The 72,089-nt window shown below is 31.1% G+C and overlaps 1 protein-coding gene across 1 annotated transcript; it reads right to left on the reverse strand.

Annotated features, from left to right (window-relative positions):
* Positions 1-30,491: 30,491 nt before the first annotated feature.
* LOC134712291 (somatostatin receptor type 4-like) lies at positions 30,492-33,754 on the reverse strand. The gene is made up of 2 exons (XM_063573693.1): positions 33,625-33,754; positions 30,492-31,626 (listed from the first exon to the last, which is right to left on the reverse strand). Exon 2 carries the CDS (start codon positions 31,577-31,579, stop codon positions 30,539-30,541), a length of 1,041 nt encoding a protein of 346 aa, XP_063429763.1. The 5' UTR covers positions 31,580-31,626; positions 33,625-33,754; the 3' UTR covers positions 30,492-30,538.
* Between the last annotated feature and the right edge of the window lie 38,335 nt (positions 33,755-72,089).

Raw genomic sequence — 72,089 nt, forward strand, 5'->3', positions numbered from 1 at the left:
TCCGATATCATTTGTGAAATGGTTATTCCATAACGGTCAACCAACTCGTGATGGCGTCCGTAAAATTTACGAAGGGATGATTTCAACTTCACCATTTGGAACTCTTGATTTAATAGCTTCCTTGTGAGCAGTAACCCTCTATCAAGAAAATCATGATAGGAAATGCAAGCACGGGAATATCGTATCAATTGAGAGATATATACCCCGTATGCAGGTGCTGCTGGAATGTTGCTACTTAGAAATGGAAAGTTCACAATTGGAAAGCTGAAATCATCTCTTTTGTCGTAAAGTTTTATCTTCAACCGACCCTCATTGTCAATTTAAAGATGTAAGTCAAGATATGAAGCTGACTTAACTGTATCTGTAGTATCCTTTATCTCCAATTCGATGGGATAGATGCGTTCCACATAGTCACCAAATTTTGAATTGTTTAGTGAAAGAACGTCATCTATATAGCGGAAAGTAGAGTTGAAGGATATTGCTAACTTATTATCTTATTCTTACTTAAAGAAGTATTGTATAAGAATAAAGTCTATAACGATTTGTTTTAAATCTGTAAATCTTTGCAATGAGGATACCTTTTGTATTGAGGATATCTACTACAATATAAACTAGCCCTTTCGTAAAAAATAAAGTAGAAAAAAACACGAACTACATTTTTAATTTTCCTTGGCGTTTATAATTATTGTTATTTTACTCTTCCGATAATATTCTGATCTTTTTACTTAGTATAAACATGTTACTAAAGAGAATCGCCTTACTTGCGTGCTGTTTAAATAAGGTAGTGCTCTTTATAATGGAATTATAAGTGTTAATTGAATTTATTTATTCGTGGCTCCTTTCCTTGGTCAATCATCAGCCTGTGTCCCTTTTAATTGCATTGTCTGATAAAAACAACTGTTTATAAGTATAAAAACCGTTGCAAATAATTATTCCGTTTAATTCGTTGGTTAATTAACCTTATATTGTCAGATTTACGACACACAAGTACACTTGTATCTAGTTCATCAGGTGCGAATCGGAAGATGTGTTTGGCCCATAGTGTACGAGATGGCTTTTATCGTGGGTACGAAATGATAAATGTTAGTTACGAAATGGTCAAGGTTTGATATGAACTACTACCATTGTAATACACCTAGCATTCAAAATTCATTATGTTTATACATATGGAATGGTTTTACATAAAGCATGAAAAATCATTATGGTTATACATTTGGCATTTCCAATGTATCACATGTCATTGTTATCATAACGCGGGTTATTCAGTGTGCATCACATTCTTGATGTTATTTCTTCATAAACATAAAAATATTTCAGTCATTTCTTAAATAAAGATAAAAAAAACATTAGAAAATAGCTCTAAGACTTCCCGTTTGTCATGCATTTGGGAAAGCACTATAGCAAATTAAATGTTTAACCTACAATGTGAAATGATTTGTAATTGCAATATCAATATTATGGAGTCTATATGTGTTTTTTCATACCCAACTACTGTTTCATATTAAAAATAGTTTACATTTATCCCCATCAATCAAATCAATAGAGAAATATTAGCATTTTGAATTTCAGCTATTTTTGAATTGATTGAGATATATTGAGATAAATAGTAGAAAGGACGTATTTTAACTGTAAAAGCAACTTTAATTCATTTACCAATACAGACATCAAACTAATTGCCATCAAGAAGTTTAATATTCGCTTTCGTTTTTGGGAAACTTTATTTTTGAAAGTATGCTTACATTCAACAAAATCTGGCATGTCTAGCAAAATAAAAAAATACAATACTCCAAAATCGACAAAATCTCATAAAATCGGTAGTTATATTTAAAAATATACGTGTATCAAGTGATATCAAAAGGAAAATGTCTAGTCTACAAATGCTCTTTTTGCGTTTTCTATAAATGCATATGTCATAATTTTCAACCTTTTCTATTATTCAAATATAATAATAAGATTAATAGCTGCTGGCTGCTTGAGTTTTGGGAATACTTATAATATGTAATCAAACAATGTAAGCAGTTGTTAGAGATATATACATAATACATAACAAATTAAAAATAAATCAAAATTTCTGACGTCAATCTTAGCTTTTAAGTAGTTTTCTAGTTCAACAGACTTTTTACTCCATCAGTGGAAGTAGATTTATGTGGAGATTGATAACTTGTTTTCCTCAAATTATTAGGTAATGTGTCTGTCATTCTCAGTTCGATTCCATTTGTCGGAATATGAACGATAAAACCGTTTGAATATTGAGGAAGGATCCATGTATCATGAACTTTTCAAAAAAGTGATAGGTAAATCACTTATATGGGACCTTCCGTGAAATTTGCTTTTGTTCTTGTCTCAACAGCCTGGAAGTTACTTCATTTATAACAAGTAGATATGTAAAATCCAATACCCATAAATCCGAATACGTCTTTATTTTTAATGATTATTATGGAAATAACTGAAAATATACAGAAGTATTTATTTGTGAGCGTTTTAATATTTACATTTATTTACTTCATTACTTCTCTCATTGCTGTGCAATTTACTGCTGTGTCAAGAACCTGAAAATGACTTGATTTGTGACAAATACAGACATTAAGCCTTAGGTTCTCATCATATATATATTATTTTTTATAAAATGTTGAACAATGAATCGTTTAAGTCAATTACCTGTCATGTTCTAGATGTTTTATTTTTAGTTAGAGAACTTCTAGTCTAAAACAAAAAAGGATTGGAGTCGGCATGTTTTGTCCCGCCTGCGACGAACGTCATGGTGTGCGAAATTTAGAAACTATTATCTGGCGTCAGCGGCTAGGTTAAACTTTATATTTTAGAAGGTAGAAAAACTGGATGCTTCACACTTTGTATTCTTATACCTTATATTCCGAGGTTTCCGTCTTTTAAATGTCAAGTTTCCTTGACCTAATTTTTTGGATCAGCAACTGCTTAAAAAGATAAAGCTTTTGTCCTGTGAAATTCTCACTTAACTTTGTTTGAAATACGGATCCTTGCAATGTCTACATATACGTCAGACTGGGTTGACCTGAACTTGATCTTATTCCATGGATCAGTGATCAACGTTAACCATACGTGATTTCCTCAAATACTATGAATAATAGGTCAACTGTATTTGGTGTATGAAATGATTGTATGAGGTACATGTCAAACTGTCAGGTTTTATCTTGCCTTTTCCTCGATTTAATAGTGCATTGGTCAATCGTCTTATTTTTTGTATTTGAGTATTTTTTAAATACAATAAGCAACAATGCTTGATGCAGTGAATGAGTGATGAGTCTATATCTGTATGATGGCTGGTATCATCTGATTTTGACCTTATTGTCATGGTTTTTGTATTTTGGTCTATTTTTAGTAGTTACCACAAGCAACAGGTCGGTTATATTTAATGTATAGAATAATTGGAAGGTGGACATGTTTGTATGGCTGGATTTATCTGACCTCGACCCCATTGTCATGGATCTTTAAACATGTATAGTTTGCTTTAAACCTTTTTCTATGAGACTTTAAACTCAATGGTCTGGAAAGAAGGCGTGACATTTCTCTCTGTTAGAAGTTGACATTATAAATCAATATTTTTTTATTGATCCATTATAATTATGTTCAAAGTGCACCAATCTGTCCTTCTGGTGACAATTGGAATTTTATTCCTACAAAATATCTCATCATAATTCATCATAAAGATCGTAAATTGCGTATAAATGTATATCTAAAAAAAAAGGAAATGTTGTAAAAAAAAACAACTCAAGATGCGAGTTTTCAAAAAATCATTTTCTGAAAACTAAAATAACTTATTCCAGGGTGTATTATTGGTTTTTTTTTTGTGCAGTAGCAAAAGAAATTAAATATATATGCTGCAAGCATATTTTACAATCATGTCAGATAGCTTCTTCCTTCGTGCATTATTAATCTTTTTACAATGCAACATTAATCAATGTATAATGTCGCACTGTTTGGATGAAATCAATTAACGATATCTTGAACGATGTTATCGTTGTTATAATTACATTCCTGCGTGAAAACATTCTTCATTTCGAAATAATATGGAGCTCTGACATAAAATGTAATGTTAAAATTTCCAGTTTGCTTGTATTTCGAAATTGTTTAACAATTCAAACAACCTAACTGAATCAAAAGATGTTGAGAATGTTAGCTAGAATAACAATGAAGCGATGAAACACATTGTCAATGCAGTTACTTCTGTATAACCTGTACAACAGGGTCAATGTTCAAACATTCCGCTTTTATATGCAATTAACAATTCATACGAAAGATGAAGATAAGTAAGGTGTTGCATTGGTATGGCCACTGCTAGTTAGTTATTAGTAACTTCGTATAAAATTCATTGTAATGAATTGCATTGATCTTCATGGGCTCTTTAATTTGAATAAAAAAATATCTTATTTTATAGTATTTTATAAAAACAAAAAAAGGAAAGTGTTGTATTACTTACAATGAGAGAACTTAACATGCAGACCAAACGGCAACTGTGCGAATGAAAGATCTGAAGTATAGATGTTTTCGTCGAATACAATCGTCAAAGATAGAGTAAACTGAACAAACAAACATCAATCGGCATGTCTTAGCACTAAAATAACGCAATAGGTCATCTAAACGAGTAAGAAACAAAAGTAACTTATACATTCACATGTGCCTTAAAGAAACAACTGTTTAATGCAAGGTTTTGTTTAACATTACTTGCTACTAACATAATGCTTGCTATGCAATATTCATCTAAAAGTTGCGGTGCTATTTATGTTTTCCATCCATTTTTCGATTTTCATTACCTAAGAGAGCGTTTTTGTTAGTTTTGGCGGTTTTTTGGGCACTTAAACCTAAAAAACAACATCTTATCCACCATAACACATTTTGGAAGACCATCGACTCACTAAACTTGTTGGTGAACATATAAAACTAAAGGAACAAAACTCGTTATTCTCACAAAAAGTTGAATAAACAATAATGAGTATTTTCCAATTTTGGAATAAACGAAGAAATGATTCGTTAAAAATGTCTGCAAAAGTAAAGCGACTAATTAATCGTTGCCACTATGATGTGAATAAACAGTTGGACGGTTATAGTTTCACCAAAAAAAACAGTTAGATAGCATAGTAAAAAACGGTTCTTGATAGAATGTAGATGTTTTGAATCTGTATACAAAGGGACAGTATGGTAATTTCATTTACTATAAGATATGGTATAGAGCAATAATCTCATCATCAAAGTGTCAAAAAACTGGTAACCAATAATTAAAATGTCAAAATCTGGTTCTTTTAATCAAATAAAAATGGCAAATTTGATGGCAGTAATCGAACAATCAGTCTAAAAATACCATATTATTACTAACTAAATAATCCAATGTACAGGCTGTATATCTGACTTCCAATTTTCAATTAACTCTGGCTTCTTTATGTTTTAATGAAAATATATAAGACAAGCATGCCAAAAAACATGATTTATCTTGATTTATTTTCAAGTATATTTTTTGGTAGAAACCTATTCCCATCAATCTGGATAAGTGTGTGTTTGAAATTATTATCATGACAACACTTGATAGCATACTGCCGTATTTTTTTTTTATAATCATAGTTTCAATAACTTCATTACTTCATTGGCTTTAAATTAGACAAAATATTTATGAACTAAAATTTTAGCTTATCTAAGGTGTCTTATTATCTTTCTCTCCCTCATTCATCTAAATGCTCATTAAATGAATGGTTTTTGTAATGTTCCTGTGCAATGGAAGCCCTTGTTATATATTTATTTCAATAAGGCAAAAAAATTATTAATATTTTGACCAATGAATATCTATTTACACCATGCAATTTTTTATTTTTTTATTAATTTGGCCAAAAACTGCTAGACTAAAAAATCAATTTAAAGTAACAGGAAGTTAAATGCTTTCAAGCTGTCAAGAAAAGCATGTTTAAATAGTTCAAATCAATTACCAAGTGATTTTTCTAAATTTACTGCTTGTCAAAACTATTTGAAGTCAATTTATTTTTACTGGGCTATTTCTTGCGACTAAATTACGAAATTTCTTTTCAAATGATTTTATTTTTAAAAGCTAACTAAATTCAGGTATCATTTAGAAAATTGTAATAGCAAAGATTAGTCTCATATTCAGGAAAGTGTGTCAATAAAAGCTGGTTTGACATTGAAATAAATCGAGTCCTACGTCAATCACAAAAAAAGTACATATCCGAGTTATATTGAGAAACATTTGTCTTTGGGGGTCTAATTTTAGTACGCATATTGTCGAAAGTATAGCTCTATTGAAGAGGTCGAATTTATGAGCTACAAATATAGCGTGTTGAGGCTGCACAGACGTCATTAGGCTAATTCAATTATCCTACTGGTTGAAACACTTTAATTCTACATGACATGACACACCTTCTAGTTTGCATGATGAGCGATGACATTTTTACAGTAAATATAATTTTTCACGCATCAAAATACATATGAAGATATTTCTAATGTTCTCCTTATTGTAGTTTCATAAATAGAGATTCATTACAAAACATGCAATATTCATAATCGATAAATTTCTAACATCTTCATATATTAATGTACAGGCCTTATCTTAAAACTTCACATTGATGAAAACCAACGACAATTCCAGGTCACGTAGGCTGATTGTCGACACATAGTGGTATTATTTTCGGGTCGACAACACATTAAATAATGAAGATGTTGTATGATTGCCAGTGAGACAACTCTCCATAAGAAACCAAACTAAAGGTCAACGTACGGTTTTCAACAATGAACAAAGCCCATACCGCATAGTCAGCTATAAAAGTCCCCAAAATGACAAATGACAACAATTCAAATAAAAAAACTAAAGGCCTTATTTATGAACAAAAAGGAGCGAACAATAAAAAAAATACATCGACAAACTACAACCACTGAATTACAGACTCTTGGCTTTGGACAAGCACACGTTTCTAGAAATAGTTTCATCTGAAACCAGAACAGGTGCTGACATTTAAACAGAAAGTTACGTATACATAGTGATAAAGTGCATATATGCATTATGTCGTATTATAGACGTTAAGTGGGATTACGGAAACGCGACATTTGCGACAGTAAACCGCTTAGAAATAACTAATTTAACTTATTTGTTCTGCATTGTTTGTGTCTTTCATTCCAATGCAGTTTAAAGATTCAATCAATGAATTCTTTTTGTGTTTTCATTTTAAAATCAATCTGAAAATAAAATTATAACTACAATTACAACACAGTTCAAGTTGACTATGTATGGAGTGGTTAACAATAAATATGTCAATTAAGTGTCATAAGATTGCATAACTCTTTTGAAAACCTTATTTAAGACTTTAACAACTAATACAATAGCACGTGTATTTGAAAATTCTAATGTCAATTTGACCTTAATAAATATATAAACAAATGAAACTGAGTGCCGAAATATGGAACAAGACGAAACCACCATATCGTCTCGAGTTTAATGAAAAACTTTAAATTTTATTAAATACACTTTTAAACGCAGTTAAGTATATTTGTTTTAATCTAAACATCGTCTAAAAAGTCTGAACAATTGATTAATAACTCATATGCAGTCGTTCGAGAATTTTCAGCTTGTCGTAAACTCAATTAGCGTGCGGTCAATTCAGTTTAATGTTGAAGTTTAAACTTAAATAACAACTACTGAACAGTCGGACCATAGTCTGAACAGATCCTTATTAACTGCAACAGAAATTAATTTACGGCAGTTACTAATACTGAAAATTACACGACAAAGTTAAATGACCTCATAATTTATTGTCCAGGTTTTTTTTCTCAATTAAACACGAAAGTTTCTAATCAAAATTAGTTTACTTGGGATATTTACTATATAATTACAATGTTTTAGAATATATTCAATGACCATTGCAAATGCTCTTATTTTAAATAACTTATGTTACGGCTATCGTATTATGACTTATTATTATCAATTAGTTTCAATGCTCTTGCATTCAAAGAAAAATATATTAACGTCCTTTAGTATTCTGAGCTTAAAACAATTTGGCACATGCTTCGGCGACAAAGATTTGTTGATTTATTTTGGTTTAGTGCAAGATTGTGTTATTTCGTGGCGGTCAGACTTGTTTTGATGTAGGAAGCAACAGTTTCCGGAGAGATGCTTTGACGTTCGGTAAGCAAATTCATTAATCCGATCAATAACGATTGGTGTAGAGTGCACCTCTAACTGAAAGAGGACGAACTCACGATCTCAAGTAATTCAACGTCTTAGACCACTCGGCCACACATATGCAGGTCAACAAACACATATGTGGTAACATGATGTTTTAACAAATAATATTAAAGCATGCTCACACATTTAACCATCTCTACATTTAAAAATGTCTGTACCGAGTTAGGAATATGACAGTATTGTCCAATTGTTTGATGTGTTTTATCATTTGATTTTGTCATTTGATTAGGGACTTGTTTCCTCGGAGTTCAGTATTTTTTGTGATTTTACTTTATAAACAAGAAAAACAATCCGATCAAGAAATTAGTATACTGTATAATTGTTTCACATTGTACTTTATTGTATTAATCTAACTTGAAATTGAGGGAAAGTATACTTATCTAAATGAAACCTTGTTCATCGATATATTTATATTATCAGAGTACGGAAGCAATGAGAGCTGCAGCAGTCAGATCATTGTTTACAGCTTTATTTCAATAAATATATCATCAAGTGTTAAGGACAAAAATAATATATTTAGATCTAAGAAGATCTGGTATGAGACACACGTCACAATTTGAAGAAGTAAACCATTATGGTTCAAAGTCCGGTCTTCGACACGGAGCCTTGGCTCTCACAGAAAAGCAAGCTATGAAGGGCCCCATATGTTTAATAAACGATTCGTACGGGAACACCAACGGTCTCATCTATATGAAATACGAGACACGAAAAACACTTATGAACCACATCAACAAACGACAACTAATGAACATCATATTACTAACTAAGGACAGGTGATAACAGATCTGCAGGTTTAAAATATTTTTAGGTACATGTACCAACCTTCGCCATTATCTGAAACAATAGTGTAACATCACAACATAAAAAGACGCACTGCAGAAAATATTAATTGAATTGGATTAACTCAATCAAAAGACAAGTTAATACAACTGAACATACATTGAACGAATAAATTTGATCTATAACACATTGTAAATAAAAAAATCAATAAAAGAAGGGATAAGATGTTTAACAATTTCAGAAAAAAACAAAATTGAACAAAATGCTTCCAAATAGAATTACATACACAGGTAAATAAAAAGATTTTTTTGTAAGATATACAGTATAAATGAAGAACAGAAATAGTTCTTACAAACTACTAGTAAATAACTTTGTTGTTCATAGTTCATAGAACAGAAGTGAAAATTTCTAATCATATCAAACACTGACTATATTTTGATTTGAATAGTTAGCTTGTCAAAACTTGCGATATACTTTCTAGGCCTAGATTTGGTTGAAATCGAGAAGAATTTTTACTTAATGTGAAAGACGGACAAAAGATACCAAAGATACAGTCAAACTCATAAATCTGGAAAAAAAACTGACAACGCCATGGCTAAAAATGAAAAAGACAAACTGACAAACAATAGAACACATGACACAACATAGAAAAATAAAGAATAAACCCCACCAAAAACTAGGGGTGATCTGAGGTGCTCCGAAAAGATAAGCAGATCCTGCTCCATATGTGGCACCCGTCGTGTTGCTTATGTAATAACAAATCCGGTAAATAGTCTTTTCGTTAGGTCACAATTATGAAAGAAAGGGGGATTTTAGTTACGACGATATAGATTTGTATGTTTATGTCATAATCCTATTAGCAACATGTTACAAAAAAAGTAATTTCTCACATTTTTATTCATTAAACTAAAACACTTGACATCTTAGAATGACCTTACATTTATCTTTTCTTATGAATCTGAAATTGTGCGTTATAAACATGTCAAAGGAAAAATACAGTGGAGGCAATAATTAACCATTAATCAAAAATTTTATTCTAACAATTGAGCACATAAAACCTACCAGAAATGTGGTCTCGGATGCTCAGCTTCACTATTGACACCCGTCGAAGTGTTTCGCATGTTGCAATCTGCAATTTATGCAACTTCCCAAGTATGTGATAAGGTATGTAACAATAGCGAAAAGGAGAACGTCTCTCCTATGATCCTTAGACATTGACTGATAAATGTATTACTCAAAATGGAAAAATACCAAAAAACGTAACAAGGCTTAACATAGTAAATACGAGAACATTATTAACGTTGATATTGTCCAATCTTATGAACTCTTTAAGGCATCATTTGACTGATTGAAAGTGCATCTGCTTGCACATTAAACGTATCAATTACAAGTTTAAATCAAGCACGCTTATCAATTACATGTAATTTGTACTTGCTCATTAACATTACAAGCAACATAGCATTGACGTCATCTTCAAATTAAGAATTAAACTTTCACTCTCAATTTAAGTAAACTTTTAGATATTTTCGTTGAAATAGATTCAAGTTTAATATTCAGTTACTTTTGTTTGCAGACTAATATTATTATTTTCTTTGTTGCAAAGAATAAGAAAAGTAATTTCAATCCCACGACTCATTTCAAAGACATGATAGAAATGCCAAATAAACACATAAGGCTATTATAACATTGTACTTTAATGCAGGACATGTTTACGTGTGGGTTCAAGAGCCTTTCAAATCATCTTCCCAATAATATGTTCACCATGAATAAATGAAATATAAAAAAGCACATACGTTTGAAATCTGCTATAACTAATAATTGCATAAAAATATGATCATTTCTCGAGAAAAGTTGCAAAGTGTGCAATACAAATGATGTGATTACAGGAGCTGTGCTTCTATCATATATTTTTTTAAACAGTCATGGCATTATCGTCATGTCAGTTGTGTTGAGATTAAAGTAATTATCAAACTTTAATTTTTTAAATAATTGACATCTTTTGATTTTCATAAAGATCACATGGAAACATATTTAATAGTTTTTTTTATTTAGTACCGTGAGTCCGTGGTATTTATCAAAAATCTTTAGTATGACATATTCAGTTTTAATCCTGGTACCTTTGATAACTTTTATGTTTTGGAGGAAATAGACTCGTTTGAATTTCAGCTGTGATATCAGTATTTAAAACATATTGCAATGTTATTACAATACAACAAACACTAAAATGCACAAAGTCCCGAGACTTTTCAAAATAATAAAGCAGAGACGATCAAAGAACTGCAGATACTTCGTACTCCGGTGTATTTTCAAATTTTCTTTATTACGAGAACAGTTAAGTTATTAAATAAGCGAAAATTTACAAGGTCTCTGAATTATGACAAAGGCAAATAAACAAGTGGCGGTGTTAACCATTTTAGGGATCCCTAATAATTGCTTCGATCCTTTTCCTTCGGTATCTTTTGCCTTAATAATTATAAGAAAAAACTAAAACTTGCGGAAAGGAGCGATGACCTTAGCCCAAAATGTCATTTTTTTAGACTCTATAGCCTTTTCTGTCGACTTCAGCTGCTTTAAAATATTATACAAACTACCAAAATAAAAACAGAATTGGAAATAGAAAATCATCTTTAATAATGAACACAAGAAGATTTTAAATCAATTAGTGAATCATTAATTGTAAATTGCATACATGAAAGTAGTCAAGATATTTGCAGATAACTAAAGTTAAGAAACGTTTAAATCCGAACATACTTGATAAGAAATGAAAAAAAAAGTTGTCCAATTCAGATACATTTACTGTTCATTCAATTTGCTTGCAGTCAATAACAAATTAGTCCAGTCGATGTCCAAACAGCTATTTGTTGTCTAAAAACTACTGAAGAGTACTGAATTGACTACAAAACAAATGTCGGAACTATCTGGGAAAAAAACTCAACAATACACTTATGTGTTTATTGTTATGCGTTTACTTTTCTACATTGGTTAGAGGTATAGGGGGAGGGTTGAGATCTCACAAACATGTTTAACCCCGCCGCATGTTTGCGCCTGTCCCAAGTCAGGAGCCTCTGGCCTTTGTTAGTCTTGTATTATTTTAATTTTATTTTCTTGTGTACAATTTGTAAATTAGTATGGCGTTCATTATCACTGAACTAGTATATATTTGTTTAGGGGCCAGCTGAAGGACGCCTCCGGGTGCGGGAATTTCTCGCTACATTGTTGTGACCTTCTGCTGTTGTTTTTTATTTGGTCGGGTTGTTGTCTCTTTGACACATTCCCCATTTCCATTCTCAAGTTAACTTAGTTTTCATGTTTAGATTCACATATTTACATCAGACCATTTATAAATGATCAACATTATGAAAACCTAATGATTCTAAATTTCTTAAAGGACAATCATCATAAAGGCTGTAAATTGCAGGTGAATCTTACAGAATATAAAGCAATCGGGGTTATGTGAACTGTTCATAATTGTTTTACTAAATATCAACGTGTAAAAAATAAGTATCATTTGACATTGAATTGTCTAAGAATTGCATAATGCAACTAGTCAAAGGGAAGAAAATCGATCTTTTAATTGACTATAGGGTTATTGGTGTCGATAAGCGTATGAATAGTTTAGAGTTTTAATGATTTTTTTAATATCAGCTTCCGAATGGCCTATGCAATTGATTTACTAAAAAACATGTAACAAAATGTCTAAATGATTTTTATTGACAATTGGATTTTACATTATAGATAAACAAAGGCAATAATAGAACATAAAATGTATTATACCGCAGTTCAAAAGTCATAAATCGATAGAGAGAAAACAAATCTGGGTCACAAACTAAAACCGAGGGAATCCATCAACTATACGAGGAAAACAAAAAGAACACTGAAGTGCAATATCAACAAGCATCAACATACATACAAACTATCTATTTGATAACAACTGCAATGATCCTGACTTTGTACAGAACATTTTAAGAAAACGTTGTTGGTTATACCAAATGAAACACGCAAATACAATACAGCTTGTTTAAAATTTAATGCTTATAAAGTGACTTTTTAAGTTTGAAGTAACATGAAGAAAACAACGAAAAGGAAAATAAAAAGCTTATAGAATGAACAATAATTTAACTCGATAGGTCTTCACTTGTTTTCGGTTTTTACACATCATTGCCTTCCTATCATTCGGCGTTGAGCGTTCTTGGTTGAGGAAAATCCAAAACCAATTGACCAAAAGTAAGTGCATATAAATGAATTAAACAAAACACTGACGGATTTACAGTCCAAAAATGGTATCAAAACATGGTGTTTAAACAAAACAAAGACAAAATTACTGAAAATTATTCTAGACATCAAGAATCAACAGATATGTTAAACTGATTACACTTAATCCAAAACAAACCTGAATAATTACAAGTTAGTGATTATTTATGCATTTAGTATTTTAAAACAGGAAAAGGCAGCAATTAAATTTATAATAGCAGAACAACTAAAATCTAAGTCTTTTAAAAAATGAAAGAAGAACACAAAAAGAACGTTTACGATATTTACTTCAAACTGGGAGGAATATACCTTGTTGGTTTATTGCTGTATATAAAAGGCAGTTTCTCAAATGGAAAGCCTGGCATATCCCTATTGTCGTTACCCTTTGTTTTAAACCGACCTTCATTACCAATTTCAGATGTTAGTTAAAAGTTAAGGCATAGTAAAAGTTAGAATCACAAAAATACTGAACTCCTGAGGAAAATTCAAAACGGAAAGTCCATAATCAAATGGCAAAATCAAATGATAAAACACATCAAACGAATGAACAACTATTGTATCTGTGTTCTTCATTTCAAGTTGGATGGGTAGATCTATCAGAAGTCTCCAAAGTTTGAATCATTTAGTGAGAAAACATCATCTGTATAGCTGAACGTGAAATTAAATGATAATCATGGAAGCTTCTTTTCACCTTCCTGTGACGCTCCTGTAAAATGTGTGACTCATATGAATGATAAAGAAAATGTTTTTCCATTCGTCCCATCGGATAATTTAGTTGAGTGTTTGGTTTTGTTAAGTTTCCTTTTTGAATTCACCTTGGCATTTCTTTTTATACCTGTGTGTACATGAAGCGTCTTACAGGAGCAGCTTGTTTGTTGAGAAACACGTCTTTATAATGTAACAAATATGTTGTCAATAAAAAAAATTCAAGTACTAGATGTTGATGATGATAATCCTTTTCAGACAATAACATTTTTTATTATTATTATGATTATTTCCTGTTTGTAGTCTTCTTAATTATATAAACGGTAACAATTTCAATGTTCGAGGCAAACGTAGGTGAAAATTAAAAACCTATTACAAACATTGAACAGGTGATCAAACTAAACAAGTCAATAGGTAAAGCCAAACATGTACAATGAATCAAAGATATGCATGGTGGAAATGCATTCCTTTATTTGTAATTTAATTTAATTTAAAAATTTTGCAAATAAAATTGCTGAGTTATGCGGCCTAATATGACAAGTCATAGGTGCTTACTGTAGTAATACGTTTTAATCAAATTATGATTTACCATGATATATATATACAAAAGTGGTATGATTGCCGAAGAGACAACTTTCCACAAAAGACAAAAATGACACATAAATTAACAACTATAAAGTAACATATAGAGACTATATGTTTTATTGTTGTATTGGAAAGACTTATTGACAACACAGATAAATAGGTTTACGAGGATTACAACTGATTCGAAGACATTTTCCTTATGAGCCCTAATCTAAACAGAAAACACAAAAATTACATCGATTTGTGAAGATAAAAAATCATTTAGAATTCTTTCTGTTGGTTTAGGGTTATTTTTAATGTTTTTGAAATGTAGATATATTTTAAATATTGTTTTCAGACTAAATGTTTCAACGAAATTCTTGATAATTTTCAGGTTCATTACATTATCTGTCTCTTGCATACAAATGTAACTATGTATGATGTTGACTAATATGTTAGTGAAATAGGCCAGCACTTGTTCAAGTTTCGAATATTGAATTGGAACGTATTTTTACATCAGAATGACTTTTTGGGTTTCTTTGATACATATGACGTGACTCTTTCTTGAACATCCTGTCATTGTGTTATTGTTCTATAATAAATTTTGTATTCTTGTCTTTCATATTTGCTAATGCTTTGGTTTTATGTCCTCTTTCTTTAATACGCAATTACGTTGCTCTTTTTTAAGAAGAAATACACAATAAACATATAGACAAGCGACAACAAGGACCAGGTAAACTTCTCATTTACAATCCGCAGAAGATATACTTAAGAGAACTATAGACTATATTATTTTCATACTTGGAAAAACAAAACAATTTTATATGTCTACCTGCGGGACGTTTACTTTCTGACGTCAAACACGCGCTTCTACGTCAGAGTTAATGTTAATCTAACCATTCGGTCCCAGTACATAAAATCATTCAATTATTTTTGGGTGGATTAAAACATACCTAAAGAAATTACAAAAACAACAAAGCAATGAATGAGGTTGTTAAATTTTATATATATACATATATGCCTTTTTGTGCTTCTCTGTTAAATGTTTGTATGTTTTTATTGTGATTAAGGTAGACAGGGTGTCTTCCTCCATCTTGGATTTAGAAATACAAGAAAACAAGGTCTAGATCTTTAATAAAATGTGCAAATGTTTAGAGTAGTAGCTAATTCAGATGTAAGTACTTTCAATTCAAAATAGAAAATTGCCTGTTTTATCATACTTTTGGTTGTATTTTACAAAAAAAACAACAGAAAAAGTTTGTTTGATTATTTTTTTTTCCAACTTTGTCACTTAAGAGGAGGCAACTCAAATGCAAGGGCAGATAATTCAGATTGAGGTAATTTTACAGTAGAATGTGTTAGGAATTTACCTATTTTATAACGAAGCAAGAAAACAGGTCCGGTGACCCAATTTTTTATTTGTCTTAACTGAAAGCACACTTAATATAAAAAAGAAGATGTGGTATGATTGCCAATGAGACAAATATCCACAAAAAACCAAAATGACACAAACATTAACAATTATAGGTCACCGTACGACCTTCAACAATGAGCAAAGCCCATACATTGTTAAAGATAAAACTATCTTCTCATAAGTTATCTCAAAATGTTATGGTGTAGTTTACACTTTATTTCAGAAAACTGGGTTTTTCTTGCATAATAAATACAAAATATGTCAATTTTGAACAGCGTGTAGCGTGGAAATAAGCCCGATGACCCATTCTTTTAATTATTTATTTAAAAAAAAACATTACATAAACTACATTTTGGCAAATTATTAAAAAATACTATGGATTATAATTTAGACACCCCATCTACCTTAAGCTTATAACACAATGTTGATTGCTGTCCCTCTTTTTTTGACATTTTTACTCATTACGTATGTTTGTGTTGTTCACGCATCGTTGTCATTATATAATGGAATTTGATGCGACTGTCGTACAAGTGAGAGATTTAGCGCTATTAAACCAAGTTCTACATGAGAACATTCATGTACCAAGTCAGGAATATGACAGTTGTTATCCATTCGTTTGATGTGTTTGAGCTTTTGGTATTGCCATTTGACTAGGGACTTTCCGTTTTGAATTTTACCTGAAGTTCAGTAGTTTTGTGATTTCACTTTTTCTAGCACAGAACAACGGAGAAGAAAAATAAAATTGTTCATATTGTCGATCCGCAATTTTTCGACTCCCTACCTAACATAGCTATTCGATCTATTCGATTTAAATAGCGTCATTCTAACTTTTAAGGTAACAATTTTCAAATATACTAAGTGATATCAAAAATTGGAAATGCCATGGATCTCATGGGACGTGTAAAAGAGGATAAAGGGTAGATTAAATGTATATTAAAGAATCTTTATATCCCTTGTGATGTGCCAAAGAACGACAACGATTGACATACAAAATAAAAGACGATAATGCAAAAGTTAAGCCGACGTGGGAAAAACAACTAGTCCGTCGATAAAAATCTGTTTATTTATAATTGCATCGCAATCAAGGCTTACATCGACTGGAACACTATCTATCAATTCATTATAAGATATGATCAAATCAAGATATATTTCCGTTTTTCATTAACGTTGATAGTTTTCAGTAGAATAGTTTAGGCTGACATGATGTAATCGCACGATATCCTAACTGTCAATGTAAGTGTCAATAACCCGCAGTGATTTCTTCCTAACAAACCTTGTTTTACTAAAAAAATAAACGAACATGTAAATTGCATATATTAATACCTAAGAGCCGATAGATTTTATGACTTAGGACAGACGTGTTGAAAGGAATCGTTTTATATTTGTTAAAATATTTTATATTTTACTCGAGTGCGCAATAAATTTAATCATAGTATGTTATGATTTCCAGTATATTGAAACCTAACGCCAAAATCCTGATTCTTTGAATAGATAATTATACGAAAGCAGACATTTTTTTTTTATAGATTTCTTCAGTACTAGCAATCTAACAGTTTATCTAGTGCATAAATCGATTACAGCTTCTATTCTATTAGCAGCATCGATTAATTGTACCTATTAATTTTTCGATTTTGTCATAAATATCGTGAAAGGGAAATGAATATTCATATTTCAATACAAATGTAGAAGTGTTTCGCTGTAAAAGGAAGAAATTAATTGTTATGGATAAAATATATAATAAATTTGTTAATAGCTGACAAAATTATCTTTGTATGACGAACAAGAAAAAAACAATTAATTGATTAACAGTTTGTCTTGTATTCATGGGCCCAGTTTCACGAAGCTGTCTTAGGACTAAGACGTGTCTTAGGATGGTCTTACGACATATCTTAGTCCTAAGTGGATTTCACAAAGTGGTCCTAAATTAGGACATCTCTTAAAGTTGGTCACAAAGTTAGGATAACACGAGAGGTGTCTTATGATGGTCTTAGGATAATCATAAGTTCATTTATATAAATTGAACTCATTTTTTATATTATTTTTGCTTATTTATCTTATTATTATCTAATTATCTATTCTCCTTTTCCTGTGTATAACTTAATGATAATCTTTACAGATTGACGGATTATTATGATTTATAATCAATGCAAAATCGATATATTGACATCAAGAATGCATGATTTTATCCTTTAACCTTAAAAGTTTTATAACCAATACAATGGAAATTGAAATCAACTCACTTGTACCAAAAAAATGTCATCATTTTATATTCTTTTTTTTTTTAATTTTGTAAAAGTTTCATACGTATATTGATGTATTATTTATAGATAATTCTATATACATAACATTTATTTTTTATATTAATTTTGCTAATCATGTCATTATATTAAACAATACATTTAGTATAATTTATTGTAAAGACATACTACATTTACATGAATTTTCCGTAAATCAATGTTTATATTTGAAAATTTAAGAACTTGCGACATGGTTAGGATGTCTTAGCTAAGATCATCCTCAGACAGCTTCGAGACGAGGTCTGAGATATGTCCTAGGATAGTCCTAAGAGGATCATAAGACATGTCCTAAGATATATCTTATGACATGTCTTAGGATAGCTTCGTGAAACTGGCCCCTGGGGCCTGGTTTTCGAAAGTATCATAAGATATGTCATAAGATATATCTTAGGACATATTTTATGATCATCTTATGACTATCATATGATATGTCAGAGGATGTAAATCAAAGCTGTCTTAAGAGAGTCATAGCTATGATGCTCTTATGACTGTCATAAGTGACCATTATTTTCTATTAACTTCAATAATGTTTAAAAAGTATTAAATGTAAGAATGAAAATGAAAAGTATGAACAAATCAGTTATTACTATTCTAATATTTACGAATATTTCATTTTTTTCATTATAATGAACATGAAATTATATACAAAAAGGAATTGAAGTTGATAATTTGTTTGAATTGAGTTTGTAACATAAATCAAATCAAATCAAATATTTTATTATAGTCTCACCTCTCATCTAACATATGATTAATCTATAACTTCGCTGTTGTGTATCATCATACTTGCATTGCTAATTAACTGTGAATACTTTTTAGACTCGATACATCGAGTACCCGCTTAACGAAATTCCCGTGCACATACGTAAATATATATACTATTAAATATACTAGGGACGAAATAATATGTATATCAAATTAATCAATTGTACAAAACCATAAGTTAGAAAAGATTTCCAAATTGTATGTCACAGGAGATTCAAATTTTAATTCACGTAGTAATAAAATCTTTACTATTAAGCTAACCGAGAAACACAACAAATATTTTTATTGCAATTAAAATTAAATTATGCCAAAAAAGTCATGAAAAGTAATTAAATTTTTAGTTGACAATCATAAGACCATCATAAGTCATGTCGAGAGGGGTCTTAAGTTTACGACAAAAGTTATGACAAATCGTAACTTAGAACACTTTCGAAAACATATCTTACGACTATGACATGTCATAAGACCATCATAAGACATGTCTTAGTCATAAGATACTTTCGAAAACCAGGCCCCTGCATGGAAGTGAATATATCCTTTATTTTAAGAGAGTTTTACATAATCGTACTTAGTGCCCTCATACAGTAAGTACAATCTGTAAAGTACATTCAAAACAATAAAAACGAATGAATAGTATGTATATAAGATTGAGTGTCATGTTGATTAAAAATTTATCTCTGTCTGGCTTGACGGAGATATTTGAAGCATTTAGAATTTTAAAAAAAACATTACGGTATTAATTGACGTTTTTATGTTCTTTTTGGTAAGCTATTGCATAGAATTGCAGAGTATTAAGTTGTCCTGAAAATACCACATTTTCAGATAATCAAGAGTTTCATCGTTAAATTTTTTTTTATATATTAGAATAGTAAGTTTATGAAATGAAATTCTGTCTCAGATACTTAACCTATGTCAATGTCAAATAGTTCTCTCGATGGGGCAGATTCCATTATTCTCTGCCAAAAAGTTGGTAAACAGAAAGATCATCATGTGGGTACTACACTTAAGAATTGAGAAAAGAAAACTGCGAAGTAAAATAAGTATGGAATAACCTATTAGTCTACAAAATCTATACCATCAGATAATGGACAACCCAAATTCTCAACTTTTTATAGACATTTAAAAAGAAATCGCAGCAACCAACACACATCAACAAATTGTCTGAAATTTGATGATGCGAATAATCTTTTACCAGAAGAAAAAAGACGTTTTGCTTCGTACTATGTACTAAGTGTTTCAAAAGAGAATATATATATATGAAAATGGGTGACGTAATCTCTTCAAAATCAGGCAACAACTGTAAGAACAAGCTATGACCAAATAAATGAAAGACCCAGAACAATTCCCAGAGACAGAAGTCATGAAAGCAATTGGCAAATTAAAAAATAAAATAGTGCAGATAAATCTGGAATAACAGCTGAACATTACAAAATTTAAAATCAACCGTCTCTCCTATGCTTACTTCAATTTTTAATAAGATGATATTGAAAAGAACAGTACCAACATCATTTAGATTTGGCTTTCTTACTCCAGTACTGACAAAAAGATCCAACTATTATGTGGAACTACCGGGATATAACAGTTAATCTTACTATTGGAAAAACTTTTGAATATGCCCTTTTGGAAAAAATAATCTAAATTTTGGAATAAAATTGAGAATGGGAATGTGCCAAAGAGACAACAACCCGACCATAGAGCAGACAACAGCAGAAGGTCACCAACAGGTCTTCAATGCAAAGAGAAATTCCCGCACCCGGAAACACTGTTTTAATTTTGATTTATAGAAAGACTTTCACCTATCATGTCAAGTTTGCTCATATCAGAACTCCGATATGAAATAAGAAAAAATCAACTGACATCTTATCATAAAGAGCAAATTCATTATAAAATTCTTTATATCTGTTCTTGATGGCAATCATTTTTTATATGTTATAAGGCATGTCATTTAAATGAATAAGGCTCTTGATCAAAATATGCTATGAACGTATTGTAAAATTTTAACAGAGCTATATGAAGGGCTTATTTCCAAAGTAAAAGATATGGATGGGTTAAGTGAACCATTCAAAATAAGCAAGGAGTTAGACCAGGCGGTATACTCCCAACACATTTATGTGAAATATGTTTACACGAATAGATCTATTGGTAGAACTAGATCATAACGCATTTGAATATCATTTGGGAGACATATATATAGGAGAACCAGCCTGTGCAGATAATATAGCCTTTATCTCAAAAAACGAGTATGTACTATTAATAATGTTGAATGTAATATACAGATATCATAAAGAGCAGTTCATTATAAAATTCATCCTTCTAAAACAGAACTAATAGATAGCTTAAATTATTAAATAAAAAATTATAACTCGACAATGGGAAGCAAAATAGTAGAAACAATTGATTGTAGTGAGTATCTAGGAATAAAGAGAACCGATGGGAAATGAACTCGTCATAGATACCAGGACTAATTTTAGTATATACGCCAGACGCGCGTTTCGTCAACAAAAGACTCATCAGTGACGCTCAAATCTAATAAAGTTAAAAAAAAAAAAAAAAAAAATTAAAAAAAATAGACCAAATAAAGTTCAAAGATGAAAGAACATAACTTCAACATAAAAGAAAGAATATAAACAGCTAGAATAATATGCACTTATGGGTTATTATATGCATAGTACAAATTGAATTAACCCAGCATTCTCATACCAAATAAATAAAACATGTGTTATACCAAGGTTACCATATAAAGTGAATGAACTAAAAGCGCTAAGAGTAATTTTGATTAGATAATGCGCTATACGAATATTGTAAATAATAATAATAATAATAATATAGACTAGAAGTAATACCATTGACGAAATCAAATATAGAAAAAATAGAGATATTCCACAGGAAAAACTTGAGACTTGCAGTCTCTTCCAGAGAGAATATTAAATGATGTGGTCCTACTTTTATAAGGAGCGATGTCTATAGAGGCTGAAATACATAAGAGACAATTATACTCCATAACATCATGTGACAACAGCAAAATTAAAGATATTATGAATAGAAAAATTGCCACTTATTATGACAAGAAAGGTTTTTTCAGCAGAATACTGAACATACTCGAAATTTATGATCTTCCTTCACTGGAAAAAAGAAACTAAGAAACAAGAAGCTCTAAAGAGCCTGTATCGCTTACCTTGGTCTTTGTGCATATCAAACAAAGGACACAGATGAATTAATGCCAAAATTGTGTTTTGGTGATGGTGATGTGTTTGTAGATCTTACTTTACTGTACATTTTTGCTGCTTACAATTATCTCTATCTATAATAAACTTGGACCAGTAGTTTAAGAGGGAAATATTTTATAAAAATTTACAAAATTTATGAAAATTGTTAAAAATTACTAAAAAGGGCAATAACCTCTTAAGGGGTCAATTGACAATTTTGGTCATGTTGACTTATTTGTAGATCTTATTTTGTTGTGCATTATTGCTGTTTTTAGTTTATCTCTATCTATAATATTATTGAAGATAATAACGAAAAACAGCAAAATTTTCTTAAAATTACCATTTCAGGGGTAGCAACCCAAAAACGGGTTGTCAGATTCATCTGAAAATTTCAGGGCAGTTACATCTTTAAGTTAACCTGATTAATATGTTTAACCTGTCAAATTTGCTCTAAATCCTTAGGTTACAGAGATATAAGCCAACAACTGCTTTTTACCCTTATGTTCTATTTTTAGCCATGACGGCCATCTCGGTTTGTTGGCAGGGTCATCGGACATTTTTTTTAAACTAGATACTCAAATGATAATTGTTGCTAAGTTTGGTTAACTTTAGTCCAGGACTTTCAGAGGAAAAGTTTTTTGTAAAGTTAATGACGACGGACGACGGACGCCAAGTGATGATAAAAAGCTCACTTGGCACTTTGATCCAGGTGAGCTAAAAAGTGAAACCAATATTGGACGGCTCAATTAAAATCTGAAGCTTTTAATAAAACCAGTCTAAAATTCATAAATATAGACAGCCTAGAAACTGGACAAACTGCACAAATATGGACTTTACAAATCAGCCAAGACTTGAGCTAAGAAAAGCTATTGGACAAGCAAGTGATACACACAGTGACACTATAAAGCAGAACCTATGTCCATTATGTCAATTGTGTCATTCATTGAAGATATAGTGCATATGGTTACTTCATGTCCGGAGATAAGTACCATAATAGAGGTTTACTATGTAGAGATGAAAAAGGAAATATTGGAAAATATCAATCCAACTAAATTGAATATTCTCTGTTGTTACAAGATGGAAATAACCCGTTTGTAACTGAATTGTAATAATTTCAAAGGAGTTTTGAACAGCAGCAGTGAACTCATAACCAAGATAGGGGGAAAAGGAAGAAACGCATTATTCCAACTTCATGTCAAGAGAATAGAAATATGAGTAGCATTAAACAACAAATATGCTATAGTTAATTTGTACATAGTAACAGTGATACTAGTGTTACATTCGATTGTCATTCCCGATCCCTGAAAAAACATAAACAAAAAAAGCGCGCATATCAAATATATTTATTTTTGAAATATAAATTTACGGAATAAATGGGCAGAGGCAAGTTTAATAGGGGAAAACTAAAAAAATGGTCTGTCCCCCCTTCAAGAACAAACAAATGTTTTCGAAATTCTGGATCCGCCTGGAGGATGAGAGAGCTTTTCATAATTTTGTTTTAAACATATTCGACGGTAAACGAGGTATTTGCCCTAAACTCCCTTCTTTCGTAGATGTAGTCGACGGCACTTCTGTAGAGATGTGCAGGCCACAAATTGAGCCGCAAGAAATATATTATTACGGTAACCGTCACTTCCACGCCATACATGATACTCAAGTGATAGTTGACAACGAGGGAATCATTTGCTATGATGAAAGCGGATGTTTAGGCCACAAAAATGATGCGCAGCAGTATTAGATGATGAGACAAATTGGAGCCAATGCACCGCTACATTTTCCAGGAGAGTGTGTGTTGTTGGGAAATAAAATTTATCCTCCTCGGCATCCCGTAATTACGCCATTGACGTGACAACAAATTACTAGAAAACCAGATCACCAGAAACGCAAGAGTCGAAATTCAACAGAATGATTGCAGAATATAGAACTCTTGTTGAACATGCCATGGGTGACCTTAAAAATTATAAAGTGATGGGTACTTTGTGGGGCACCCAAGAAAAACTCAGACTGATTATGGAGACTTGCGCAGGATTTGTTAACAGAAGACAAACCTTATTTGAATAATTAATCTTTGTGTAAATTGTTACTTGAAAAACTATTTTTTTTCTTTTTTGAGATGACCCCCTTCATTTTACCTGTCAGAGTTGGTGTCAACAGTCGGATCCGAGACTTTCCGTAAATCTCTACTAGTAAGATGAGTTTAATTCACTATAATTTTCAACTGAAACATATAAGATTATTTTTATAGAAAATCCACAGCCTTTAATACAGAAATTTTTGTTATAAAATTTTAAATATAGATTACTCACCTGCTTTTCTATGACGTGCTAGTATTTATTTTTTACAAAAAGTTCTAAACAACCTTTAAGTTGCAAAAAACATCGTGTCACTAATGTCGAGCACACCTTCAAAGGTGAATTCGATTTATACATATCTATATTTGTTTTCACCAATACCTAAATTAATAAACTCGCTTTACGGAAATCATTGCTAGCACTGCATGCAGTAATCCTCTATCTATCAAGTACCGAATTGCCAAATACGAGAGTACAATGGGAAAGGCTGTGGATTTTCTATACAGTTTGAACTTTCCATATGTTTAGCATTGAATCAACACAAGGGTACATAATCGATCATAATCCTAAAGTCCAAATCAATTCAAATGTATATATAATGTAAGCCCAAGCTTCTTTTTAAGCTATTCAAGCATTCATAATTTTTGCTTCTAAATACAACATATTAAACTCCCCATGTAAATTAAACACAAAAAAGCATCTATTATTTTTATAAATGTTTAGTGTGACTGTGTCATTGACATACATACCAAGGCTCCGTGTTGAAGGCCGTACTTTGACCTATAATGGTTTACTTTTTTTTTTTAATAATTATTATTTGGATGGAGAGTTGTCTCATTTGCACTCACACCACATCTACCTATATCTATTATACACATACATGTAAATAAGATCAGCTTGTAATATTAAACAAAGTAAAAGCAAAATTTATCTAACTGTTAGAGGTCACAACAACAAAACATATACTAAAACCCATCTACATACCGTGCTGTACATAGTTGTATAAAAACAAAACAAAATTCAAATTTAAATCTACACAAAGTTACCCTTAAATATACTTACTTACTGTCTATAGGAAGCTTATACAAAAATCAAGAAACTGAAGGACGTCTCCGGGTGTGGGAGTCTCTCCGCTGCATTCAAGAGATATTGGTGACCTTCTTCTTTTGTCTTTTGTATGGTCGGGTTGTTGTCTCTTTGACACATTCCCCATTTCCATTCTCAATTTTATAGTAGGTTGTCACTGTGGATTGTTCATTTCCTTTCTGAAATTGTGTTTGCTACTTAACTTTTTTTTGTAAAAGATCACTGAATAATACATAAAGTCAATATCATCATGAAAAGAGATAAAAACAATTTCAAATTGCTATAAATATTGCTTTATTTCTCTCTTAGAACATAGTATAATTTGCTATACTGGTACAAAAAGACATTGTTCGAAAGCTTAAAGTGTAGAGTCAGATGATCACGACACGAATTAAAACTGTACGACATATTTTTCTGGACTAGCCCAAATCAAGAATGCTGAAGACAATAGATTTAGAGACAAACAACCATCATCATGGCATCATGTATGAAAAACCAGCACGTGAAAATATAACATTAAGCTATTGTTGGCAGACAGTTGTTTGTCTAACTTCAGCGACATATCTTTCTAACATATTCAGTAGGAAAATAACTTAAATAATGAAAAAAATATGTATGTACTTCAATTTGGGTCTTCCATAGTTTTAAATGCTACAAAAAATTTAAAGGTACAGCGTGTTGAGTTGGAGTAGAAATTAAACTCTCTAATAGGCCATCTATTTCATTCGTGTAGAAAGTGCGGGTTAATAAAATGCACTTATTTGACATTTTTTCGCCTACATTTATTCATAATGCAGACATAAGTTTCTATTCGGTTTATTTTGTAGATGTTTCATTATTTACAATAATGTTCCAATCCATTTGAAAATTATTTCGTAATGAGCAATGCCAAAATTGCATAAAATTGTGAATGGAAGTGCGTAATGTATCAAAGAGACAACAACCCGACTATACAATACAAAACAGAAAACCGCCGATGGCCATCAAAAGTTCGTCAACACAGCGAGAAAGTATCGCACCGAAACATTGGCGTCAGCTGGACTCTAAATAAAAAATGTGTTCTTGTTCAGTGAATATGGACGTCATACTAAACTCCAAAACGTATCAATGAACTAAAATAAGAAATCTTACAGGAATAACAAAGGCAAGAGTCTCCTGATTTGGTACAGGTGCAAAAATGTGGCGGGATTTAACATGTTTGGTGAGATCTCGAACCTCCCCGTATTCCTTTATCCAATGTAGATAACAAACAAACACCATTAATACACGCAATGCATGTCTATATTAAAATTACAAATTGAATAGCTTATCATGTTTTGTTTTATTTTTTTCAAATAATTAAAAAAAAATTGACGATATTCAATACTTGCTATTCCTTCTTTTAGAAATATATGTCTGTGACATATTTAATGCTCATTTCATAAGCGACCTTTTTGTAGGTTTTAATAACACAAACGGTACCAATTTTTCTGCACCAGATGCGCATTTCGACAATACATGTCTCTTCAGTGATGTTCGTAGCCAAACTATGTAAAATCCAAAGCTTATATAAAAGATGAAGAGCTAGAATCCAAAAGGTCCAACAAGTATAGCCAAATCCGTCAAAGGAATCAGCTTTGCACGAGGGAGATACATTCCTTAATTAATAATAATTTTTAATATTTTGTTTCAGCAAATATAATAACACAGAAAATCCGTATTTTCATGCCAGTACCGGAGTACTGGCTACTTGGCTGGTGATACCCTCGGGAACTAACAGTCCACCAGCAGAGGCATTGACCCAGTGGTAGTAATAACATTAACGGTACCAATGTTTCTGCACCCGATGCGCATTTTGACAATAAATGTCTCTTCAGTGATGCTCGTTGCCAAAATATGTAAAATCCAAAGCAGTTAATACTTCCATCTGTTGATACACATATTGTGACCGTTTTGTGAATATTGTCAAATCAACAATTGCAAATTGTTTATAGTCTCTAAGAAACTTCAAAGATTTCCGCTGCTCTTTTTTCTTCTTCTCTAAATTGGTGAAATTTGGGTACTGTTACGTGAAACGCACTTTTAAATCATATTGACATATAGATAAGTTAATAGATGCATGACAAGAACGATATCATGGGAAATATTAAACGTGATAGAAAAATCCTTTTCTACAAATAAAAGTGTTTACTAGAATATCAAAACGTTTTTTTCAATTCTTTATAATCTTTATAAAATAAAGTTAATATTATATAGCATTCAAGGATTATATCTGCACTTAAAAGGTAAAATAACAAAAATAACGAACTCCAGGGGAATTTCAAAACGGGAAATCACAATTATTAAATTAACCAATAGTTTCTGTTTACATGTAAATGCCAACGTGAGCTTCGCTAATCTAAGATAAAGCACTAGAAAAGAGACGGTGATGAGTATGATGTATGTAATGGTGTATCTATATTCAAAAGAAGGGCAAACGATACCAGAGGAACAGTCAAACTCGTAGATCGAAAATAGACTGGACAAATAATAGTACAGTTGACACAAGATAGAAAATTAACGACTAAGCAAAACAAAACCCACAAAAACTGGGGGTGATCTCAGGTGCTCCGGAAGGGTAGGCAGTTCATGCTCCAAAGTATTATATATGTAACCATGCACAATTTCTGTTCTTTATCCGTAGTGTTAATTAATTTAACGTTTTAATTTCTCTATAAAACGTGTGTGTGTATAGACTGCATTAACATTTCTTATTTACTGTTTTATTTCTCACTGCTTGGTGGTGTACCCATATTCAATGTCTGCTTTTACAAGATATTTCCGATTTTCTTTGTTTTGATTCTTAAAAAAAAGGTTGATAGCATAACGGCAGTATTTGATTTCATAAAATTGTCGTTAAGAGTCACCACGAAATGTCCATTTTGTTGCTTTTTCGACTTGTTATTCCAGAATAAAAAAAATCCTAAAACATAACAAGTGTATATCATTCGTTTCTACGTTTTTGTCAATAAATTCGGAAATCTTCCCAATTCATATGCGGTTCAATCATTTATCATCCCTTATTACAATCAATCGTATGATACAAACTGTGTTCAAGGTATCCGATTGCCTGTATAAAAACATCACTTCTTAAACAATTGGCTTGTGATGAAATAAAAATGTCATTTCAATTACGCGCATGACAAGTTTTATGGAGATTGACCAAAGATTACTACGCCGTAGAAAATAACATTAGAATCATCACGTAACTTTGTACAGGTATATAGATATAGAAGTTGAAACCTTTCTTTCTAAGAAATTTCATGATTTATTTACAAGGAACTTAGAAAGTTGTGACATGTATCTGAAGCACTGATTGCAGAACTACATGTACATGTACGTGTAACCTTCTTTTAGGGGGAGGTTTGGGATCCCGCTAACATGTTTAACCCCGCCACATTCTGTATGTATGTGTCCTTCCCAAGTCAGGCGTCTGTAATTCAGTGATTGTCGTTTGTTGATGTGTTTTTATTTTTTCGTTCATTTTTTGTAGGTAAATCAAATAAGGCCGTCAGTTCTCTCGTTCGAATTATTTTACATTTGTCCTTTTGGGGCCTTCCATAGCTGACTATGCGGTATAGGCTTTGCTAATTGTTAAAGGTCGTAGGGTGACCTATAGTTGTTAATTTCTGTGCCATTTTTGGTTTCTTGTGGAGATGGTCTCATTGGCAATCATACCACATCTTCTTTCTTTTTTTATCTAGCGGTTGTTCTAACCCAGTGCTAGTAAATAGCATTCATACTAATAAACTTTGTGTCCGAACAGATTTGCTGTATAATCATTCAACAGACAAACTCAGTCCTCAACATTTGAAAGCCAAGAATCATCATGTATAAATGCGTAGAATCATTATGCGCTATATGAACAAACAGGACATAGAAATAATAACCAAATTTAGCTGAGATCAACTTTGACTTTACAGAGATGAAGTCGTATGTAGTTTCTTAATTTTTTCTCAATTGATCTATACCCAGCTATTACTATTTCAGCAAGTTCGGAAACAATTGCATGGGAATACATTTGCAATTCTGCATAACATTTTCCGTTAATGGTGTAATATGACACTCTTGTGTGATGATGAGCGTTTATATGAAGTACAAAAATGTATAAGGCTTTAATTATTGCAGTCTTGCGGTACTATAAATACAGTGAGTATATTATAAGCCTTACAAATAGAAATACTACAGAAATCGCTGTTTACAAATGATCGTGTGTAAAAGGAGAACAATATGACGATTTATTATATAAACCTGGATACATTCATTGATCACGACAGAACAACCTTTCTTTTTGTTTTATATTAATTGGAATATAAAATACATTATCACTTGTAATTCAGAGATATTATCGAACAAATCATAAGTAATAACCATACACATTGTGGTTCATGTGATAATTGGTTTATATGATAAACTTATAAAGTGGTCATATTACATGACAAAGGCTTAGAAAATAAATTACATATGAACATTCGAGCCTTAATGCTCTATCTGTTTTTGACCTACTTTCACGCTACAAGTTGCCTTTCATTGATGAAACAGAATGGTTTATTTTATAACTTCTCTCGTTCTGTGTGATTTATTTTTACGAATCTGACCATTATATCTATTTTTCAGAATATAATAAAACATCTTTTGTGCACATAATCCAATAAGCCGATTAAGTATTTTCATGAGATAAAATGCTGTATTCTGTTTTGTTCTGGTATAAATTTTGAATTTAGTGCCCGCTTCATCGGTAAAAGTGTTATTTTTTGTGGTTTTAAGTGAGTTTTATTTTAGTGTTCTTCTCATTGAAATTTGAAAAAAAATAAGATGCTCATAAAACTATGCTGATCTGACTATGCGATATGGACTTTTCTCATTGTTGAAAGCCGAACGGTGACCTATAGTTATTAATTTTTGTGTCATTTGGTTTATTTGGGGAGTGTGTTCTCATTGGCAATCATACTGCATCTTTTTTTTTTTTTTTTTTTTATATATAACCACCTTGGCATATCAGTGTGCTAATATCAATACTTTGCACAATTATTATTATGGTAAATTTTCCCATTCAAAACTTTTTATTGATTGTTTTAATCAAATAAACTCAACCTTCACCCAACACGTTTAATCTTATTATATTGGATTTATTAGAAACAAAACAAAAAATATCTGTTGTAACATAGTCAAACATTTGAAACGGTCATATTCCTTTTACTCGAAAGTAATATATGTCTATATTCTGTTTTTTTAACATTATATCGTTGACGAGGAATCACACAGCAGAACAGTTTCCGCAGTCCTTTTCTAAAGTTTTTACTCCACTTTACATAAAATATAAAATTTGAGCAAAATGACATGTATGATACAATTAGTACAATTTGATTTATGATATGATCTTTCAATGTTACGTATGATTCTCCCATCACATTGGACATAATGATAAAGCGAATTTTATTAATGTAACTTGGCATGAACAGCACCATGTATGAAAGTCCTACTGCCAATAGTACTCTAGTTATGTGCATTAATGACCGATCTTTGTGCCTCAAAGGCTCGGCTTGTCCATATCGATGTAAAGCACTTTGTCGTATGTATTTTAAAATAATTGCACCAATAAGAACAGCTAGAACTGTCGTAGGCAGTATGAGCGTTATCACTGCGTCAAGATATGTGTAAATATTAATGACTTCATAGTATTTTTCCGCTTGTGTACACAGAGGCCTACCCGCATATTCAGTCACCGTCGTTGTCCAAATCGAGAAATCAAAAAACGCAAGCGCAAAGAGAACCAGTAATAAAACCACCAGTCTAGCTTTTTGAACTGAGCATATTACTGTTGCTCTTTTCAGATGAAAAGTTACAATGTAGTTCTCAAATGTAATACATACTACAAACCATCCATTCAGGAAACTACAAACATATGTTGTGTATATTATACCGTGACACCACACGTTCTCGTGCACGATTCTCACGTGAAAAATCTCCATCCAGACTAGTAACAGTGCTATAAGAAATAAACAACTGGAAAATGATAAGGCTGCTAGGTAAATATTCGATGAAACGCGTCTCATTTTCTTTGAACAGAATACTATCAAAGATAGAAAGTTCCCAATTAGTCCAAAGATGCATAAAATAGGTTGCAGGTATGTTGTAAGCCATTGTGCAAATGAAAACAGTACTGCTGGTATATACGGCTCCTCTGGTTCATATGTTGTATTCATCATGATTCAAATTATATGTCCTCGCAGAAATTCAAACAGCTATTTCAAATCTGAAAAAAAAAGAAACATTTTTAATTAAAGAACTGATTGATTGAGTGCATTAAATAAAATTCTATAACATTTAACTCTAAAGACTTTTATTTTAACATGGATGTCATGTATTATGTACCTATACCGAATCATTGAAATATGATGCTGTGTATGTAATGTACACGTATGGTACCAATTTAAGTGCAAAGCAGTCGAATAGTTATCAAAGGTACCAGAATTATAATTTAGTACGCCATACGCGCGTTTCGTCTACATAAGACTCATCAGTGACGCTCAAATCAAAAATATTTATAAACCCAAACAAGTACAAAGTTGAAGAGCATTGAGGATCCAAAATTCAAAAAATTCGAAGGCAGAAGATAACGGAGACATTTTTTTCTATGTTTATCTTTAAGAAAGAATTAAAATTTAGTAGTGAACCATGAGACCAAAATCCGAGACTTAAAATGCCACAGTATATACGTACTTGTAGACAAGCTCCCCTTCAATAATTAAACACTAAATATTTCAAAGATGTAAATACATTTTTTAAATAATGTAATACTGCTGGTATATAATTGTAAATAATTGTATATGAAGCGAAGTATAAATGTACCTGTGATTTAGCTTTAGTGCATGCAGATATTATTATATAATGTTATTGAAGATCACACTGGTATAGATTTAATATATAAAAAAATATTTCATTGAAATTGCATTAAACAACACGTGGGACTTTAATAATGCTGTTTCATGTTCATTTCTTTTCCAGATGATCGAATGTTCACTTTGAAATTCTAAGAATAATTATATCACATGTCAATGAAATACAATATTTATTGTGTTAAAGTTAAATTAAAATAAAATCACTATCAGCATCTGTTTATTACATTTGTCATTTTGTATATTATTATTATTTGGTTTATTTTTATTACCTGTTTATTGATTGAAAATCAACAATATTTTGCAAATTAATATTGACTTTTAAGCAAAAAAGTTACTTTATAGAGAGACAAACACGTAATGCAGAACTGTCATTCATGTTTTACCACACACCAACATCTAAATAATTGTTTGTAAAACTATTGACACATCATAGATACATGACGGAAGCACAATTATAGTATTTTACACATCATGCAAACAAACAGTTCGTGTGAAATTAGTTTGATAGATAACAATATAATACAATATAATATGTTTTATCAATTGTTTGTAAAACCGTGTATACCAACGTGAGTTGAACCACACCACATTCTGTATATGCCTATCCCAAATCAGTTACTGAAATCCAGTGGTTGTAATTGGTTGCTATCTGTTATATAGGTTGTGTTTTCGTCGTTGGTTTGTTTCTGTTGAATTGTTTAAACTATTATATTTATTATACCGATACCTTTTATACATGTAGCTTCATTAGTTTGTCTCATTGGCAATCTTTCCACATGTCTTTCATGTTTAGGTTAAGCCAGTCGCATAAGGCTGTGAAACATCTAATTTTAAGGTTTCATTACTTTTTAAATTTACAATAGCTTTCACCAGTTACTGAAAATGTACAAAATGGTCGAAATCTAACTGTTTCTATTGAAGAGAGTCACACTATAATATACACGTTTATATAAACTCAGGCGTGAGCCAAATTTCTAATGTTGCAGTTTGGCAAACTCTTTTTTGCAGTGAGGAAAAATATATAGGTGCCCCAACAGTCAGGCTTAATATATTGGCCAGCAGTGAGGCACACATATTTACCGTATGTTGTGGGGCAAAGTAATTAACTTTGCATGTAACCGTGCAGTTATACTGATCAACTTATCTAGCAGAGAATAAATATAAAACTGCAGTTGGGAAGAAAACTTACTCTTGCAATAAAGTAAACTATATTATCCTATGAATAAGAAACATATCTTAACCGACAGCAAAACATATTTCAAATCTTTCTTTCCTTGTATTAAACTTTTTTTAAATAAAAGAATATCATTAATTACTATCTTGGATAATTAATAAAGATCATTGCTACTTACTATTAGTAACGAAATATATGTTCCCCATGCTTTAAAAAAGATCCAGTGATTATAAACAACATGTGATCTCCCAGACAATCAATGTTAAAACTACAATACATGAATAACGACATATATTTAAATAAACGGCTGCTGTGAAAAACAATATGATTGTCATTATTGATTCTTAGTGACACAAAAAATAAGCAATTTTATTGGTGGCTATATTAGATTGACAGGAAATGTACATCCAATCACGTTGTGTCAATTTTCATTTTTCTTTTTTACCAATTCCCAACAGATCACGAGACAGCAGTATAAGCAAATACTTCAAGTCAAAGAAAAGGAATTAGTTTCTGAAAACACTGCAATACATGTATCATAACAACGGTGTAAAATTAAAAGAAAGGCACCGAATGAAGACAGCATTTTCAGGAGGTTAAGTGGACATAAGTGATCATAAGTCATTAAATTAAAAGAACTTATTTGTTACTTTTTAATTGAAGATAGTTTACTGTGGCTGAAGTAAAAAGATTTCAATCGATTGGTACATTTATAACTTATTGTCTGACATTGCATGAATTGGTTATTGCAAAATTGTTTGTATCTGTTTTCACATATTACATATACACTAGCTCCATTATAAAAAAATAAAAAGCTGAATATACACTTTGTTTATAATATTGCCTCTGCGGCAAGATCCAGACCGTGCGTAACCCTCGTGGATTGCCAAATCTGTAAACACTTCCTAGTGTTGATAGTGTAACTATTTTCTTATTCTTATACTTTTAAACCTTAATTTTGACAATGCGGTTCAGTTTCGAATAAAATGTACTCTTTTAAACAGACAAGGCTTTAATTGAAGTCTTTTGTTTTCTTCATATTAAATAAGTTCAAATTCAATCTGTATTTCATATGACTATTAATTGTTTTTACATCAAGATCCAAATTTTATTTGTTTGATGAACTCGAGTCTTACTTTACTGTCCGAAAGTCAGACAAGTTAAACCCTAATTTTAAACAAAGTATAGTGTTTATACATCTTTTCGTAAACTTTTACATATATGGTTGAAAATCATCAACAACTTCATTAACTCTACATACCTTGAGCGAGAACCCAAACGAAGACACCCGTTGTGAATTCTCAAATCAAGGAAGCTTATTTAAACGTCTGTCTGACTATGTTTTATTAAGAAAATCTTTTAATTCGATCACAACTAACTATTAATACAAAGTATATATATTTTTTGAATTCAAAGAAATCCATTTTTTCCCTCATTATTGTAAAGTATCAGACAAAGCCTGTAGATTTAATGACATAGTCAATATGAAAGGGTCGTTTATACATCTCCTGATAGAAAAGATTACTCTGCTTGAAATAGGTAGTAATAGATGTTATACTTATTTGTGTCTTTACTTTTTATTACAGAATTTTTTTTCACAACAAATGTAGAATTTTTATTTCTATTTTCGTTTATCCTTTAGGAGTAGAAGCTGCTCTTTGTGTTTCCTGTAACATTTCAATGATTTCCCGATGCAGTAATAAGTTGCAAAAACTTTGATATTAACCAAAAATATATTCAAGAATCTCGTACATTTTTAATTTTTATGATTATAACATATTTTTTATCTAAGATAAGAAAATGTGGACTGAGTGCCAATAATTAAATGAGACAACTATCCCACAAGAGACTTTTAAATGGAGTAGATATAAGCTACCGTAGGTCACAGCCCGGTGTCAAAAAACAAGGATCTGGCCTATATCAACTTGTAGCACGAGACGCTCATTATCTCCTCCCCCTTTATTAAAATTCCACCGCCTTTGGTCGGATGGTAACAGTTTTGAAAATGTTTAAAACATAAAATTGTTTATATTAACTCTCTTGTTATCAAATTTGATGACCTCTTATAAATATTTTAAGTTTTAACGGTGTTTTGCTTTAGAATAGCTCTTGACACACTTTGTCTATTTTTTTTTTTACCTCTGAATAATATGATCAGCATATGCTTGAATAGTTCTGTCTTCCCTTATAGTCCCACATTCCCAAACTGTAAATACCGATATTTTCAGCATCCTTCAGTGGAGAAAAAAAAAACATTTTCTCTTTTTGGAAAAAAAATAAAACATGATTGATTGACGCCATGAAATAGAACCATTTAAATTTAAAATAAAATTCAATCTCATCAAAGAGAATTTCGTTTGGCATGCCTAACATATCGTATCTTCACAGTTTACCCAGTGTAAAATGTTGTTTTATTGAACCCACGAGGGCCACATGATAAGTTTGTTAATTGTACTCTTTCGTTATATATGTTCTACCCTATTCCAATGTCATTATATTAAATTCCATATTTGTTTGTATTGCTTTGACCCTTATGGGTGTATTTTTGCAACAAACATTATCAAATAATAAGTTATATACCGATTTCAAATGTTCAGGATGTTAGATAAATGAATGAACGGAAAAGCCTATCCTATGTCAATGTGTGGCAATATTATAAAACAATATATTATTATATATCAATATGTCAAAATATTTTTATGAATATCAAAAATGTTTCTGAGGTAGAAGTGTTGATAATTATTCTCTAAATTTTACACCTAACATTTTATCATCCACAGTAAATTTGAATAAGAACGCATGTTCATGACTGTCGTACAAATATGTCAACATTTTGAACAAAGACAATAAACGAATTGGGGTATGTTTTGGAATGCGAGCGGCACCCCTGTAACTACATGTAGGTGCATCACCCCGACTTCCTGACTACAAACCGAACGCATTTTTTTATCAGACTTTACAGCATTTCAGAATTCGATAATTTCTTTGAAAAATACGGAAATGCAATAAAAGACCATTACATTTCATTAATATAAAATGACATGCATATTATTGGGAGAAGTAACTACATGTATACGTGATAATTCATATTTTCCTTAAATATCCCCCCCCCCCCGGGTAAAAATTACTATATGATACCGGCCTTTAACAATGATCAAATAATACAATTCAAACAAGGAAGACCAACGGCCTTATTTATTATTTGAATAAGATATAATAACAGAAAAATATTTTTGATTTTAAGATAAATGTTCTGTTGAATCTTATTTTCTCGCTTTTATATGGATTAGACCGTTTGTTTTCCCGTTTGAAGGGTTTTAGTAATTTTGTGGGCCCTTTATAGCTGGCATCTCGGTGTGAGTCAATGATCCGTGTTGAAGGCTGTACCTTGGCCTATAATGGTTTACTTTTATAAATTGTTATTTGGAGGGAGAGTTGTCTCATTGGCACTAATACCACATCTTCCTATATCTTTATGTGCCCAAAAAATCGTAAAAAATGAAACATGTATAATTGAAAAATAAAAAAAAACCAATTCCCTATGAAAATAGTTTCAGCTTAGTTGAATACATTCACCATTATATCTGAACATATATAACGAAATGTATTAATGACAATTTAAAATACTTTTAAGATACAAAAGATTATACAAGATAATTAAACATTTTGATACCTTGCACGGACCTCATCCCTGTTTGACGTTATGAACGTACACAAGTGCAAGCAATATGTGCTCCGCGCGCTTTGAAACATCATTTCCACCATTTACACATTAAATTTTCCTTAATTTGTAAAATTCTAGATTTTAGATATACTAAAGCTACAAACAATTACATTCCCAACATTCTATAGCTGCAGATGCAAATACTATTATAATCTGTTTACAAATAAAGTTTGAATGATAAATGTTTGTAACATCTTTTATCGAATAAGTTTATATATGTTGATACACAGCATGTATTTTATATATTGATGACATAACTTGATTTAAATCATATAGACTAGAACGAAGACTGGCTGATATAGAATTCTTAGTTTAGGAATGGCGTAAAGAGACATGTCCTCTATCATAAAACGGGTACAAAATAATGTAAATATAATATTTATCAAATATTGTCGTACAGACTCACAGAATTGCATCACACACACCACGCGTTCAATAGAAAAAATAAAACAGAGAAAGAGAGATTGGGAGAATATGCGCAAGACAAAACATTATTTACCGTAGACAGTGCTGTTTACTGCAGGGGTTCACTCCGCGCTGAAAGGTGACAACGGTTGTAATATTAATGTTTTGCAATACATATTTAGGTTAAGAAAGATATACCACGATACAAGATACAGATGGTTCTAAAAACAAAACATGCGGTAAACGTTGTAACCATTTAAACAATTGTCCCCATAGCACATTCTACATTGTTATTATTCATACGTTGGTCAAATAATCGTTAGAACAATTGACAAAGTATTACAATCTATTATCTAATTGTATATGGTTATATGCCTTTTAGTATAACTTTGAAAACTTGTTTGTTGCTTGTCTTTTATATTTGCTATGTGTGTCGTCTGTATACCTTTTTATGTTTCTTTGTTAAATATATATTTTTAAACATTCCATTATTGTGTTTTTGTACTATGGTAAATCTGTGTATTCTTGTCTTTAATTTTTGCTAATATGCTTGGTTTGTATGCCAGCTTGTGCTTCTTTGTTATATATTTGTATGTTATTTTAGTAATTAAGATTATGACACAATGTTTATTGCTGTTTTTGTAACATTATGTCTGTTTGTTTTGTTCACGCAACGTTGTCATTATAATGGAGTTTGATGCGACTGTCATACAAGTGAGAGGTTTAGCTAGCTATTAAGAAAATGTCAGTACCAAATTTAAGTCAGGAATATGACAGCCGTTATCCATTTGTTTGATGTGTGAGAGCTTTTGGTTTTGCCATTTGATAAGAGTCTTTCCGCTTTGAATTTTCCTCGGAGTTCAGTATTTTTGTGATTTTACTTTAAACTCTAATAAAAAAATGAATATTTGTCTGAATCAACTTTTAATGATAAGCTGTAGTGATGCTTATAATTTGACATTTTACCAAATCATAGTGTGTGCGTACACATTTACATATGAATGTAGGTTGTATCATTTCTTAAGGAGGTCAGAGAAAAAGTAGCATAACGAAAGATAACCCAATGCTAAACAGGAACCAACTTTAGAATTTGTACGCTGTACGAGTCTTTTGTTAATTTCGTTGTCAAACTCATAAATAAGGGTGACATAGCTCTTCCATTAGGTACATTTTCATCAGTGAATTTCGTTTTTCTGGTGATAAGCGCTCTTGATGAATGTTAATCCAGAAAAGCACTTCGACCTAATTTGAGTATGGCTACAGTGATTTTTAAAATTAATGGTTTTTAACTTCGGCTTATGGTGTTGAAGAGTGACAATACTCCTTATGATCACTTTTGTATGGAATTAAAAATTGTCTCGTACACAAACACACGTAATAATTCTTGAAATTATAATTGTTCACTATACTTAGTATTCACTGAGATCCCCACGAATCTACATTTATGATAAGACATACATATGGAACGCCATGACTGTCTTCTGATGTTGATTGTTTAATATGTTCGGTGCTTGATGCAATATGTTCAGTAGTATGTATATTATGTTCAGTAGATTATCTATTATGTTCAGTAGATTTCCTATTATGTTCAGTAGTAATTACATTATGTTCAGTAGTTATTACATTATATTCGGTGCTTTGGTGATTATGTTCAGTAGTTTCATTATTATATGCAGTGGTATTTAAATTATGTTCGGTACTTCTGACGTTATATTCAGTACATTTTACATTATATTCAGTACTTTCGACATTATGTTCAGTACTTTCGACATTATGTTCAGTAGATTCAATATTATTTACAGTACATTATGTAATACCTTCAGTAGTCCCGGTTTCTTTATATTCAGTAGATTATTCATTATGTTCAGTAAAAGCATCGGTGGTCTTCTCTATACCTTATGTTCCTAACATAGCAACACTTCTAACAATAGACAACTAAAACACAAACGTATGTTTGTCGACTAGCTTGCTGCTTGTGTATATAGTTTTCTTATAACCTTACAAACAACATTTGGTGGTGGTACTAACCAATTGTTTTCACCAAACCAATTTTGTGAGAATGCATCAATTTCTTCTGTATTCTTACACCAACATTTAGAATTAAATCTCGAACATTTAGTGTTGTAATCTTTAGCAAATCTGTCTATTGTATGTTTACCCCATAACTTATCTAACATTTGAAATACAGATTCTTTAATACCCCAGTCGTCGCAATCTGAATATCTACTCAGACCATCAGCAATTTTATTTTGTTCTCTTGGAATCCAATGTGGTTTAATTTTTATATTGTTCTCTGAACATAAATAATTTAGCTCACAAGCAATATTTTGCAGTTCCGGTTTTTTGCTACCATTTTTAACTATACTAGTTACATTCTTATTGTCTGTATTCAATTTTAAACAATGGTTTTCTAAACATCTTAACGAACTTTTCACTGTTCTGCTTACTGCTTCAAGTTCACGCCATGTTGAACTTTTACCACTTTCCAATACTGTCCAACTTCCTACTACAGTATTCAAACTGTTACCTGGTAATTCTAGACCACAGTCAGTCAGAATTTCTAACGAGTCACAGACCGACTCGGCACATATGCCATCAACTGCGGGCACAATATAACCCCCAAAACCTACTTCTGAGGCATCAGTAAACGCCACCAAATCACATACATCTGACTCATGCAGATCATTACCTTGCTCATTTAACTGTGTTACTGAATTTAACCAGTATCTGAGCTCATCGACAGCCGGCGCTGTCAGAGCGACAAGTGACTTCCAACTTGCCCTTAATAGTATACAGTTATACAATTCTCTAGTTCTAAGCCTAACTAGATTACCTAACACAGCTTGCATTGAAATAATCTGGCCAACAATTCCGGCAACAAACTTTGCACTGTGCAACATTTTACCTTTTCCCACACAGAAAAGTATTTTACTGATAACATCAACTAATCTGTCAATACGTTCACTGGAAACTCTAAATTTCCCGAACTCCATATCCCATACCAAACCTATCCAGGTCATATTTTGCTGCGGATACCAAACACATTTTTCTTCAGCTATTAAAAAACCAAATTCAGACAAACTAGATCTTATATACGAGCTAGCTCTTTCAGCTGATTGAAAATCATGTGCACCTCCAAGCCCATCATCAAGATACATTATTATCTTCAACCCCTGATTTCTCCAGTATTTTATCACTTCCTAAAGAACTTTGGTAAAAATATGACCCGCACTGGCCAGACCAAAAGGAAGAACATTAAATACAAAGTACTTTGTTATACCATTGAAATCCCAACTGAAACCTAAATAAGTTCTATGTTCCTCTAATATTTCCAAATGGTGATATGCACTTTTAAGATCATATCGAAACAAAAAATTACCTTTCCCAAACAATTCTCTTGCAACTGTACCATCTTCAAATTTAAACCTAAACTGGTGTATGCATTCGTTGATATGCCTACAGTCCAAAACTAAACGGGGCTTCTTTGATCTACAAAAAGCTACCGTTAAAGGATTAACCACAAAAGGTATATCATTAACTTCTGAAATGCAACCTTTTTCTGTCAATTTAAAAATCTCACCAATAACGAATTCACCGTTATCCCTAGCAGATTTATTATTTCTCAATACAACATTTTCTGGAAGTACTTTAAAACGGAATACCATATCCCTTTTCTATAGCACTTAAAATATACATGCTTGTGTCTATATCTATCCATTTGTGTATTGATTTTTTCAATTTACCTACAGGTGTTAGTAAACTTGAATTTACCGTTAACTGACTAGACACCTGTTCGATACGTTCACGCTCGAGTAAACAAATACTATCATCATTCATGAAATACTGTAAAGACTTATCAGTAAGGTGATTCGTATTCACCTGAAAACTATTATCATGTACTAAATCTGAGCAAACGCTCGTGTCTGCGCTCTAAGAATCTTACGGTCGTCCTCTGAATCATCTGCGAGTGGATTCGCTGTATATTCTTGTACAACTTTCCATCCCATCTCGGACGAATCGGCCATTTTCACTAATTTCTGTCTATAGCGTATTAGTTGCATACCTTCAGCTATTTTCTGCTTGGCTAAGCTGGCACTTGGATCCCTGGACTCCAAACTGGCATCGGCTTCCTTCAAAGTTACGCTTAGTTTGCGATTGAATTTGAACTGATCCTCACACGACTTTCTTTGAAACTTGTAATCATCATTCCCTGAAAGTTCATTATGTAATCTGCTCATTTGTAGCTCAGATCTCTCCTTCTGTTGATGATCGAATTCTTGTAGCTTTATAGAAAACATCCCTTCCATTTGCGACAACAAATCATTCTGCGTTTTTCGAATTTCTTCCCCGACAATCCGCTTAACACTATTCTCGATGTCCGGATCCATCATGGCACTCAGAAAAAATTTGATGTTCACTCAAGTAAAGCAGGGCTAGAAATGACCATATATACACCTATCATTTAACACAATAATTTTTCCCGCCCAAAAAATTCATACGCCTTCGAACTACTACGTGAGAAGACAATTAATTCCCGTTACACTACGTGCCACGTAAATTAGGAATTATATTCGGTTCGTGCACCTTTATATTCAGTGGTTGTATCATTATGATGATGTAGTAAAAGTCGTAAAGCCAATAACGGAAATTGTCGGAAAAAACGAACACGGATATTTTTGACGGACGTTTTATTCATGAACACCTTTACACCGCGCTGAAGTACGTCCATTATTCATAGTTCATTATTCAAAATTCAATAATGAATAATGAAATAGTTCACTATTCACTATTCGATGTTTAAAAAATGAATAATTAAATAGTTTATGTTTCATCATTCAACTTGAAGCGGAAAATAGTGAAATAAAAAAATGAATAAAAAAAAATGACTGTGACACTATAGCTATATCCCGTATTTCTAAATTCGTCTTTCTGGTATTATCCAACAAATATTCAAATTAATATAAAAAAAATAGATAAAAACACTCTTTTAATTAACATGTTTATCTAGTTTCTAGTTTCAGAGGATAAACTAGCGGATTTTCGTAACTATTTTGATCAGAAATTCCTTGCTTAATTGTAAGGACGACCTGAATACCAAAACATATTTTTTTCAAAATTGAAATACTCTACGTGGTTTTTCTTTTCTAATTTTCACTGGACCTTTGCTATTCTTCGTCCTTTAATAGATTATAGATAAAACAAATCGATTGTGCCGCAATGACAATTAGAGGGGTTACGGAGGACCTAAATGCCAAAATACGCGTGCAAATAAAGAAATAGCCAATTTTGAATTAACCCGAATAATGTCAGTCGTTATATTCCGCTGATCTCCGTTTAATCTTAGATTGCTACATTTCTACCTCGATAGGCAAAAGGCTGCTAGAGGGCGCAGAATTATTTGAGTTAATTTTGAATAATGAAATAGATATTTTGAACGCTTATTAGAGGAGTAACGAAGGATTTAAATATCGAAATACGCGTGAACATTGAGGAATAGCCAGGCGCGGATCCAGAGGGGGGTTCTGGGGGTTGTAACCCCCCTTTGTTGGACGAATAATGCATTTGAATTGGGACATTTAGTTGGAACCCACCCTTTTTTGTCCTGGGTTAGGACCCCCTCCCCTTTTGAAAATGGCTGGATCCACCCCTGAATAGCTTATTTTGAATAATGGAATAGACTGCTGCAACCCTTCAGTCCCTAATCAAGGCAAAATTCATTCAATTTTGGAAGAAAAGGTAGATGAAGGTTCAATACAGATTTTGGAAAATAAAAAATGTGAATTAGAAAATATAAGAAAAGAAAAAATTAAAGGGAAGATAATTCGATCAAGAATACAATGGGTAGAAGAGGGTGAAAAACCTACTAGCTATTTTTGTGGGCTAGAATCAAAAAATTTTACAAATAAGATAATACCAAAAGTAGAAAAAGAAAATGGAGATGTAATTTCAAAACAAAAAGATATTTTAAAAGAAGTAAAATCTTTTTATGAAAATTTATACAAGAATAAAGACAAGTCAAAGGGAGATAAATTCATTAAACTTAAAGAAGGATTAAAAGATATAAAATTTAAAAAACTAACCGATGATGAGAAAAAAAAATCTTGAAGGAGAAATAACAATTGAAGAAGCTGGTTTGATATTGAAAAATATGAAAAATAATAAAACACCAGGATCTGATGGTTTCTCCACAGAGTTCTTTAAATTTTTTTGGAAAGATTTGAAAATTTTTGTTGTCGACTCCTTGAACTACAGTACTGAGATTGGTGAACTATCTGTTACGCAAAAACAAGGAATCATTACATGCCTGCCGAAAGGAAATAAGCCTAGACATTTCTTAAAAAATTGGCGACCTATATCTTTATTAAATACAGTTTATAAAATTGGCTCTGGAGTTATAGCAAAACGCTTTAAAACAGTTTTAGATAAACTGATAGATTTCGACCAAACTGGATTTATTAGTGGAAGATATATTGGAGAAAATCTTCGTTTAATTTATGATATCATGCAATTTACAGAGGAAAAAGATATACCAGGACTTTTGCTGCTCATTGATTTCGAAAAGGCATTTGATTCGATTTCTTGGGAATTTTTAACTAGTGTCTTGAAGTTGTTCAATTTTGGAGAATCAATAATTAATTGGGTTAAAGTTTTTTATAACAATATCAAATCAGCTGTTAACCAGGGAGGACATCTATCAGAATTTTTTTCTATAGAACGAGGCTGTAGACAAGGTGATCCCTTGTCGCCTTATATTTTTATTCTCTGTGCTGAGATATTAGCACTAAAAATAAGAAATAATGATAAAATAAATGGTATTACAATTACGCAAGTTGAGCACAAACTTTCACAATTTGCTGATGACACATCTCTTATTTTAGATGGTAAAGAAGAATCTTTGAATGAAGCATTAAATGAATTAGATTGGTTTGGAAATATATCTGGTTTAAACATTAATTTTTCTAAAACACAAGTTATTTGGATAGGAAATAAAAAGTATAGTAATGAGGTATTATGCCAAAATAGAAACCTTACATGGGGAGAAACATGTTTTAAGGTATTAGGTATAAGCTTTGATGTTAATCTTGATAGAATTGTAAAAATTAATTATGATGAAAAAATTGTACAAATTAAATGTGTAATAAGACAATGGTCAAAACGAAATCTTACTGTTATTGGAAGAATTACTGTAGTAAAGACATTGATATTGCCTATTTTAAATCATTTGTTTATATCCTTACCAAATCCAAGTGATGATATTTTAAAAAATGTTATTCAACTTATGTACAATTTTATATGGAGTTCACCAATTGATAGAATTAAAAGAGATGTTTTACAAAATGATATTGAAGATGGTGGACTCAAAATGATAAATCTTAGTGCATTTATTTTAGCACTGAAGTGTACATGGATAAGGAGATTATTTAAAACAGACAACAAATGGCAGAATGTTTTTTTGTCAAACGTTCATGTAGAACTTGAAAAATTTTATGGTTGTGGAAGTGTTTATATCAAAAAATTACAACAACATATCAAAAATAAATTTTGGCAAGATGTTCTGAAAGCATGGCAACTTCTTAGAGAAAAAGAAGAATATGACAGTTGGGAATGCTTTCTTGCTAGTCCAATCTGGCTTAACAATAATATAAAGGTAGCAAATAAACCTATTTTTTATAAAGATTGGTTTGAAAATGGTATAAGATTTATAAATGATATTGTAAATGAAGATGGGACCTTTTTCTCTCATCAAAAAATAGAAGAAATGTATCAGATAAATGTGAATTTCATGAGATATAATAGTATTATATCTGCTATACATCAAGCATCAAAATCATTTGTGGGAAAAAATCACAAATTAGAACTACCTTTAATTCCATCTGCTATTAAAAGGCTAGTTAAAAGTTCAAAAGGATCTAAAGATATGTATATTGTTTTAAATAAAAATGGAAGTGTTCCCACTAGTCAGTTAAAATGGACTGAAATTTTTGGCTTTGATCAAAATCATTGGAAAAAAATTTATAAACTGCCATTTGTTGTCACAAATAATACTAAGTTTCAGTGGCTACAGTATAGATTCAATCATCGAATCTTAGCTACAAACAAATTTCTTCATAAAATTAAGATTTATGATAATCCAAATTGTACTTTTTGTAATAGAGAAATTGAAACATTAGAACATTTATTTTGGGAATGTGAACATACACAATTATTATTAGAACAGATTGAAAATTGGTTTCTGACCAATGGAATTAGTGTACTTTTTACACAAGAAGTTTTTTTGTTTGGTAACTCTGCAAAAATATCAAAAGGCAATGCAGAAAATACTCTTTTTCTTACCATAAAGCAATATATTTATAATTCTAGATGTTTTAAAAAAAATCTTACATTAAACTCAGTAAAAGAAAAGATGAAATATGTGTATGAAATGGACAAAAATATTGCTATGAAAAACAAATGTGAACATCAGTTTCTCAGAGAATGGAATGTTTTTGATATAATACTTAGTTAAATACAAAAATGTATATACTTTACATTCAATATTATACATGTTATAAATGAAAATGCTGTATTTACTATACTAAAATCAATGAAAATAGAATTCAATTTCTAGATGAATTATATTGAAAACTCATCACACTCTTCTCTCTCACTCTCACTCTCTTTCTCTTTCTCTCTCTCTCTCTCTCCGGTGTTCAAACTGCTTTACTCTTTATCTTATATTTGTATTTAAAAAAAAATTTAAAAAAAATTGCTTCCTAATAGACAGTTGTTTTGATTAGATAATATCTATATTATATATTGCTATTATATTTGTGTATATTATGTTGTAAATTGGAAGTTATAAATAATAAAAATTAAAAAAAAAAAAGGCAAAATTCATACACAAAATTAAAGCTTTTTGATAGAGGAATAGACTGGGTATACACGATATGTGCCGCAATGACCATTAGAGAGGATACAGAGGACCTAAATGCCAAAATACGCGTGAAAATTAAGAAATAGCCAATTTTGAATAATGAAATAGATATTTTAAATAATGGAATGGAAAGCTGCGACCCTTTAGCCCCCAATTATAGATAAACATTATACCTAATTCAAAAGCTTATTACGAGAGGAACAAAAGGTTTATAGTCAACATGTTCCGCAACGCATATTAGAAGGGAATTTAAATATCAAAATACGCTTGAACATGAAGAAATAGCTTATTTTTAATAATGGAATGAATTGCTACTACCCTTTAGTCCCTAATCAAGGTAAAATTTATACACCAAATTAAAGCTTATTGATAAAGGAATAAACTGAGTATTAACGATATGTGACGCAATGACAATTAGAGGGGTTACGGAGGACCTTAAATAATTATTCAAAATTGGCTATTTCTAAATTCTCACGCGTATTTTGGCATTTAGGTCCTCCGTAACCCCTCTAATTGTCATTGCGGCACAATCGACTTGTTTTATCTATAATTTATTAAAGGATGAAGAATAGCAAAGGTCCAGTGAAAATTAGAAAAGAAAAACCACGTAGAGTATTTCAATTTTGAAAAAAGACTCAGACTCCTCTTGAATTGAATTTTAAATGTACGTATTGTATTGCGTTTACTTTTCTACATTGGCTAGAGGTATAGGGGGGTTGAGATCTCATAAACATGTTTAACCCCGTCGCATTTTTGCGCCTGTCCCAAGTCAGGAGCCTCTGGCCTTTGTTAGTCTTGTTTTATTTTAAGAAATTTCTGATCAAAATAGTTACGGAAATCCGCTAGTTTATCCTCTGAAACTAGAAACTAGATAAATATATTAATTAAAAGAGTGTTTTTATCTAATCTTTTTTATATTAATTTGAATATTTGTTGGATAATACCAAAAAGACGAATTTAGAAATACGGGATATAGCTATAGTGTCACAGTCATTTTTTTTTATTCATTTTTTTATTTCACTATTTTCCGCTTCAAGTTGAATGATGAAACATAAACTATTTCATTATTCATTTTTTAAACATCGAATAGTGAATAGTGAACTATTTCATTATTCATTATTGAATTTTGAATAATGAACTATGAATAATGGACGTACTTCAGCGCGGTGTAAAGGTGTTCATGAATAAAACGTCCGTCAAAAAATATCCGTGTTCGTTTTTTTCCGACAATTTCCGTTATTGGCTACTTTTACTACATCATCATAATGATACAACCACTGAACATAAAGGTGCACGAACCGAACATAACACCGATGCTTTTACTGAACATAATGAATAATCTACTGAATATAAAGAAACCGGGACTACTGAAGGTATTACATAATGTACTGTAAATAATATTGAATCTACTGAACATAATGTCGAAAGTACTGAACATAATGAAAAATGTACTGAATATAACGTCAGAAGTACCGAACATAATTTAAATACCACTGCATATAATAATGAAACTACTGAACATAATCCCCAAAGCACCGAATATAATGTAATAACTACTGAACATAATGTAATTACTACTGAACATAATAGGAAATCTACTGAACATAATAGATAATCTACTGATCATAATATACATACTACTGAACATAATGCATCAAGCACCGAACATATTAAACAATCAACATCAGAAGACAGTCATGGCGTTCCATACATACAGGTTATATTTCAGCATGTATCAACACTTATGATCAAACCATAAAAAATTAATGTACAACGAAGAATAACATGCCCCTTTAAGTGCAGCTTCTTACACGATAATCACAAAAATCAATAGTAAGATATTTGACCGTAAGGTATAGAACTAAAATATTGAAAACAGTAAAAAAACACATAAAATTTACTTTAAAGCGAAATCACTCGTTAAAATATGGGAATACCAAAAACAATGGATAAGATGTTGCAGAGCGTGAATCACAAATTACGATATCATTGATTGCCAATGCCAAAATATCTCGAGAAAATATAATATATTCTTTTTATTCATAAATCATTGTCAAAAAGACTATTTTAGAACGATCAGGTGCATTTTATACCAAATATAGTTTGACAACATGCGTAGTTTGCTGTTGTCAATAAGCTAGAAGTAGAAGTGGCAATGTGCTTTTTGATATTACCAGATGTAATCTTAAAAAAAAAGAACAATTTTAAAAACATAGCCTTTTTACATTTTATAAAACAAAAGAAAGGTCAACATATTGTTGTGGAAAAAAATGTGTCTTTTTATTGATTCATGTTATATTTTGTCTCGAGTCTAAGAAGATGCGGTATTTAATTAAACAGGAATTATAACAAAAAAATCTATCATCAACACGAAAATTATACCTAAAATAACTCAAAGTCATGACAAAAGACAAACTAGAAAGACCCCCCTCTGAGCTTGTCGTATAATAGAATCCTAATTATTGTACCGTTGTGATATTATATCTTCAATGGAATCGTTGTGATGTGACAGCACTAATAAAAAAAATATTAAAGGATTACTTTTAATAAATGATTTTGTATTTGTATTTGAAAGTAATAAAACATTTATATGTTCCGAAATGATGTAGATAATTTTTCCCTAAGATGTTTCGGAATTCATTTAAGATTTTTTTAAACAATTGTATAATCGGAAACCCTAATACAAAAAATGACAGTTTATATAAGAAATTAAAAAAAAGAAGATAAAATGTATGTACACGAATGCGTTAGTACAATATACAATAGTAAAATGTTCACGAAATCGTAAGAGTACTTACTAGTAAAACGTATGATATTGTATATAAAGTACAACTGCATAAAATAGCATAAGCATATAGAAATGGATTAAGAAAAAATGTCAACTTGTTGATTTCATGTTGTATTTGAGAGCAATAAAACATTTGTATGTTCCTAAATGATGTAGACAAACTTTTCCGTATGGTCAAGAATTCATAAAAGATGTTTTTGAAACATTATATGATTAGTTAAGGAAGTATAAGGTTTTCTTGAGCATTGTTCCTGGAGAGTTATAGATTACCGTAAGAAACATAATTACATTTAATATTGAGATATAAGGATACACTTGGATTTCGACACAAACTCGTTATATATAATTTATTCTCTGTTTTTTCTCTACAGATGATTAAATCAAGGTGCAGTAGAAGTGAAATGATATAATATTATACTAAAAGTGTTTTTCTTGTAATTAAACCCTCACTAGTATAGCTATAGTTTATTTTTACTCTCCATTTAAAACTAAAATGTTAATATGTGAAAGAACTGTTATAAATAGTCGGGAATAGTTGTACCATAGCCCGATTCTAGGGTAGAACTGTAAAACGGTTCTAATGATAGGACTGTCGGAAATAGTTCTTGGCATGAATAAGTTCGAAGGTGACACTGTCAGAATTTTTTTTAGAATGAATAAAAAAAAATGATAGTAATAATAATAATTATGCAATTAAAGGAAATATATACAACTACATGTACATGACAACGTTTAGAAACTAAGGTAAATGATACCTTACGAAATATATAGTACTAGTTGTGATTACAGGAATATATAATGCCTTAGTCAAAGTATGACCCGTGACAATAATAACGTCTTTTTCCAATGAGCTCATAATTTGCGTTAAACTGTATAGCAATAAATATTATCTCTGAATCATAGCTTTATATAAATATTTGTATATTGTATACATAAGCAATCTCATTAAATATATAATCGGCATCTGACATTTACTTGACATTACTTACATACACGTGGAGATTTGTCCCATTGACAATCATTCCACATCTTCTTATCTTTATAGGTGTTACATGTATTTGTTTTTCAAAGTTAAAATTTATTTTTGAATTCACTCTTTACACGACCTGAGAAAGCGTTCCTAAATGACGTAAATAAAAGATGTAGCTCTCAAGTCGTGAATTAGAAAAATAACCTGGATATTCCTTTTAAGTTACACCTTATAGGGGGGAAGAATTCTAAAAAAAACTTCTTTCACTCTTATATTTAGTCTCTGATGCACGATTTTTTATTATTAATAATTGTTTTTGTAGCTTTTAACTTGCTTTTAGTGACTGCGAGAACTCTCAAATCGTACTTTCTTGTTAATTTGATTTAGTTTTGTTATTAATTTTTTACTTATTTTGTGTTATATCTCGTTTCACTATTTTGAATATATACCACCTTTATAAAGTTATTAGTATCACGATAAATTTTCAATTCTGGGCTTGTACAATGAACAACAAATTCATTTATTTTGTTAAAAACAAATATTTCCGTACACCATGAACTCCTTAGTTTACATCTGTAGTATGATCTCCTTGACAGTCCAAAATGGCTGCATCAAATGTCCAATAAAGACGAATCACTCGTGCGACCTCTCACAATAATCTACAAATCACAAATCCGATATACAAAGAATAATATACTAGACAAAAAATGGACCATTCACAATTGCACATTACATCCACTATGACGCTGGGATACAATTTGGAATTAGAATTTTGCACAGCAGCATAACAGCTTGCCACAATAAATCTACGTAAAATATTAGATAATTCCACAAAATATTTTGGTGCAAATGTTGATTCATGTATTTAAGATTTAACCTTAGAAATTACGAAAAAAATCTGAAATTCGTTGTAATCTGAATTATACCAGCTCAATAATGGTTATTAATTGTTCAAGCGTAGATCTTTATTTTGCTGAAATCGATGAATATTTATGCAGTGCTACAATCAAGTGCTCATCTCACTTTGTCAGATAAATACGGTTGTACAAATGTAGTTGTATTGTTTTGAAATACATATTTTGTAGATATAAGGTGTGATATGAGTGCCAAAAAGACAACTCTCCATCCAAGTCACAATTTGTAGAAGTAAACGATTTTACGTCAAAGAACGGTCTTCAACACGGAGACTTGGCTCATACCGAACAGCAAGCAATAAAGGACCAAAAACATGAAGTTAGAATGATATACCTTGATATGAGATACAGATGGTTCGATAAAAAAAAAACGTATGCGATTAACATTGTAACTATTTACGGGGTATATATCTCCTAATTGATACGATATTCCCGTGCTTGCATTTCCTGTCATGATTTTCTTGATAGAGAGTTGCTTCTCACAAGGAAGCTATGAAACCAAGAGTTCCAAATGTTGAAGTTGAAATCATCCCTTCGTAAATTTTACGGACGCCATCACGAATTGATTGACCATTATGAAATAACCGTTTTACAAATGATATCGGATATGTTCCTTACGTCGTAACTACAATCCCCTTCCCTTTCATGAATGTGACCTACCGAGTAAGACAATTTACCGGATTTGTTATCACATAAGGTAGCACTCCACAGTTAGAAAATAAAATTCAAAATGAGCCCCAAAATGTTTTATCATCTCCTATTCCTGGATTTCTAATACATTAACCTAACTGTTTGTGTTGTACATGTGCATATGTATGTAATCAGTATCTTCCATAGATTCAATTTTCCAAAGATAAAAGGGTGAAAATTAATTCCTTTTATGTGTATCCATGGCAACATTCAGCATTTATTTACCATAAAATATTGCAAAAAGGGGGGTGAACATGTCATATATCCCCCCAAAATTTGGATCAAACTAGAATTTCAATGCCTTTGAGTGATACCTTTTTAGAAACTGTTTTTTTTAAATCTTCCTAATGATCAAATAAAAAATGGGTGTCTTTCGCCTCATTTTTTCGTAAAATCCAATCACAAAGTTTGTACGATAAAAAGTTGGAAAAAAACATTACAATAATTGCCGGACCAATGTATGGTATGGACATGCAAATACGGACTGTCATACAGAAAACAGCCTATATTACATACATTACATAACCTTGATGTTCATATAAACCCAATACAAAGGCTATTTTAATACTGAGCTATCCAAAAATGAATTTTATTGCACACTAGCTCTCATATTTAAAAAATCCACAGGGGCCAAAATGCGAAACTACACACCTAACTGTGGAGTGCTACCTAAGCAACACGACGGATGCCACATTTGAAGCAGGATGTGCTTACCCTTCCGGAGCACCTGAGATCACCCACATTTTTTTGTGGGGTTCGTGTTGTTTAATTTTTTTTCTATGTTGTGTCATGTGTACTATTGTTTGTCTGTTTGTCTTTTTCCTTTTTTAGCCATAATGTTGTCAGTTTATTTTAGATTTATGAGTTTGACTGTCCCTTTGTTATCTTTCGTCCCTCTTTTACAATTCAGCATGATTTATCAACATCTATGATCATACCTAATAAGCTGATGTCCAATTTTGCAAACCAAGACCATTTAAGTGGAAGTTCTTACACGATAATCACCAAAATCAAGAGGGTTTTTGACTGTTATGCTTTCAACTTTTACATGCAGAACATAAAAAGTTACACCAAAAGCGACAAAAACATAACACATCTGAATAGAAGAATACCAAAAACCATGGATAATATGTTGCAGAGCATGCATCCCATTACGATATAGATGATTGCCAATGCCATAATATCTGGAGAAATTATGTATCCTCTTTTTTAGAAGTAGAAGTGGCAATGTACTTATTGATATTATCAGATGTAAACTATTGAAAAAAGAAGAAAAAAATAACGTCAAACACATAATCTTTATAAAACAAAACAAATGGTTAGCATATAGTTTTAAAAAAAACGACACGTGTCTATTTACCGTTTCATGTTTTGTTTTGCGTCTCGCGTCTAAGAAGTTGTTTGATTAAAAGTAAGCTATTAAAAAAAATATGTCAACATCATGGAATGTCTTACTAAAATAATCTTAAGTCATGATAAAACACAACATAGAAAACATCCCTGTGAGCCTGTCGTATATTGGTATCAAACACTACAAAAATGTATTACTTGATCGGTTATACAACCAATTCACTGCAAGATCCTTATCATTCAAAATAATACAGGGTTTTTTTTAAGAGAAAAAAAAGAATAATACATTTTCAAGAAAACGTTAGTACAATAGTAAAACGTGCTTGAATGCTTTAGTACAGTAGTAAAATGTACATGAAATTGTAAGTACAATGGTAAAAACATACACGAAATCGTAAGTGAATACAATTTATTATGTTCCTACAATATGTAGGCAATTCTATTTCTCCAGTATGGAGAATTCATAAAAGATCTTTTGAACAATGGCATAATCGGAGATCCTTATACAAAAGATGACACTTTTGTTAAAGGAGAAAGAATACATGTATTTGTACTATAGTCAGACATAAACAAAATCGTAAGTACAATAGTAAAATGTACACGAAATCTTAAGTCCAATAAAATAACATCAACCTTTAGAAATAGATTCGGAAAAGGTTATCAACTGGTTGATTGTAATAAATGATCTTGTATGTTCTATTTTAATTAATAAAACATTTAGTATGTTTCTAAAAGATGTAGGCACATTTTTTTCGAGGATGGTATAGAATTCATACAAGAGTTTTTTGAACAATTGTATAATTGGTTCAGGAAGTATAAGTTTTCCTCGAGTATTGTTCCTCAAGAGTTTTAGATTACTGTGAGACACATACTTTTATTATATATCGAGATATAATGAAACACTTGTATTCAACACAAACTCATTATATTTAATTAAGTCTCTATTCTTCTTTTCAGAAGCTTAAATAAGGATGCAGAAGAGGTGAAACGATCTAATTTTATTATTAAAGAAGCTTTCTTTTGCAATTTTTAACCGTCAATAGTACAGGCTCAGCTACAGTTTATTTTTACTCTCCATTTAAAACAATAATGAACAATTATAATATGTAAAAGAACTGTTATAAACAGTCGAGATTAGGTCTACCCTAGAATAATTCTAGGATAGAACTGTAAAACGGTAGGACTGTCGGGATTAGTTATAGGCCCGAATACGCACGCGTTATAGGGTATAGAATTGTCAAAAGCTGTTTTATAGTAGAAACAGGTAAAGTAAATACATAAATATTTATAATTTATAGTGTGTCTCTCTTTGTTGTAATGTTTAACTCTTGTTTCAAATAAGGGTGAAGGTTGGTAACTATTAAAATGTTTAAACCCGCTTCAATTGTTTGCACCTGATCAAGAATCTGATGTTCAGTAGATCGTTGATGTTGTTCATAATTTTTTATATATAGATAATACCGTTTGCTTTTCTCGTTTCAACGGTTTTACACTCGTAATTTTTGGGGCCCTTTACAACGTGCTGTTCGGTGTGAGCCAATGCTTCGTGACCTATAATATCTTACTTTTATAAACTGTGAGTTTGATGGAGAGTGGACTCATTGACACTCATACCAGAGAGTCTTATATCTATATAATACGATTTTGAAACTTAGCTAAATCTGAATTTATTGTAATGGTTATAATTATATGTATATTGTATACCTTAATCAAAGGTAGGACCATGACAATTTCAAATGTGCTCTTTTTAGTGTGAATCCTTTATATAAATATCTAATTAATTATAGCTTAATATATTTGTATACATAAGCAATCTTATTAAATATAAAATTGGCATCTGACATTTATTTGACATTACTTATATACACGTGGAGATTTGTCCTATTGGGAATCATACCACATCTTATATTGACATGTGTTTTTTTGCCTAACAAACATACTCATTTTTTAATTCAAATTGATACTCTTTACAAGACCTGTGAAAGTGTTCCTTAGTGACGTAAATTAGAGATGCAGCACTCTGATTGTCATTTAGAACAAGGGCGGTTAACTATATTTTCCCTGTAAATCTTAGAGATCGAAAATATTACAACGCAAATGCATGCATGTTTTCATAGCTGTGTTATTTCTTCATGTTCATAAATTATTTATAGCAACCATATTCAACAACTATAAAATAGTGCATGAACGTGATAAATATAACCATTACAGCTTGCACTTTGTAAATACAGCTGTTCTCAAACCACGCCTCTTTTGGTGAGATCTAGAATATGCATAGTCAATTAAATTTGTTTACATACTGGTTCCCAGTTATGCTCCCTGTGTTGCATCTCATAGAGACATAAATTGAGAATGTTACCAGTAAATATACATTTGCATATTGTTTATATTGAAATATGTGGTAACCCTACATTCGAGGTAGGGGTAGTTAAGAAAATTAGTGTTGGTTTAAACTCTGAAAAGTTCAGGGCATATAAACGTTGAAAATATGCCACACAGCCCTATAATTTGACCTTTGAAAAACATTGTAGTGCATATGAACTTTCAATCCTAGGTTTATTTCAAAACTTCATAGTAAAAGTGGCACAGTTTTAGCCGTAAAATGAGTCCCTAAGGGAAATTGCATGTGTCAATATTTACAGAAGTGCAATCTAAAGAATCATATGCTACAGTTAAATTCTTTAAACTATTAATTAACGACGAAGCGTACATCCGTCAAGGCCTTTTAAAGCTTGAGTCAACTGGTCACCCTGAGTTAACTTCTCTTTTTGTAAGTGTCCAATTTTACCATTCCATATTTTCAAAGCCCCTAGTTTATGACAAAATGAGAAAATTTTGGCAAATCGTGGTGTTTATAAAATTGTGGAACAAATCAAACTAATTGGGTTTGTCTAGTTTAATGAAAGGCTCACGAGATATAATAAGATATAGGAGATTTTCACATGACGTAACTATTTCGCATTTACTGTAACGTAGCATTGTCTCTGCTTTATTTTAAGAATCATATGATTTGACTTTATATGTATAAATACATATCGTATGACTATCTTGAAGGTTATTAACTTTTTAATACTTGTGGAAGAAAAAAAACCGTCTTGCTAGTTGAGATCCTTTATGATCGTAAGATAAATAGATAATATTGTGCGCGAAAGTACGGGAATCAATTACATCACATAAAGTTCTAAAGTGTCTTGGCCTATATTCACGACAATGACCATTCATTTTTCACTATTCTTCAACACAATGGACATTTTCTTGTACTTTTGACAGTATTGTATGATTAACAGACATACTAAAGTTGAGTTATTATACTATTAGGCATTGCAGCTATTTGCCAAATTAACAGGGTCATTAATGTATAAAATAATGCGCAACCAGATAAGGCCCTAGGAATGAAGTCTGAGGGATACAAAACTTAATGTTAACAAAATTTAGGACAAACAGGTTATAATTCTACAACATATATCAACATTTATGGACATACCGACTAAACTGTTGTACACCAATACAAAACAAGACCATTTAAGTGGAAGTTCTAACACGATAAGCATCAAAATCAAAATGTTATTTGATTGTCATGCTTGCAACTATGATATTGGGAACATAGAAACAAATCTTAAAATTTACACCAAAGCGACAAAAACATCATCCATCTGAATATACGAATACCGAAAACCATAAATAATAAGTTGCAGAGCGTGCATCACATTACGATATAGCTGCTTGCCAATGCCACAATAACTTGAGAAAATATGTATCTCTTTATTTATAATTAGTTATCAAACAGACTGTTTGTATTTTATGAACTATCATTGATAAGGTTATATTCATAAATTAACTGTTTACAAAATTTTGAATGTTTGAAATACTTAGGCTTTTCTTCCTCAGACATAGATTATCTTAGCTGTATTTTGCAAAACGTTAAGAAGTTGGGTCCTCAGTGCTTTTCAACTTCGTTCTTTATTTGGCCTTTTTAACTCTTTTGGATTCGAGCGTCACTGATGAATCTTTTGTAGACGAAACGCGCGTCTGGCGTATACTAGTATACAAAATTAAGTCCTGGTATCTATGATGAATTTACGTAAACCAAATATAGTTTGACAACAAGCGATGTTTGATTTGTCAAGAAGCTAGAAGCACAGGTGACAATGTACTTTTTGATATTAACAGATGTAAACTGTTAATAAAAAAGAAGAAAAGAACAACGTCAAAAGCATAACCTTTTTGTATTTACAAAACAAAACAAATGGTCAGTATATAGTTTTAAAAAACACTAGCGTCTGTTTACTGTTTCATGGTTGTTGTTTTTTTCGTCTCGCGGTTAAAAAGTTATTTAATTAAAAGTAAATTCTTTAAAAAAAAATGTGTCATCAACACGAAATGTCTATCTAAAATAGCTTTAAGTCATGATGAAACAGAACATAAAAGGACCTCACTGTGAGCTTGTCGTATATTAGTACCAAACAATACTTAATTTAAGGAATGAATGCAATATTTTTTTCTGTCTATGAAGAAATAACATACAAAATGTGTTGCACACTAAATAACCTGCGCAGCGGGTTATTATTAAGTGTGCACCACATTTTTTATGTTATCCGGAATTTCTTATAATTTAATTCTAAATTTGATTTTAAACCGGCGTAAATCATCCAAAAACGGAGACGAAGTCAATGTCACATGACAAAATTACGTTGATAACTTTTTTGGGTATACAACCAAATCTCTACGAGATCCTTATCATACAAAATAAACCATTTTTCAAAAAGAAATAAAAGATGATACATATTTACGAATATGTTAATTAGTACAATAGTAAAACGTACACGAATACGTTAGTACAATAGTAAAACACACACGAATACGTAAGTACAATTCTAAAACGTACACGAATGCGTTTGTACATAGAAAAATGTACCTGAAAACAAAAGAATAATAGCAAAATTTACACGAAATCGTCAAAAGTATGATGTCAAATTAAATATAGAGTACAACTGCATTAAATATCCTAAACATTTATAAATAGATCAACTGGATGATTTCAATAAATGCTCTTGTATATTGTATTTGAAAGTGATAAAACATGTTTTATATTACTACAATATGTATGAAAGTGTTTTCTCCAGTATGGTCCATAATTCATGAAATATATTTTGATCAATGGCATAATCGGAGACCCTTATACACAATATGATAGGTTTCATTAAAGGAAACAAAATACATGCATGTAAACGAATGCGTTTATGCAATAGTAAAACGTAAACGAATATGTTAGTACAATATTAAAACATACACAGATGCGTTTGTACAAAACGTACACGAAATTGTACAATTGTAAGTTATAAGCGAAAAAAGTAAAACGTATGATGTCCAATTATGTATAGAGTACAACTGCATTAAATATCATAAACATGTAGAATAATATTTAAAATGTTATGTCAACCTATCGTTTCAAATAAATGAAAGTTGTATTTGATTGTTATACTAGTTATCAAAGGTACTAGGATTATAATCTAATACTATTATAAACCATTAATTACGTTCCTAAAAGATGGCGTTGTTTTTAAAGATGGTCCAGAATTCATAAAAGATTTTTTGAAGAATTGTATAATTGGTTAAGGAAGTATTAGTTTTCCTCGAGTATTGTTCCTCAAGAGTTAAAGATTACTGTGAGAAATATACTTTCGATACACTTGTATTTCGACACAAACTCGTTATATCTAATTCAATCTCTGTTCTTCTGTTCAGATGCTTAAATAAAGGTGCAAAAGAAGTGATACGACCTAATATTATTATGTAATTCTTTCGATTCTGCATAAACCATCACTATTACAGCACCAGGTTCGTTGAACTCTCCGTTTAAAACGTTAAAGAACTGTCAGTTCTACCATGAAAACATCCTAAGGTAGAACTGTAACACGGTTATTAGGGTAGGACTGTCGGGATTAGTTCTAGGCATGCATACGTTTTAAGGTATATAACTGACAGATACTGTTTTCATGATAGAAAAAAAATAATATTGATAGTAGAACCAGTCAAAGAGAATATATAAATAAACATATTTTATAATGTTGATATTCACCCTACGTGAACCAAGTTTTAGATAAGTTGCTTTGATATACAAGAAATTTCTTTGTATTCCCTATAAACGGAAGCTTATACAGACAAAACCATAGTAAACTTACCAACACATTTTTTTTCATTTACCTGTATATAATATGACAAAGTGTTTTTCAAAGTTGATTGTCTGGAATTGTTTGACATGTCACAGCAGTATAATACGTTTATCTTAATTTTTCGCCCCTTACTGTTATTAACTTGTATTCACATTGTATTATAGATCAAATTTATTCGTTCATTGTGTGTAACTTTGTGTTTCTAATTTGTGTATTGAGTTAAGCCATTTCAATTGATATTTTATAGTTTGTCTTTATGTGTTGTGATGTTACACTATTGTTTCAGATAACGGAGAAGGTTTGGTACCATCAAAACATTTAATCCCGGTGCAATTGTTTGCACCTGTCTTAATTTAGGAATTTGATGTTCATTGGTTGTCGATTGTTGTTGTGGTTCATAAGTGTTTCTCGTTTCTCATTTTTTTAAAAGATTACATCGTTTGTTTATAGACATAGAAAGATGTAATGTGAGTGCCAATGAGACAACTCTCCATCCAAATAACAATTTAAAAAGTAAACCATTATAGGTTAAAGTACGGCCTTCAACACGGAGCCTTGGCTCACACCGAACAACAAGCTATAAAGGGCCTCAAAATTACTAGTGTAAACACGGTCTAATCTATATAAACAAAACGAGAAACGAGAAACACGTATATATTTCATATACAAACGACAACTACTGTACATCAGATTCCTGACAGGTGCAAACAATTGCACCGGGATTAAATGTTTTAATGGTACCAAACCTTCTCCGTTATCTGAAACAATAGTGTAACATCACAACACATAAAGACAAACTATAAAATATCAATTGAAATGGTTTAACTCAATACACAAATTAGAAACACAAAGTTACACACAATGAACGAATAAATTTGATCTATAATACAATGTGAATACAAGTTAATAACAGTAAGGGGCGAAAAATTAAGATAAACGTATTATACTGCTGTGACATGTCAAACAATTCCAGACAATCAACTTTGAAAAACACGTTGTCATATTATATACAGGTAAATGAAAAAAATATGTGTTGGTAAGTTTACTATGGTTCTGTCTGTATAAGCTTCCGTTTATAGGGAATACAAAGAAATTTCTTGTATATCAATGCAACTTATCTAAAACTTGGTTCACGTAGGGTGAATATCAACATTATAAAATATGTTTATTTATATATTCTCTTTGACTGGTTCTACTATCAATATTATTTTTTTTCTATCATGAAAACAGTATCTGTCAGAATGGTTTAACACTAGTGACATTAATGGAGTGCCTCATTGTCACTCATACCTCAGCTTTTTTCCCTATATTTAGATTTTGAAACTAAGCTTAACCTAAGGTTAAAGTAATGGTTGTTATTATAGCTATATCTAATACATTAATCAAAGAAAAAACCCTGACAACAAAAACGTGTATCTCCAATGTGTTCTTTTTAGTGTGAATCTTCGCTTATTCTTTAGTGTTCTATATGGATTCTTCTGTACTATTATCCGTCTGTTTGCCTTTTAATTTTTAGCAATGGCGTTGTCAGTTAATTTCAATCTATGAGTTTGACTGTCCCTCTGGTATCTTTCGTCCCTATTATATATAAATATCTTATAAATTATAGCTTAAAATATTTGTATACAAAAGCAATCTTATTAAATATAAAATTGGCATCTGAAATTTACTTGACATTACTTATATACACCTGGAGATTTGTCCCATTGGTAACCATACCACATCTTATATTTACATGTGTTAATTTCCCTACAAATTTTAATTTATTTTTGAATTCAAATTGATACTCTTTTACATGACCTGTGAAAGTGTTCTTTAATGACGTAAATTAGAAATGAAGCTATCTGGTTGACATATAGAACAAGGGCGATTAACTGGATTTCCCCTGCAAGTTCCATCTTTAATTAGTAGGGAATTTTAAGATATTACTAGTTTACAAAGCAAAGGAATGGATGTTTTTCGATTTCACGAAAAAAAAAATTATACATAAGAAGAAAACTATGGAACTACATCATTAATCAGGACTGCCAAGTTGAATTTGCCATCATTAACTGTCTGCTCGCAATTACCTATGATATTCATGAGGCAAGTTAGACAAGAATCGTTTTGGTTGAAAACTGACTGCACTGGACGCATTTAGACTGAATTCATATACAAGTATAAAATTGAGAAAGGAAATGGGAAATGTGTCAAAGCGACAACAACCCAACCATAGAGCAGACAACAGCCGAAGGCCACAAATAGATCTTCAATGTGGCGAGAAACTCACGCACCAGTAGGCGCCCTTCAGCTGGCCCCTTATAAAATATGTATACTAGTACAGTGAGAATGGACGTCATACTAAACTACGAGTTATACACAAGAAACTAAAATAAAAAATCATAAAAGACTAACAAAGTCAGAGGCTTCTGACTCGGGACAGGCGCAAAATTACGGCGGAGTTAAACATGTTTATGAGATCTCAACCCTCCCCTATATTTCTAGCCAATGTAGAAAATTAAACGCATAACAATAATCACATTAAAATTCAATTTAAGAGAAGTCCGAGTCCGATGTCAGAAAATGTAATAAAAGAAAAGAAAAAAAATGACAATAATACATAAATAACAACATACTTTTAGCAGTTTACTGACATGCCAGCTCTTGACCTCAATTAAACTGATTGAAAGATAATGTCTTCATCATATAAATATTAGGCACAATCCTTCCCGTTTAGGATTTAGTATCATACTAACATAAAATATATGAGAAGAACATAATCCCTAGCATGCCAACAACTGTTTTTTTTAAATACATGTGTTTAGTGCCGATGCAAATCTTTAATGACTTCACAACAGTATAATAACTATATCCCTTCTTAATGAGTCTGTTTAAAGGTTTTGTAAGCTTATGAAGTGAATACTGACATTTTGATGCTTTGTATAGAATATTACCATAAAAGATTGGATGTGAAATACCTGAACGTATTAGATGTCTACATGTTGAGTTATATTTACGAATTAATTCCTTATACCGATGGTAAAATTAAGTAAATGTTTTAACTAGTTTGTGATGTCGAAGACCCTAGTTTAATAATTTTTCAGTAATACATAAATTTCTCTCGCTAAAATCTAATACGTTGTTGCATACACGAGCGAATTGTTCAAGTTGAGATATATAAACATCATAAGATGGTGACAAGGGAACGTCACCATCTAAAAATGGATAACTAACGATATGAAATGAAAAATCATCTCTTTTATCATAATTTTTGCATTAAGCTTCCAATTAATGATATAGATATCAAGATCGAGAAAAAGGCAGTGGTCAATGTTAGTATTAGCTTTATTTAAAGTAAGTTCAACAGGATAAAATTGATTAATACACATACTGAAGTCGTTATTATTGAGAGCCAATATATCATCCAAATGTCTAAAAGTGTTGTTAACTTTTTGTATCAAATGTTGTTTCGATGGGTCTTTGCTACTTTGAGTCATAAATTATAACTCATAACAATACAAAAACAGGTCCGAAATACGTGTTGCACGGTTAGTCCCCATTGGAATTCCAGTAACTTGACAATATAAGTTTAGCTCTGGTTGTTAAAATATTTATTGTTTATTGTTGAACAACAAAAGAATAGTTATAAATCTATCAATAAGTATAAATTGATAACTTGACATAGCTTTCGATATTACAACACCAGTACAGTTATTAATCTATCAATATATATGTTCATAAGTTGACATTGGTTTCCACATCATGTATGGTCTTCGATTTCCCTTTTAAGGTAATAGTCATCCTGTTTAAAGCCGGACTGCACAATTTTTCATTGTGTGGTTTTCTTTTAATTCATAATAATTCGATAGTAAGCAATTAGGTTGTGTTGCAATAGAAAATACTCACCTTCACATGAGTGACTTTTCATTGTAAATTTATTATGAAAGTGAACTCTTGAAAATTGCACTGAAGAGGTCAACATGTCCACGGATAAAAATCAAAATAAGTTTTTTTTACAAGAATTGTTGTTGTCTTATTAACTAGTATTATAAATAAAATCAGTAATACTACAAAAGAATATTAAATTTATATTGCAATATTGTAAGTGCTTTTAAAAGTACATATAAAGACCCATTCTCCTAATACAAAAATATTTGAAAAGTATGAAAATATATAAGTAAAATCTATGTAATATTCATCTATTTTTTAAACCAGACATTAAACTTTGTCATTGTGGAATTAAAAATGTAAGAAACGTTTGAAGAAAAAACAAATGTCCTAAAATATCATTCAATTTTAGAAGATCTTGATCTATATAAAATTTAGTGCTTTTTAAAACAAATATATATATATAGATTCTACCACTGCATCGAGTGTAATACGATATTTATCCACTCGAGACAGTAAAATTTTCAAATTTAAAACGCGAGGCTTGCCCCATCGTTTTAAGTATTTAAAATTTAACTGTCGAGAGTGGATAAATATCGTATAACACGAGATTTGAATGTGGAATCTGTGTCTCTAATGATTTTCTAACATTATGCAGGCAAAGTAATCCCTTCTTTTCGAATGATCTGCAAAAAGGATGTGTCCTTTCTATGTGACGTCATCAGGCATGGTCGCCTTTTTTCATGCCGTCACAATAGGAATTTCAGAGGAAAGCAAGAAAATTCGACGTCATAAACGGATTTTAACTAATGAAGTGCTGAGTTCAAACGAACCACACGTTGATTAAATTTGTTTATACAATGGGTGCAAAAAGGGATAAATTGACGAAGAATCAGAGAAATATATAAGATTAAATTTTACCTGAAGCAGAAGAAATCTCCATCTCTTAACAACTTTTCCATTTTGTTATCACACAATTATCTCGTTTCTATTTCATTCCATCTGTTTAAATTATCATTGAATGGTTAACAACCCTTTTACTAAAAATGTAAACATTGAAAGTGAGCTAATATCAAAGTTTAATTATTACATAGATGGGCTAATATTGTTATGTCACTGTGGAATCTTCTAAATTTGACAGACAATACTTGGTCATGTTTCATGCACATACCAAACCCTCGGATACGCCTCGAGCTTTAATTATTCATAAAAAAATAACTAGTTTAACATAACCTTTACCTAAAGTTTTGCAATTGTACCAAAATTCAGACGTATTGTCTATGTGCTATTCACGATAACATGTCCTTAGAGTATTGAATTATAGATTCATCTCTATACCTATGTATAGGGTTTATTGAGAATAAAGATAAAAAGAATCCTACAATTAATTCGCAGTGGTGATGAAATATCGATTTTAGTTTTACTTCCCAATAACCTTCAGTTTTGAGTAACGGACACCTGAGACGCAATGAAAAAGTATTGGTTCGGTAAAAAGGTACCATGAGTCCGAACTAATTTATTAGTAACACATAATGTTACTGAAAGTAAAATATTTAAAATTTACTACTTGTTTTACATTATTAATAGTTTACGAATATGTCAAAATTCAAGATATGCAGTGCAACAGATGAAATTGCCGTAAACATCAAATAGCATTGTTCTTATTTTGTCATGAATTTCATTGACTGTCAATAGTAATCAAATAAAAAAAATATTGAAAAAACTGAGAATAAAAAAGGGGAGTATGTCAAAGAGACAAATAAACAATCAGACCAAAGAGCAGATCACAACCAAAATATCATTAGTAACTCAACAAAAAAGAAAAAAAAAGATATTCGAACAAAGTCTTAAATTTTTATTCTAATCTTTTATTCTTGAACTTATCCTTACATTGCGGCAACCAATAAACACCATCTAAACCTCGTTTTACAAATTTACAAAAGCGCACGCGCTGTATTTGTACTTTACCGTGTTGCATGTATCTATGTTAAATCGACAATTGATTATCATTCGACTGTTAGGTAGTGAAACTGATCTGTATACAGAATAATAGAGATATGGCGTTTATATTAATGAGACAGGAACCCGACATAATAAATAATACGAGACATCTGGAGGTCAACTATATTTCTTCGTCTATATACTAGTGCTCTTGCAAGATGTTAAAGATCTAAATCGCGTTTAGGTTGAAATAGTGCTTGATAAATAAAGACTATCGAAAAATATAGATTTCACAACTGCAACAGGTGTGTTACTATATTTCTCTATTCGAGATTGTTGGTCGCCTTTTTCATGGCGTCACATTGACAAAATTCAGAAAAAAAACAAGAAAAGTTAACGTCAATTTTAAAATTCGACCAATCATTTGCCGAAAAAACATTTTCACGAGTGTTGAGAAACAATGTTAAAAGATCAAAAAAAATAGAGAATCTGTCTTTAATACTAGAATGTAGATGTACATGTACATTTCGTTTCATTTTTGGGTTGTTGTCTCAGTGGTATGCTCCAATTATCTACTGTCATTTACAGTATGTTTTTCCTGAACACAATAAATATCAGATAACTTATTTACATTATTTTACATATCCAAAACATTCTTTGTGGATTTTACACATAAATTCGCATACCGGTAAACTAGTATTAAGATATATATTCGATCAGTAAATATACGCTGATTTCACACTGGTATAAAATAACAGAAGCTTAACATAAAAGCTTATCAAAATAAATCAAAGATATAAATATGTATAACTATAAATTACGGATTTTATAGAGACGTAGAACATGTAAAATAATGTTACAATGTTGAAAAACATTTTAAAATACAAAAGGCGACAGTTCACCGTTAGAAAAACAGTTAGTAAAACAAACTGTTATAGTATAAGGTTGAGTTTGAAAATAGCACAACAAACCGAACTTAACATACATCATACAATCTTGGAGGTGCATATATTGAAAATTATATCATTTGAAACTGTGAATCATTCTCGCTATCTTGTAATATTCTATACTGATTCGGAGTAAGGCAGGTGGCCGTACCTGTGCTTGATATCAAAACTAGAATTTATTTCAGTTTGGGCATTTTGTTTTTCTTACTTTCAGTAAAACAAAATATAACTGTTCAACAACATAATATAATTGACTACTGTTTTTATAAACAACTTTCGAAATCGTGTATTTACGAGATACGGGATATAGTTTATACTTTGTGACAGCTGAAATTTGTTTTTAAAGTTAGTTTTTAGCTCACCTGGCCCAAGTGAGCTTTTTTTATCACTTGGCGTCCGGCGTCCGTCGTCCGTCGTCCGTCGTCGTCGTCGTCGTCCGTCGTCGTTAACTTTTACAAAAATCTTCTCCTCTGAAACTACTGGGCCAAATTAGACCAAACTTGGCCACAATCATCATTGGGGTATCTAGTTTAAAAAATGTGTGGCATGACCCGCCAAACCAACCAAGATGGCCGCCATGGCTAAAAATAGAACATAGGGGTAAAATTCAGTTTTTGGCTTATAACTCAAAAACCAAAGCATTTAAAGCAAATCTGACACGAGGTAAAATTGTTTATCAGGTCAAGATCTATCTGCTGTAAAATTTTCAGATGAATCAGACAACCTGTTGTTAGGTTGCTGCCCCTGAATTGGTAATTTTAGGGAAATTTTGCGGTTTTTGGTTATAATCTTGAATATAATAATACATAGAGATAAACTGTACTCAGCAATAATGTTAAGCAAAGTAAGATTTACAAATAAGTCTATATGACCAAGATGGTCAGTTGACCCCTTTAGGAGTTATTGCCCTTTAAAGACAATTTTTAACCATTTTTCGTAAATTTATATATCTTTTACAAAAATCTTCTCCTCTGAAACTGCTGGGCCAAATTTATTCAAACTTGGCCACAATTATCTTTAGGGTATCTAGTTTAAAAAATGTGTGGCGTGACCCTCCAAACGAACCAAGATGGCCGCCATGGCTAAAAATAGAACATAGGGGTAAAACGCAGTTTTTGGCTTATAACTCAAAAACCAAAGCATTTAGAGCAAATCTGACATGATGTAAAATTGTTTATCAGGTCAAGATCTATCTGCCCTGAAATATTTGGATGAATCAGAGAACCTGTTGTTGGGTTGCTGTCCCTGAATTGGTAATTTTAAGGAAATTTTGCTGTTTTTGGCTATTATCTTGAATATTATTATAGATAGAGATAAACTGTAAACAGCAATAATGTTCAGCAAAGTAAGATTTACAAATACGTCAACATGACCAAAATGGTCAATTGGGTCCCTAAGGAGTTATTGTCCTTTATAGTCAATTTTAAATAATTTTCATAAATTTGTAAATTTTTACTACCGGTAACATTTTCCACAGAAAATACTGGGCCAAGTTCATTATAGATAGTGATAATTGTAAGCAGCAAGAATGTTCAGTAAAGTAAGATGTACAACATATCAACATCACCAAAACACAACTTTTTCATGAATCCATCTGATTCCTTTGTTTAATATTCACATAGACCAAGGTGAGCGACACAGGCTCTTTAGAGCCTCTAGTTATTTAATTTTGTCTGGTATGGTTCATCTGTTGTTGACTTAATTTTCATAGAATATTGATGATATCAAGTCTATGAATTTAAGTCATATTATGTTTCATTTAAAGAAAAAAAGTAAAACATGCATCTTACAGACTTATTTCAACACCATTTCCATTATATGGAAAATAGGCGAGATATTTCATCGTGTGCATTCTTGTTAGAAAAGTAGAAAAAAGATGCTATCAGAAATATTTTTTTACAGAAAACAATATCGGATCACTTCAAAGATAAACTATACTTGACATATCATATACCTACATAAAAACTATTGCAGACAAGATGTATTTACTCTCAAAAATATATATTTCAAACCATCCCATTGCTCTTGTTCTTCGTACCATCAACAAGGAACAATTTATACATTTGTAGGCCAAATGTACCTAAATATTTTCATGCACATCAACTTGAGTAAACTTTGCAAAATTCATTGTTTAAATTGTGTAACTTGATATCTTTGCATGGCGAAAGATGCATGTATATAAGAAGATATTTCATCGATCGAGGCACCCTATTCTCGTTTCTTTTGAGATCATGCGATTATCTCAGTATTTGTGTCTTACCTTGGTTTGCGTTTCTGATTGCGTTATTTATACGTAATACTAGTATATATTTGAACATCGACAAACTACTGCTGTCGAAATCTAACAACATTGAGACACTTTACTTGATGAAACAAACATCGACGATGGTGAATATCAGAAGCTAAGACGTCGAAAATCTTCTCAAACGTTATCCAAAGAAACTACAAATGTTTAAAATATATATATATATATATATGAATCTGTTCAACCATTCTCCAAAGAAACTACAAATGTTTAAAACAAATATATAAAAATTCAAAAACAAACAAATCATATCAAATCTTCTCAACCATTCTCACAATAAACTATAAATATTTAAAAGAAAACAAAAAAATCATATCCCAAACCTGCTTATTTAATTGGTTCTTTGTCCAATAGTTATCAAAGGTACCAGGCTTATAATTTAGTATGCCAGACGCGCGTTTCGTCTACACAAGACTAATCAGTGACGCTCATATCAAAATATTTATAAAGCCAAACAAGTACAAAGTTGAAGAGCATTGAGGATCCAAAATTCCAACTGAGGTTTTCTTTGTTTCAGTAATCTCGTCGGCCTGAAGTAAGGTAGACTAAACCAGAGAGATATCTCAAAAATATACCAAACAGTATAATAATTTTCAGTAGCGACACTCAAACTCTTGTTAAAAAAAGAAAAACCTATGTTATGTTAAATATTACAGCTTCACAAGAAACATCCAAGCTAAAGATTTATCAGGAGAGTATTAAAATGGCTTTAAAGGTGGTGAAATCGACGATAACCTGAAACAAGATAACGACTCGAAAATGTAAAGAACTATATCATTACCGAAGAAAAACGCTTTTGTACGCGACAAGAAAATAACGACTACATCGGTTGCTGAAGTGAAAATATTATTCATAGACACACACAAAAACACATCTACATGTACAATGTATGAAGTTAAGACTACATTGAGTTTGACCACCAAAATCATTAGTCCGAAACAACAAACGAATTTACATATGACTAAAGATATAAACCAACAATGAGTAATAATTGTACCATATCTGTAAATAACAAGGATATTATTTACAATGGATGTTTCTCGTAATGTTAATAACATAATTAGCTTATATTGAGTTAAGTGACTATTTTGTATATTTATCAGATAAATTTAAGTTATCAATATTTTTCTCATACAATAAAAAATTAATGAATAAGATTCATATTTTAATAAAATATTACTTTACTTTCGTTGTCTTCAATTAATAGAAATATGGGTATGTAAAAGTTATATTAACCAGACCAATGGTTTCATACAAAAAAGCACTCACCATACTGATGCCAATATAGAATTCTACTACTATTTAATCGTTTACCTTATTATCGTTTTTTAAATAAATTGGTATATGCTGCTACGATATTGAACGCAATCCTGAACTAAAATGTTCCTTCGCAAAACAAAATGAAAAAAAATGGAAAGGGTCATTTTTGTACCAAATATTGGTATAATACTATGTTATTCAACATGCGTTAACACAATAGTGCTGTTATTTTCAAATGATTTTTTAGCATTTTCAACACAACTTTGAGCCCTCAGTGTTTGACCCAATTATGTTTAATGTGAGTGTTAATAACAGTTTTGTTCCCTATATTGTTGTTATATCATTTTATTCAACATCATTTAACACAAAAAATGCTCGTAGCTTCAAACCATTTTTAGCATTTTCTACAAGAAATATGAGCCCTAAGTTTTTGACCCAATTAATTTCAATGTAGGGGTTAATGACAGTTTTGTACCCTATATTGTTATTAATTTATTTTATTCAACATCATTTAACACAAAAGTGCTGTTAGCTGCAAATCATTTTTTTGTATTTTCTACAAAGATATGAGCCCTCAACGGTTGACCCCATTAATTCAATGCAAGTGCCAATGACGTATCAAGATCTTCATATCATTGTTTCTTGTAAATGTTTCATGAGAAACACCTGCTATTGATATCTCAGCATCTTAGCATATACAAAAAGCAAAAGTTCAACAAAATAACAACGAAATAACAAAGATGAAAAATAAATCTTGTAAGGTTAATGTTGAAAATAGTGCAACAAACACAACCTATTATCAAGTAAAACAACCTGGGAGATGAATACTTGTATTCATATCATTTAAAACTGTGAAATCATTATTATTATCATGTATAGATTGAAGAAGATGTACTTTTCTTAATTATTTCCGAATAAGGCATTTATTTGCTTGATAAGAAAGGGTGAGATTTATTCGTCAAATCTTCTTTAGTTTCTTGCTTTTAAATAAAATTCACTCGTACCTTCAACAATATAAAAAAAAATATTTGTAAATAAACATTAACGGCCTAAAATGATAATGATTTAACAATGAATACATAACAATCAATCACGATACATCCCGTAACAGAGAAGTGATCGAATTGATGTTTCTTTACCGTCAAAATTAGCTACGTTATCGACAAATTTAATTGAGTAGTGACCAAACTATTGGTACTTTAACGTTAAAAAGATTGACAATGCTAACAAACTTTCATGTGTCGATAATCAAGTTTAATACCGATAATATTGAAAATAATTCTAATGATATGAAACAAAATATGTCCATGCACCATTTCGATTGGGCGAAAAGTAGTCATTTCTCTAAAATCAGAACAGAAAAAAAAGATTTATGGAAGGACGTCTTAATAGTATTATTTCCTTTACAATTTTACCCAAAACTAAAAGAAATATACTGGTAAACAATTAAAAAGGTGTTTGATAGGAATGAAGTTCATATTTTTTTCGGACTACAATGTGTACCGTATATGCGATGGATTTGAATTCAATCAATAACTTTGAAATGTGTTCTCATATGTATACACCAAAAGGGAGGACTGGTATTTGTACTTCTGTTAGAATATGTCTTCGTCCGTTTCACATGCCAAACTTTTTTCTAGTACAGTTTAAACGGGAAAATTTTGTTGAGAATTTTTGTTTTAATACGACAAAATAACGAGCAAAACTATTTCTTGCAATGGCACACACAGAGAATATTTTTTTTAGTAAAAATCAGTAAAAAAAATTTCTCCAAAATATACAATGGCCAGGACCTGACAGTTTTTAGCATATCGTATGGAAAACTGCGCTTGCTGTCATTTTGAGGGATCATGCAACATTTCACCTATTACCCATAAACAACATAGGTTCGAAATTACTAAAAAAAAGGTCTAAAAGATAATTTCAAATCAGAGTAAACATAATACCTTCCTTATATACAGTCGAATTTGTCTATAGGTTACACAAAGCTGGTTCTTAAAAACGTTTGTATCAGGGAAAACATTTTTCTTTGACTTTTAAAACATGTAGGGGATACGGATTTCCTAACCATTCACATATAATATTCCGTATTTCAGATTTTTTGTTCGATAACGTAAATTATACTAGTTTTTTTATGACTACATGAACTTGTGCTGATCTTTAGGAAGACAATTTACAATTGTGCAGTGAACGGAGACACTTATACATAACCTTATAGTTCTGTTTGGAAACAAAAATGAATCATCCCAATATATAAATATACATGTATGGATACACATGTATTATATGTCGTGTACATGATTGGATTTTGTAGATATAACTACCGCACAGCAAAAGTATCATGGATTTCGAGGCTTTCATATTCAAGGTTTTGAATTCTACCCTTGTGAAGACC

Source organism: Mytilus trossulus, chromosome 3, assembly GCF_036588685.1.
Source record: "Mytilus trossulus isolate FHL-02 chromosome 3, PNRI_Mtr1.1.1.hap1, whole genome shotgun sequence".
Taxonomy (NCBI): Eukaryota; Metazoa; Mollusca; class Bivalvia; order Mytilida; family Mytilidae; genus Mytilus; species Mytilus trossulus.

Coding starts and splice junctions, on each gene's coding strand:
- LOC134712291 (XM_063573693.1), bottom strand. CDS start 31,579: ATGATGAATACAACATATGAACCAGAGGAGCCGTATATACCAGCAGTA.